This window comes from Erinaceus europaeus, chromosome 4 (genome assembly GCF_950295315.1).
Source record: "Erinaceus europaeus chromosome 4, mEriEur2.1, whole genome shotgun sequence".
NCBI lineage: Eukaryota > Metazoa > Chordata > Mammalia > Eulipotyphla > Erinaceidae > Erinaceus > Erinaceus europaeus.
Window position 1 is genome coordinate 59130551 of NC_080165.1, and position 72089 is coordinate 59202639.

The window sequence follows — 72089 nt, forward strand, 5'->3', positions numbered from 1 at the left end:
GCCCAATTATTTCTTCTCGTAATTTAAAAGCACCTCCATCCTCAAAAATATCATTGGAATGGCAACTATGATGGTTCACTCAAGTTTCTGGGAGACTTAAAGTACATCTGTCAGGAGCCTGCAACTTGTTCTCACCAGGATGAAACGTCAAGTAGGAGTCACTGTTTATCTATGATCTGAACTCAGTAAAGAACCTTACAAGCCTGTTTGTCATGTGACCCAGCCTCACCTTTTGCTTTGTCTTCAAGTTCACTTAGAACTCAGCCAACACTGATTTTCATATCTAGTGTCTGCTTTCCAAGCAATTTTACCTTCACATACTTGCTTTTGTAGAATATTTCTATTGTGGGAAAAGGTCAAAAGATAGTTGATACAATTTTGTACCTCTCCAATACAGTTGTCTGCTCCACTCCCACCAGGAACCCAGGTCTCTCCTTCACCACTGTGTATTGGGTACCTCACATCCTCTCCACCCTCATCCAGAGTCCTTATCTTGCCTTGCTCTTTAGTACCACCTGTGAGACCATCTAGTATTCATTCTTTTTAGAATTTTTAATATTTTCCCTTTTGTTGACTTTTTGTTGTTGTAGCTATTGTTATGTTGTTATTGTTAGGCAGGACAGAGAGAGATGGACAGAAGAGAGGGAAGACAGTGGGGGAAAGACACCTGCAGACTGGCTTCAGTGCCTGTGAAGCAATTCCCAAGCAGGTGGGGAGCTGGGAGCTCAAACCGGGATCCTAATGCCTAATATTCATTCTTTGGGCATATTTCACACAATTCCTTCAAGTGCCAACAGAGGGGAAGATTTCCTTTCTTGTTCCACAACTTTCTTAATGCTCATTTGTAGTTGGATATCTGGGCTGCTGCCAGGTATAGGCTTTTACACAAACTCCTTCAATGACATAGGTGTGCCTAGATCTCTAGGACAGGAACTGGTGGATCACAGGGTAGACCCATCCCTAGTGTTCAAAGGTAACTCTAGGCTTTACAGTCGAACCAATTTATATTCCCACAAACTGGAAGTGTCTTACCAACCACATCCTTACCAACACTTGTTTCTGTCCTAATGTATGACATTTTCACAGATGTGAGGTGGTTGTCTTGATTTGCATTTCTCTAAAAATCAGTGACTGAGCAATTTTACATGCCAGTTGGCTATATGGACATCTTTGGTGAGGGTTCTGTTCATACCCTTTCCCCATTCACAAAGATTTTTATGAGTTCTTATATGCTGTATGGTAGGTAAACGAGGGTGCCTGCTTTTTGTGATGGTACCTTTTTTACTAAGAGTGTTCAGCTGGGGGCGGGGCGTGATAGTGGCACACCTGGTTGAGGTCACATCACAATGCACAAGGGCCTAGGTTCAAGCCCTCAGCCCCCACCTGCATGAAGCAGTGTTGCAGGTGCCTTTTTTCTCCCATCTCCCCTTCCTCTCCATTTCTGGCTGTCTCTATACAATAAATGAAGATTAACAAAATTAATTTTAAAAAGTGTGCAGCCGGGGGCTGGATGGTGATAGTGGGTTAAGTGCACATGTCACAAAGCTCAAGACCTGATGGCGTAAGGATCCCAGTTCGAGCCCCCCGGCTCCCCACCTACAGGGGGATCACTTCACAGGCAAAGGAAGGCTGCAGGTGTCTTTCTCTCCTCTGTCTCCCCTTCCTCTCTTGATTTCTCTGTCCTATCCAACAATAGCAATAATAATGATAAACAGGGGCAATAAAAAAGAGGATAAAGGGGCCAGATGGTGGTGCAACTGGTTGAGCACTCGTTACAGTGCATAAGGACCCAGGTTCGAGGCCCTGGTCCCCACCTGCAGGGGGATAGCTTCACAAGTGGTGAAGCAGTGCTGCAGGTGTCTCTCTCCCCATTACCCCCTTCCCTCTCAATTTCTGTCTCTATCCAACAAAGATTAAAAAAAAAAAAAAGATAAAAAGGGAGTCAGGCAGTAGCACAGCAGGTTAAGTGCACACGATGCAAAACAGAAGGACCGGTGTAAGGATCCTGGTTCGAGCCCCCGACTCCCCACCTGCAGGGGAGTCACTTCACAGGCGGTGAAGCAGGTCTGCAGGTATCTTAAATTTCTCTCCTCCGGTCTTCCCCATCTCCATTTCTGTTCTATCTCACAATGATGACATCAATAACAACAATGAAAAACAACGGCAACAAAAGGGAAAAAAAAGTGTGCAGCCAATGTTTCCTCTATTTGATAGTTTCTGCTCTAATTCCATGTCTAATTCATTTGAAGTTGATTTTTGTGTAAGGTGGTATTTGGTGGTCCAGTTTCATTCTTCTGCACAATTCAACCAATTTTTCCCAGCACGACTTGCTAGAAAGACTCTTTTCTCCAGCTAATGTTCTGGGGTCAGTTGCCCATAGGTGATATATCTTGAGTTTCACCTTTGAAAGAATGCAGAAAATCAACAATAGTTTCAATATTCCAACTTTAATAAGTCAGACTTCTGGGGCCAAGTGCAAGGACCCAAGTTTAAGCCCATGGCCACTGCAGGGGTGCCCTTGCACAGGGGAAGCTTCACAACATTGTCTCTCTCACACTCCTCCTCACCCCCTCCTCCAAGGTTACTAATCAGTTTCAGTGCCTGCCCAACTCCATCATTGCTGGTGGCCATTTTTTTTTTCAAAAGAGGGCAAGAGAGGGAGACATAGACAGTGATAGCATTGGACCACCACCTGGAAGTTCCCATCCCTGCAGGTGGGGGGGACGGGGGGATTCAAATCTGGGTCCTCATACATTGTAATACATGAGCTCTACTGAGCGAGCTACCACATGGTCCCTCTCTGTTTGTAAAGGAAAAAAATTTAAGAGTGGTAAAATTATGCAGGCATAAGCCCCAGGAAAACCTCTGGAGGCAAAGCCAAAACAAAGTGGGGTTCCAGCAGCGGCACATCTGGGAGAGCACTTATTACAATGAGCAATGATCCTGGTTCAAGCCCCCCAGTCTCCAACTGCAGAGCTTCACAAATGGTTAAAGTGCTACAGGTTTCCCCCCTCCCCCACCTCCCCTTTCCCTCTCAACTTTTCTCTATTCAAAATATATAAATAAAAAAAAATCACCTTCAAAAAATAAAGTGGACTTTAGCAAGAAGGAACAGATTTGCTTCAGTATACTTCAGGTCACAATACTATTTTTTAGTAAATAAAAGCTTATTTTTACATACACTTTTTGAAGACTCTAAAGAGCTAAATATTATCACTGCCTTGCTAACTTTAGAGAGACCACACTGGTGGGCAAAGTACAAAGGACTATTTGGATTTCTCTGGGATAAGACCTTATCTTCTGGGAGCAAATGTAAGTTTAGATTCTATTACCAGAAAGTCACTAATTTTCTGTAGTAGTTCTGGAACAAAATCATTTTCCTCATAAAGTCAAACTGTAAGGCTCCATAGGTTTCATACATGAAAGACAGGCAAGCAGTGAAGCTCATTTATAACCTCGGTTTGCTCTGGAAGAGCTAAAGTTTCCCTGTGGACACACAGCACACAAAGTTAACAAAGTAGTTGTAATTCCACCTCAGCTTGCTGGTTTTTTTATTTCCCTGTTTTGTTGCCCTTGTTTTTCATTGTTGTAGTTATTGATATCGTCATCGTTAGATAGGACAGAGAGAAATGGAGAGAGGAGGGGTAGAGAAATTTAGACACCTGAAGACCTGCTTCACCACTTGTGAAGCGACTCCTCTGCAGGTGGGGAGGGCTCAGTGCCTGCATGAGGAACCCACTGCTCCTGGCAGCGATATCCCCCCCCCTTTTTTTGGACAGGACAGAGACACTGAGAGGGAAGGGGCAAATAGGGAAGAGAGACAGACATCTGCACCACAACTTCACTGCTCTTGAAGCTCCCCTTCCAACCTGAACCCAGGATTTGAGCATGGTAATGTGAGTATTCAACTGAGTCCACCACTATCAATCAGGCCTGTTTGCTGTTTCTTTGTTAAAAGTTCTACACAGCACTAAAGCTTCCCCAAGCCCTGGAAATTCTAGGTCCATACATGTAACACAAGGCATAAAGGGCTGGCCTAAGTGGGTCAGGTGGTACACCTATTAGTTTTTATTATGGTGTTGTGCCTATAAGATTTCATCACACACACAAAAAAATTCATAACTTTTTTTTTAAGGTAGGTAAAAGATGAGAGGGAGAGTTACCACAGCACTGCTCCATCACTCATGAAGCTTAGCCCTTGCATGGTGTTTCCATATGGTAGACAGGTGCTCAAACCTGTGTGCAGGAAGTCGGGCTGTAGCTCAGAGCAGGTGGCGCAAAGCACAAGGATCGGTATAAGAATCCCAGTTTGATCCTCCAGCTCCCCGTCTGCAAGGGAGTCGCTTCACAAGCGGTGAAGCAGGTCTGCAGGTGTCTATCTCCCCCCACCATTTCTCTCTGTCCTATCCAACAATCACATCAATAACTACAACAATAAAACAAGGGCAACAAAAGAGAATATTAAAATAATTAAACAAACCTGTGTGTACTCTACTGGGTGAGTTATCAACATACAATATGAACACTCTGCCCAGTGAACTAATACTTCATGTTCATGTGGTTCAGGGGTAGGGGAAATGTTGGACAGTGCATTACTATCTCATGTGTGATCTAGGTTTAAGCCCAGCCTCTACTGCATTGAAGGAAGTTTTGGCAGTGGTTTTTCTTTCTCTATCTGGGAAAGTCAGCCCAGAGTAAAGTTCTGGAGTTCTACAAGTACAAAATAACACAAAAAACAAACAAAAAACCACAACCAAAACTGGATATTAGGAATAAAGTGCAATTACCACAGGTCCACACAAATATGGTTGGCCACTTCAAACAGTTCAACTATGTTCCATATAGATCAGGGAAGATTTATTAAAAACTGTTTATTCTCTGGCCCAGTCAACCCATTTCTAAGACTGAACCTGGGATATTGGTGCCTCAGACATTAAAGTCACCTGAATAACCATTATTCACTGTCACTCTGGTCCACTTCCAATTTAAAGATAAAAGCAAAGCTACAAAGTCTACAAACTGGCATATGCTGAAATCGTACGGTCTCATTACTTAAGTTCAAAAAGCATTTTTTAAAGAATTTCTTTACATCTTTATGGATTTTATTAAATGTATTCACTTTATTATTTATTTATTCCCTTTTGTTGCCCTTGTTTTATTGTTGTCATCTTTGTTGGATAGGACAGAGAGAAATGGAGAGAGGAGGGGGAAGACAGAGAGAGGGAGAGAAAGATAGACACCTGCAGACCTGCTTCACCGCTTGTGAAGCGACACCCCTGCAGGTGGGGAGCCAGGGCTCAAACCGGGATCCTTACACCGGCTCTAGCGCTTTGCGCCACCTGCGCTTAACCCGCTGCACTACAGCCCGACTCCCTCAAAAAGCATTTCTATCCTTCACCCTGAAGCTTGGATCAGACCAATTTGGGTAATAAATAGAAATCTTCTGGAAACATGCAGGTTATTATATAACTTGTTTATTATACTGCATTTACAAAGAAAACAATGCACCCAGTAGAAAGAATAAAATGTATTTGGGATTTTATTTTTAACTGACAGTAGAAATCCCTTAGTGAGAGCACAGAAATTTGACATTATGATTGAACCCAATAAAGATATGTGGTATAGCTGGAAGATCAAATTCTATAGCTGCCTCTTTCTACAGCTTCTAACTCATCTGGCTCCTTAAATGCTAGAGGGGAAAGCCCTTATTTGGTGGGTAAACATTTCCAAAATGAAGATATAGGTTATTTCTTACTAAAAGAGTTTTTCCATGTCAGTTACTGAAATGGACCCTTCTATTTGTGTCTGTGTGCATTTTGGTACTTTACCTTAATATCATCATAATTCCACAATTGTGATTTTACAGTATAGAAAAGAATTCAGTACTAGTCTGCTATTGCTTTAGATGTCTATATTGTTGAAAACCCAAAGTGGATTAGAATTGCTGAAGGATTTTCCCTGCCGTTGTTTTATACAATCTTATTCTCTTTATTCCTGATAGGTGCATAGATAGCCTAACTTAAAATTCTTTCCATAAGAACATGTCTGATTTCAGGACTACCCAATCAAGAATCTGATGAATGGCTTGCCATAGTTACTTGAGAGCTGTTTTGAGTTAAATGGACTGCTAACAGCACCACTTTTTCTTTTGCCACTGTTGGTGGACAAAGGACAGAATCTAGATTCCAGTCTCCTGTATAGGAAATCAGTTACCCACCAGTCTCGATGGTAGCTCTGCTAGTAGAATCAAGCTGCAGCTCCTTGGCTTTCTGTAAATCAGAGTCCTTTAGCTGCTTCCAGAGAATGCTGCAGTTTCGAAGGCCTACCTGGTCCATGCTGAAAAAGCAGCTGTCACCCCAATCTTGCCCCTCTATTTTTTTTTTTTTTTTAGTATGACACGAGGAATATATTACATCAAGGGAAAAGATTAGGAGAGACCCATCCTAAAATGAAATTCACAAAGTCTTATCATTAAAAAAAAAAAAAAATCCTCAAGCACATATCAATCATTGCAACACTGCAGTTAAAAAACTTTCATTATACAAGAAAATAGCAGCAGAGAATGGCTAATCTTAATCCCCCAACTAAACAAAATCCCCAATAACCCCTCAAATAAACAACTACCCAAAAAAGTTCCATCCCACCCTTGCCCTTCTTTTAACCTGGAATTTAAGACCTGAAACCTCTGAGAATGAGACAGGAAAATTGCTGCAAGGTGAAAACTCTGAACAAGGTTTAAAAAGGGGGGGGGGGAGGCTGATTGGAAAAGAACTTTACATTTTCTTCTCAGATAGGAATTTTTTGAAACCCAAATTACCTTTCTATATAGTAATCCTGAATTTTTTATTTATGGGGCAATAAACTCAAGTGCAATGAGTTAAGTGCCAGCCAGGGATCTAAAAATCCAAACAAACCATCGAAATATTTGTTAGAGTAAAAGAAGACACATAGGAAATAACTGTTTTCAGAACATCTAACATTCTGGAGAAATAAATTACTGGTCAATGGTTCTGTTTTTGTTTCCATAAAAAATCAAGACTAAAGATTCAAGGGTCTTAGAGTTATTAAAAGGTAGAGGGAACATGACAGTGCTCTGAACAATGATAATATGGCATACCCAAATTTGGCGTTTATACTGGTCATTAAAAAAAAAAAAGTAGCTTAAAAGTCGCAGGAAAACACATGAACATAGAGAACAACAGAAACAATCCAGGAAGATGATGCAGCCTGGACCCAGCAAGTTTAATGTTTCTGCTGTACACAGAAGTAACACCCTTTCCCCTTCTCATCCTTATGCTGGCACTAGGATATGCACTAGAAAACTTGACTCTTGGAGTCAGTGAATAAAAGGATGAGCTCATATATCTTCACAGCTCCTTTTTAAAAAGGATGTTTTAAATTATTCCAAAGGATGCCTTAAGGAAGGACAAGAGTACAGGGTGAAGAGTCTATTTCACATTTTAGACCATTAGTCTTTGGCAGAGCCCAATCAAGGCCAAATTCACCTAGGATGCCCAATGGCTGTGGGGAATTTCCACAGGGTCAAATAAGCAAACCCAAATGAACATGTTGGATTAAAAAAAAAAAATCTAGAAACTCTTGAGAAGAGCTTCACCCTCGAAAGAGGAGAGGGAAATGCTTGGTGGGGGTCGGGGAGGGGGGCAGAGGGTCAGTGTTTGTTCTCTGCTGTGATGCTAAGTTGGGGCTTAAGAATTGAGCCAAGGGTGCCGGAGACAATCTGCAGCAGTGGCTCTCTTCTCTGGGATCAGTTCCAACATGGGCAGTAAGAAATCCGCAAAGCCAGCTGCCTCTTCCTGAGACCATTCATACTTCTCCACTAGAACCTCAAAAAGGCCCCAGGGTTTCAGCTTCGTGATGTGTTTCAGGTCACCTATGGTAAAGATAGTATAAAATAAACTGGCCAACACTGACAAGTGACAAAAATCCTTTTGAAGAAATCCAGGTAGTCTATAAATCAAAATTTGTCAGCAGAATCTAATCCTTCTCCATTCACCAAGCACCTGTCTTCTTATGTATTCCCAGGCATAAGTACCCCACCCCCTATTGTTGGGGTTCTGTGCTTAAATGAACCTATCAGAGGGTCAGAGAGAAACTACACCATTGTTCCACTGCTTGTGAAGCTTCCCCTGTGTAGGAATTCCCATGTAGTGGCCAGAAAGTAGTACCTGAGCCTTCACACACTAGATGAACTATCTCACACCCCCTTTATTTCTTATAAGGTATTAAAAAAAAAATATATATATATATATATATATAGTTTGCCTTCTCCATTTCAGGCCCCCTCGTCCCCTTTTTGTTCCAGTTAAATAGGGCAGACTTATTAGGAACTAGGTATATACTTAAAAGGAACAGTAAAACTCTACATACTTGATATGGTCTCATATGGTATTCAGGGAGAACTTTATCACCACATACCAAGCAATTTGCTTATCCTCTTTTACTTAACTTTTTTTTTGTAAATGTATCTGGGCCTCATGTATGTGCAATTTTACTGCTCCTAGGCTGGTTCTTTCATTCTTTTTACATTAGATAGAGGATACCATAGCACCACAATGCTGTATTTGGTAAGTTATTCATACCTGATCAGGCAAGCTATCATCAGCCCAATGATTTCTTTCTAGTATAACACTTACTTGTAATCTCTTCTGTTTAATTACTTGATATATGTGTGTGTCTGTCTTAACCTGATTTAGCATACTAGAGCAACTCAAATTCTTATAAAGCATTTTGCCATCTTTCAAAACAACACACACTCACACACTTCGGAATTGTTTCTGAGAATGCCTGCTATTAAGTTTCAAAATAATTTTCTAGATGCAAAAGTTTTTAAGAAAAAAAAGAGAGCTGTGGTATAGGTGGTGGGGGTGGGGCAGTACATTTCTACTCCCTTCTGGCTCACATTCTAGCCTTTACACTCTAGGTGAACAGCATGAAATAAGTGTGTTTTGTTTTTAGCCTCCAGGGTTATCACTGGGGCTCAGTGCCTACACTATGCATACACTGCTCCTGGAGGCGATTTTTTCCCTTTCATTGCCCTTGTTGTTTATTGTTGTAGTTATTATTATTGTTGTTATTGCTGTCGTTGTTGGATAGGACAGAAAGAAATCGAAAGAGGAGAGGAGAGATAGATACCCGCAAACCTGCTTCACCATGCGTGAAGCGAGCCCCCTGCAGGTGGAAAGTGGGGGCTCGAACTGGGATCCTTCCGCAGGTCCTTGTGCTTTGCGCCATGTGCACTTAACCCCGTGTGCTATCTATTGCCCAACCTCCATGAAATAAGTGTTTTAACATGCCAACACATACTAAATAAAAACCATGAGGTGAGCTTTATTCTTGTCCCCTTTACTAAAAAAATGATAAATTTAATTTTATAAAACTGTGAAGCGTAAAGTTAACTCACCACAAGAAGAGTCCTATTCTTAAGGAACTTCAACTACACTAAACTCTTTACTCTCTGGTAGCGGCAGTTCTTAGACCAAATGCTAGTAAAAATTTATTCTTCTTTTTTTAAGTGCTAGACTGGGTGTAACCAATCAACCACACACTAGGTAATTTACACGTGTAAGTAATTAAATATGACATACATTATTCCCATTGAGAAAGTTACAAAATAAGGCACAGCTGCACCTGTGTCAGAGGTGAAGTAACAGTATAATGGCTAGGATTTGAAACTATATTATCTGGTTCCAGTCTCTTCTTTTGATCACAATTTTGCATCTCTTTGCTAAGTCATAGTTTGGCATTCAAAACTATATACAGAACTATTCTTCTGTAGGGGCTGGGAACATGTACCCAATTGTACCTACCTTTTCAATATTTAATACTTTTGCTCCATTAATGTCTGGGGACAAACACATTTATTTTACCTTTTTTGGTGAAAAATTCCTTGGAATATTTTCCTGCCACAATGAGCTTGCGAGGCACCTTCCCCAGAAGTTCTATGATCAATGCAATGTGATCTGTATGTTCCAAACATTTCAAAAAGGGGGGAAAGAGACATACATAACAGAGGTAACAAATATAGTTCTTATGGCAGAAAGAGCAGCATGCACACCTCTTTGTAAAACATTTTAGGCTTGCTTTCTCTCCTAAATGGGAAAAGGAAGACTCTATCCACTTAACGGAGAATCCAGGAAATCATAAAAGTCAGGCAGCACTCCAGGGATTTGAGTAATAACTAAAAACAACCTTGGTGTGAATGCTCTGCTTCCTGAAGCTGTATCCTTGGGGCCTAGATGAAAACTCTTGTTAATAATACTACCTCTGCGATTGAAGAAGTCCTGTGAATATTTCCCACTGAGGGCAAATCGTCTTGGAATTCTGCCTATCAGCTCTATAATGTGCGCAATGTGGTCTAAAATAGAAGGGCAAGAAGAACAGGATCAAGGACAGGCTGTCAGAGGTTTGTTTCTTCCATGAATAGCCTTAAAGACTAGCTATTTAAATGTAACTATAAATAAAACCACAGATATTCAAAGGAAGGCTGGGAAGGCCAAAAATTGCTTCAGGTGGTTGATCACCTGACAGTAGCTGGCAAGTAACATTCTGAGGTTTGGAGGCTTATCTTTATCTCCATTTGGCCTACAGATCCATATATATTATATAAGGTAAAAAAAAAAGTCACAGTAATATGCTTTAGATAGTCTAGAACCCTTATTATTATACTGCTCTGGACTTCTAAGCAAAATACTATCACCTTACTTAATGTTCAAGACAATCAAAACACATACATTCTAGTAATCTGAATTTTTGCAATCACTCTGTAAAATTGGCCAAAGATTGGCACTCCACTTTAAAGACCAGAAAATGGAACTTTAAAGTCAATGGCCTCCTTGGAGCTACATGCAGGGTAAGAACAAGATTTCAAATGAAAACCCTTAACTTATGATGACTAGTCCCTTTTTTTTTTTTTTTTTTAAATAAGTCACACTTTAAAAAATAATAATTAACACACAAATTAAAAAATATATATCTTATCTATCTGTAGGCTACTCAAATCGCTACAATATATAGGCTTTGAACCTGTGATGGTATGAATAGCGGTTGAGAGCACCATCAGGAAGAAGCATATTGGTAACAAAGTGAATTTGGGACCAGTCAGCACACTTACAGCCAGCTCTACAATCTTTTTTACTCTTAGGTAACAGAAACTAAGGATATAAAGAGTAACATATATCTATGCATGCAATGGCTCCTACTCAAAAAAGAAATTAAAATAAAAAAAGAAAAAAAAAGCCAAGTGATGTATCTAACAGGGAATAATGTGTTAAGAGACAGCCACATATCAATTTCTCATATGTAGTGTCTGGTAACTTATTTATGCCCACCAAGGGCTTGCATCTTCATGATTCTACCATACCTAGCAGACTTGTTTTCCTTCCTTTTTAATTTCAGACACGGGGGGGGGGGGGGGAAGGAGAGAGAAAGAGAGACAGACAGACAGACAGGGAGGGAGGGGCAGGCAAAGAGGAAAGGAAAGACAGATGACAGGACAGGACTATGAAACTTCCCCTGGTGCAGGTTGGAGCCTTAAGGCTCAAACTCAGGTCCCCATGCACACTGTGTGAGCTATTTCCTGAGCCCCTCAGTGGTAATCTTGAAAGGGATTTATACTCATGTATTCAATATAGCCTTTGGGTAATTTTGATTAATTTATGGTTTGGTAGCAAGTATCCAGTTGCCAAGGAATTTCTGCCTATTTTAAGCAGAACCTGCAAATAAGTGTCTTTATGTAAATCAATGATAAAAGGGATGTTTATTTTAATGTAAACTTCAAGTTTTGGCTTTTAAAAATATCTATACCAAGAAAATATTTTTCCTCACACTGTGTGAGCTATTTCCTGACCCCCTCAGTGGTATGATAACATAATGTTACATTATGTTTCAGTAGCCTGTGAGTTATCAATTAATAGAAGGACTGATATATTCACCATGCAAGTCAAGACTGTGAAAGGTCAGTAACAATGTGACATGCTACACAGGCTCCAGTTCTCCCATGATTTATAATAAACCATGTGCACAACTAGTCAAAGAATAAGGAGTTGTTTTTTCCATCTTACAGGCAAAATTAGTTTGAGGTTTCAACAAAAAACTATTAGTACTGACTAATCCTAACTAAGAGGGAACAAATCTACTAAATATCTAGGGTAGAGGTCTGCCACCTTACTAGAGATTTTTCTTTCTTTTAGTAATTTTTTATTTATAAAAAGGAAACAATGACAAAACCATAGGATAAGAGGGGGGTAGACTCCACACAATTCCCACCACCAGAACTCCATATCCCATACCCCCCCCCCCATAGTTTTCCTATTCTATAAACCTCTGGAAGCATGGACCCAGGGTCATTATGGAGTACAGAAGGTGGAAGGTCTGGCTTCTGTAATTGCTTCTCCATTGAATATGGGCGCCGGCAGGTCGATCCATTTTCCCACTAGAGATTTTTCGTACACATTTCAATTTTTAGGTTTGGCACACAATATGATTCTAGTCATTAAACGTATTTTGTACTACATACTATTTATATGAACTCTTAAGATGACTCTCCTAAACAGATATAGTGGGGCATTTCTAAAGTACTTTAAATCTAGTATTCCAGGAGGTAGCATAGTGGCTAGAGCAATAGACTCTAGAGAACAAGATCCAGAGTTTGATTCTTGGCATCACAAGTGCCAGTGTGACACTCTGATTTTCTCTGCTAATAAATAAATCTCTCATTTTAAAAAAATATTTTCCCTTTTGTTGCCCTTAGTCATTTTTTACTGTTGTGGTTATTACTGTTGTTGTTATTTCTGTCATCGTAGTTAGATAGGACAGAGAGAAATGAGAGAGGAGGGGAAGACAGAGAGGGGGAGAGAAAGATAGACACCTGCAGACCTGCTTCACTGCCTGTGAAGTGACTCCCCTGCAGGTGGGGAGCCGGGGGCTCGAACTGGGATTCTTACGCTCGGCCTTGCACTTTCTCATCCTTTACTTATCAGAGCACTGCTCAGCTCTAGTTTATGGAAGTGCTGGACACTGACCCTGGTGCCCTAAGCATGAAAGTCTTTTTTCATAAAAATTATGGTATCTTCCTAGCCCTAAGTTTTTATCTCTAAATTTATACATTTAAAGCAGAACCTGCAAATAAGTGTTTTTTTGTAAATCAATGATAAATGGGATAAGTTTATTTTAATTGGCTTTTTAAAACATCTATACCAAGAAAATATTTTTCCTTTGAAATGTTACATTATGTTACATTATGGGGAAGAGAAGCAAGCTAAGAATAAGGAAAATCAATTATGTACATAGGAAGTAATGAACAATATGGCCTTACAAGGAAGTTACGTACAGAAAATATCCAAAGTGTATCTACTAAATTGGGATTTGGTAAGGGGAACTAATAGGACAGCATTTTCTAAACAGTAGTTGCTAGGACTATCAGGCCTTAGTGACCTTATCTACCATGGTTTGAGAAATAGTGTTTTTGGGTCCATAGAGCACAAACTTGATTCCCTACATTGGGATGGTATGGTGTTATTGCTCTTTCAAAATAATTCCTACTTATCATGAACACAAAGCTTGCTTAAATTTTTTAATATGATAAAACTTTTTTTTTTAAACCACAGTACCACACAAATATGGCTTATAGTGGTACAGTGGATCAAACCTGGGGCCTCGGGGTCTTAGACATGAAAATATTTTTTGCATAAGCATCATGCCATCTCCCTGATTGAAAACATTCTTTAGTAGTCCTGTACTCACATTATTAACTCATTCAGCCATCTAGATGCTATCAAGACAGGAATAATAATAATAAAAAAAAAACCCTCACACACATTTGGTCGTCTGTTTTCAGTTTCTCAGAGAAAGTAATAGCTTGGACTTTTCCATGGGCTATTACAAAATGTAAATCAATAATATTATTCAATAATATCCAAAATGAATTCTAAATGATAGCATCATTTAAAAAGAACTGTGGTTTTAATTTTCAGAAAGGGATGAAGAATGCTAAATGTTGGGAAAGTTATATAACAATTCAACAATATGTTTGTGTTTAAATTTTTTGACTTCCATGTAAAGGTGGAGGCATAACTGAGCAAGGAGTTATAATAGGTAGACCCAAACATAGTAAAGAATGAATCATGAACTTACACATGAAGAACAGAAGGAGAATTACATGTTATAGGAGAAATTATCTAGCAATTATAATGTTGGTTACAACCAAGTGTGTGAGGGCTTTTCTGAAATCATCATATAAAGTTCATTATGTTATAAAATATCTAGTATCAAACATTTTCTCTTGTATTTTTAAAAATTAGTTTTAGTACACTAAGCTCTTTTGTACTAGTCAATGTTTAGCTGCATATGAAAAGGAAGTATTGGGAGTTGGGCGGTGGTGCAGCGGTTAAGCGCAGGTGGCGCAAAGCGCAAGGACCGGAGGAAGGATCCCGGTTCAAGCCCTGGCTCCCCACCTGCAGGGGCGTCGCTTCACAGGTGGTGAAGCAGGTCTGCAGGTGTCTCTCTTTCTCCCCCCCCATCTTTCCCTCCTCTCTCCATTTCTCTCTGTCCTATCCAACAACGAAGACATCAATAACAACAATAATAACTACAACAATAAAACAAGAAGGGCAACAAAAAGGGAAAATGAATAAATATTTTAAAAAATTAAAAAAAAAAAAAGAAAAGGAAGTACTTATCATGCACAAACATTCTTTTTTTGGGAGACTTACCTTCATCTCGAGTGTATTCTTCCCCTGAGTGAGGTTCAAACAAATAGTCTCCTGTAGCCAATTCAAAGGCCTGAGAATAAGGGTAACATATAAAAGCATTAAAAAAAAAAAGTCTTTAACCCAAAAGAACACTTAGCTGGAGAGCATTAAAAAAAAACGTATTTATTTATGGGGGTGGGGGGAGGGAGGAGAGAGGAAGGAAGAGAAACGCTAGAGCAACACCTGGTACATTTGAAGACAAGGTCTGAACTTAAGACTCATGCTTAAGAGTCTAACATCTTATCTAGTGCGCCACCTCCTGGATCATGAACACCACACACAATTCTTCAGAAAGGAAAAGACTACCATAGAATCCAGGTCCCTTTACCTGAAAGGAACTTGGTAAGAACTACATGTAACACCAGGTTATTACAAATTCAGACAGCTTTAGACACATGAATTAGTACAATTCTTTTTTTTTCTTACAATTTGCTGGTCTACTAAAATTAGTGAATAGAGCAAGGTATGTAATCTCTCTCTCTCTCACACACACACACTCAACAGGAAAAGAAATATTACCATGCACGCAGTGCTCCAGATATCAGCAGGGGTATTATAGCCAGATCCTATCAGAACTTCTAGGGAGCGATACTGCCTTGTTTGAATATCTTCAGTGAAATGTTTGTGCTGAATAATGGAGAGAACAATATTTTAAAAATAAATTCAATCTAAAAGGTAACAAAATAAATTCTCTGAAAATTTTCCCTAACTAGCTTTTCTTCAGTTATTTTATTTTTCCTATATAGTAGAGGGGAATGAACCTAGGACCATGCACATATTGATACAGCTAAGAAGCCTCGGGGCTGATTTATATCATTCATTATTTTAGAGAAAAGAGGGTAGAAGGAGAAAAGAGGGTAATAGACAAGGGAAGAGAGAGAGGGAAGGAGTATAATCAAGTATATTATAGGTTATGTGGACATAAATATTGCTAAGTGATGAGCAAACTGGCAAAGGGAGGCAACAGATTTTTCCACCAAAATTTATACAACCGGGGAGGGAAATAGCTAACTCAATAAAGTGCACTTTAGTATGTGCAAGGTCCTTGGTTTGAACCTTAGCACCCCAAGTGGGCACTGTGGCACCCAGAGAAGCTCTATGTGAGCTATCTCTATATCCCTGTGAGATGGCTCTATGGCTGAGCTATCTCCCATCCTCTGCCCCCATGTACACACATACATACAAAATAAAGAGAATGAAAGCTGGTTAGTTCAGAAGTGGTGGCACTGCACATGTGAGAGGGACTGGTTTAGAGGGGAAAAAAATTATGTAAACTGGTAGTTCATACAACAGTCTTTCATGCCTGAGGCTGTGAAGTCCCAGGCCCTAATCCTGACACTATAAATCAGAGCTGAACAGTGCTCTGGTAAAAAATGAGTAAATGGGGGTCGGGCGGTGGCACAGTGGGTTAAGCGCATGTGGCACAAAGCGTAGGGACCGGTGTAAGGATCCCGGTTCGAGCCCCCGGCTCCCCACCTGCAGGGGAGTCGCTTCACAGGCGGTGAAGCGGGTCTGCGGGTGTCTATCTTTCTCTCCCCTTCTCTGTCTTCCCCTCCTCTCTCCATTTCTCTCTGTCCTATGCAACAACGAATTGCGTCAACAAGGGCAATAATAATAACCGCAGCGAAGCTACAACAAGGGCAACAAAAGGGGGGAAAAAATGGCCTCCAGGAGGGGTGGATTCATGGTGCAGGCACCGAGCCCAGCAATAACCCTGGAGGAGGGGAAAAAAAAAAAAAGAGTAAATAAGAAAATAAATAAACACATGTAAATATAACTTTCCAAAGTATATATTGGGTTGTTGGAAAGATCATAATTTTTTTTTTTAAATTTATTTTCCCTTTTGTTGCCCTTGTTTTTTTATTGTTGTAATTCATATCGTCGTTGTTATGACAGAGAGAAATGGAGAGAGGAGAGGGAGACAGAGGGGGGAGAGAAAGATAAGACACCTGCAGACCTGCTTCACTGCCTGTGAAGCGACTACCCTGCAGGTGAGGAGCCGGGGGCTCAAACCAGGATCCTTAATCGGGTCCTTGCACTTTGCGCCATGTGTGCTTAACCTGTTGCGCTACCGCCCGACTCCCCATAATGTAATTTTCTAAGCAAAAATGCATTGAGTCTTCTGACAACCCAACACTCGCCTAACTGATAAGCAAAAGTTCAACATTTTTTTAAAAAAAAATTTAAAAGGTTTTATTTATTCATTAAGATAGGAGAGAAAGAACCAGACATCACTCTAGTACATGTGCTGCTGGGGATTGAACTCATGACTTCATGCTTGAGAATCCAACACTATCCACTGCACCACCTCCTGGACCACAATTTAACATTTTAAAAAGTAAACTAGGAAATCATAAAATTCCATCAATTCATTCATTACTATCTGTGTATGACATATATTCAAATTCCTTTTCAAAAGTCATCAGGGAGAATATCTGATATATACTTAATGTGAATGACAGGAACATGTTCTGAGAAGTGAATTGTTAGGCAATGTCATGAGAACATAGCACTGGTGGTGGGTTTTGTTTGAGTAGGAGTCACAATGAACAAAAACGTGAGATTAACTCAAGTGAAAATGATGCTATCATGAGATAGTTAGCAGTAGCTGTATGAAGTTCTTGGCTTAAATGCTATGTCATTAGGCACTATGAATTTTTTCTACCACTGTCACCTATGTGGTCTCCTGTTGACAACAAACAACATTGTAATGTAGCACATGACAAGTCAGTAAACTACCACTAGGTGAAACCCATACACTTTCATCCTATTCACATATTTTTTTTTTCATTTGCTCAACTTTAAAACTTAAATATCCACTAAGCTTAGCAAAGATGCTTAACAAGGTAAACAGTATTACTAGGTCACAGCCTCATGACAACTGTGAAAAATATGTAGGGATTATAGTATACTAGGGAATACTACATAAACAGAAGAATTTTAATTAGAAAACTGTTTCATTAGACTATTCTCTCTACTTTGTAAATACATTTGAACTTTTCATAATAAAAGCTCTTAAAATATATAATAAAACTTTAACTGTCTACCTACACAGAGAGTTATAGATATGTTCTTATTTTAGGACAACTAAGTCCGAATTCTCATTTATTCCCATTTATTTCAAAATAGCACTGAGATAAATTTAACTTACCACCCAACAGGCATTTCCAAGGTCAGCAATCTTTACTTTGAGCTTTTCTGCATTTTTTGGCTCAAGGGGATTAACAAGAAAATTTCCAGCAGAAGATTTTCCTATAGAAACGGGTATGTATCATCAGTAAGATAGTTCGATGAACACAGAAATACCTGAAGGTTAATAAGAACCTGAGATAATACAGCATGTTGCTAAATGGATGAAAAAAACAAGCTGAAATGACACTTAGTTCTCAGAATCAAAACCTCTGCCTTCACAGCAGCAAGAAAAATGCTTTACATCCATGACAAGATTAATAAAATTTAAATTTATCTAGAGATGTACAAATTGAAAGCAGACTGAATACCTAATATAAAAATATATCTAAAAAATTTATAATCTTAGTTTAGAAATTCATAAATGTTTTTTTAAATTTATTTTTCATTGGGGGATTGTTTTACAGTCGACAGTAAATACAATAGTTTGTACATGCATAACATTTCCTAGTTTTCCACTTAACAACACAACCCCCACTAGGTCCTCTGCCATCCTGTTCCAGGACCTTAAGCAAGCCCCCCCTTCCCCCCCCCCTGCCCGCCAAGCCCAATCCACCCCAGAGAGACTTTTACTTTGGTGCAATACACCAACTCCATTCCACTAAGTTTTGCTTAGTGTTTTTTCTTCTGATCTTGTTTTTCAACTTCTGCCTGTGAGTGAGATCATCGCATATTCATCCTTCTGGTTCTGACTTAATTTCACTTAACATGAAATTCGTAAATGTGTTTTATGGGAAGCAATGTTAGGGAATTATGTCTGCAAGGTACCTTTGTTATCCAGTGGTCCATTATGTTCTTGCTCATCTTCACAGGGTATCTCTGCCCGAATGCTTTCTTGAAGTTGACTAATGTTCTGTTCACAGAAAGATTGGTCTACATTTGATGAAGACTGGTACATCATGGAATCTGACACCTCTGAGGCTTGAGGTGTACAAGAGTCTGTTTCTTGAGATGTACTGCAGTCTCCGTTTTGAGAGTTTAGGAAATTAGGTTCCTGCTTCAAATTTTGGACATCACCATCATTAGCATTATGTAGATCCTCTTTAAGCCTCAATGTTTCTTTATTACTGTTCTCAGTATAATTAGTGACTTCAATTATTCCATTGCAATTAATTTCTGCTGCACCACCCTCTATACCACGTTCCGTAAGTGTTTGATCCTGGCCAATGGTACTTGACTCTTCTAAGGAACAAACAGACAAAAAGGATGTATGTGTACAACTGAAAGAGAAAAATTTCTCCACAAAATTTTTTAGAACTTACATGGGTGGCATAAAAACATGACTGAACATCTATGACCTATTTATAGAAGTTATCCTTACCCAAGTGGCAAATGAAGTATGTTGCATTTCCTGAGAAAAGTTAGAAATTACATTTGAATATTAACCTGCCTAACATTTATAACAAGTGCTATATTCTTACGTGTAAGGACACCCCCAGAAATGTGCTGTATACATGAAATCACTACATTATATAACAATGATAAATTAGTGTTAAATTTGCTATAAAGTAATTTTTGTGATGCTCTATTTATACCAAGTTTTTCTTGGGTCATTTTATTAGGTGGGTTCTCTTTCAAGGGTCTTTCAACAGGACTCTCTGATTCTTCTTGCTTGTTTGGTCTTTTTTGCCCAGGGCCCGAATCTTTCTCCATTTCCTCAATTTCCTGCATTCGCTTCTCTAGTAATTCTGCCTGGCGCTTCTGCTTCTTCTTCAATTTCTTCTTCTTATTCTTTGACATTTTGTCAGCCTGGGCGGAGATTACAAACAGATAAAGCCTTCAGGTGGCTAATCCATTACCCCCAGTTGGAGATTAACTGTTAACTTTAATTACTTCCTAATTAAATTTCATTCTTTCCCTAACATAGCACTTAAAAGTTTTCATTACCTTAAAAATGTGGATACTTTTATTAAATCAAATAGAATAGCAATTAACAACAAATCCTTTGGTCTTCAGAGAAGTCAGTGGAGCTAGGATACCCTGAGGTACACTCAAATTATGAGTTTTATCAGTACAAACTTGATGAAGATATATAGGAATTTACTTTAGACACTTAATAGAAGCGCAGGAAAATATATATATATATATATTTGGTTTTTAAACTCCAAATAAACTGTGACCATCCATAATGGAAGAATCCATACCCATGGCCCCATAGATCAAAATTTAAAATAAACACCTTATACTTACTGGTTTAGGCTGGGGCGCAGTACTGACTGAAAAGAAAAGAAAACTAAGTAAGAATTTTGGCATTAAGCAGGTAGTACAAACAAAGGTACCTTTGAAGTCTTTCTTATATAGCTTATATTATAAAGCAAACTACTGTTCTTAGGACACTTTGATAGCAACATTACTCTTAAAAGCCAACAAACTTCAGCTTAACTTTAAATCAACTAAATTCTTCTCTAGTGAGCACCAATACACACACAAAGCCAAATTATTGTGCCTGGTTTTTTAATCAATATTGCTAAAATCCCATTCCTATGTGCTACTTAAAACAGAAAATGATAGATTAAAAAAAAAAAAAGTCCCTTCATTTTTACCCATGACTCCCATCTAATTCTTTCTCTTGGTCCCTTATCAATTTAAAAAGAGAATTACATTAAAAACTATAGTAATATTATAAATCATGTTATGGATAGTAGGATTAGTGTATGTAAAGGAAGAATTTTCAGTCTTCCTTAAACAAACAAACCCCAATACATAAAGTTTACTCATAAAGATTCAATAGTACTAACTATACACTATGTTGTGTAACATTTCTAGAACTTTTTTATTCTGCAAAATTAAAACTCTATGCCCATCAACTAACATTTCAACTTGAGGATCAAGAAAGTTTCACAAATATGACTGAACTACTAAAATTAAAATTCACGCCTCAAATGGAAAACTTTAATTATAACTATAGCAGCTATTATTTATTTACCGAATAGTACTAATATAACTACTGTTATAGCATGAATTTTAAGGAAGTATGTCAATATTTTAAAAGATAGCATGAGAGAAACAGTATTACTGACATATGTAATGCTTGGGGATCAAACTGTGGAGACCTTATGGTTTGCAAATCTGTCTAGTCACTGTCCTACTTCCCAGGGTGTTGAACCATGAAATTTAACCCCAGTAGCCTTACGAAGGAAAAATCAAGTCAAGAGATTTACCTAAGGTTACCTAGCCAACTTTGAAGTCAGTATTTAAACTGTATTTGTCTATGACAGTGCTTCAATCGAAGCTCCTAATACTTTTTTTTTTAAATGCATGAAATATTTATTTTATTTATTTATTCCCTTTTGTTGCCCTTGTTGTTTTATTGTTGTAGTTATTATTGTCGTTGTTGTTGGATAGGACAGAGAGAAATGGAGAGAGGAGGGGAAGACAGGAGGAGAGAAAGCTAGACACCTGCAGACCTGCTTCACTGCTTGTGAAGCGACTCCCCTGCAGGTGGGGAGCCGGGGTTCGAACCGGGATCCTTATGCCGGTCCTTGTGCTTTGCGCCACCTGCGCTTAACCCGCTGCGCTACAGCCCGACTCCCTCCTAATATTCTTCAACCGAATGCTACCTTATCCCCTGTACACATCATTGATACATAAGTGAGCATGTATGATCATAGTTGAGAAGTAAATCTGGGCCTGGGCGGTGATGCATCTGATTGTGTGCACAAGTTACCAAGCTCAAGGACCCAGGTTCAAACCCCCAGTCCCCAACTGCAGCGGGGAAGCTTCACTTATGGTGAAGCAGTACTTCAGGTCCCTTTTTTCCTATTTCCCCTTTCCTTCTCAATTTGTATTTTATCAAAAAACTTTTAAAAGTTAATCCATCGGGAGTCGGGCTGTAGCGCAGCGGGTTAAGCGCAGGTGGCGCACAAGGACCAGCATAAGGATCCCGGTTCGAACCCCGGCTCCCCACCTGCAGGGGAGTTGCTTCACAGGCGGTGAAGCAGGTCTGCAGGTGTCTGTCTTTCTCTCCTCCTCTGTCTTCCCCTCCTCTCTCCATTTCTCTCTGTCCTATGCAACAACAACTACAACAATAAAACAACAAGGGCAACAAAAGGGAATAAATAAATAAAATAAATATTTAAAAAAAAAAAAAGTTAATCCATCAAAATGGCCATCAAACAGCTAGAGAAAACCTCAAAACATATTTTAGGATATGCAATATTCTATGTATGTACTTAAGACTATTCTTCCCACAGGAGAGCAATACTTAGAATAAAAAAAAAATGCTTCTTGAAGAGTGAGATTATTTCCTACACATAAATCTTTACTATATCTTATTTAATGGATGGACAATAAGAAAATAACATTAAGAACTTCTTTTTATCAGAGCATTGCCCAGCTCTGGCTTGTGGTGCTAGGGATTGAACCTAGGAGGTTAAAGTCATTTGCATAACCATTATGCTATCACCCCAACCTCTTAATTTCTTTTTTTAAAAAATTCTTATTTATTATTGGATAGAGAAATTGAGAAGGGAGGGAGGGAGAGAGGGAGAAAGGGAGGGGGAGGGGGAGGGGGAGAGAGAGAGAGAGAGAGGCACTTGCAGCCCTGCTTCGTCGCCTGACCCTTCTCTTAACTTCTAGTGAAAGCCAAGTATTCAAAGAAAATAATACCTGCAGATCCTGAAGGTGGAGGAGCTCCAGATCGCTGCCATTCTGTTGCTTCTGCAGCCAGCCTCCGGATGTACTGGTCATTCACTGACAACAAGATGTTCTCTGGTTTAATGTCTGTGTGGATGATGCGGCACTTGGTGTGTAAATAATCCAGACCCTGTAACACCTGAATGGGAACAGAGCAGGAAACTTACAACCACAAATATACGTTTTCTGGAGAAGGAAATTATACTTAAACTATGAGCAAAAGTAAGTTTAAGTCCGTCCAAGTTTTCTTAAGTTTCCAAAGTTAAAATGGTATTATCTTGACATAGCAATTCTCTATTAAAATATAATGAGTATTTGTAACTAGAACTTCTGTATAAAGGTTCCTACTTTCCAAACTTGGCACTATACACATTGCTCTCTGTAATAATAATTATAGGAAGTAAACCTGGGGGGAAATGGTTATGCTAGAACATTTAAAACCAGAATCAACACAATAAGCTGTGGGGGGTTTAAATAAAGCTTAAATGCTTTAATTTCAAAGGTGAGTTCTCAAACATCTATGAGTGGGGCAAGGAGAGAGGTCGTCTAGTGAACACATGTTGCTGTGCATGAGGGTCCGGCGCTAAACCCCAGCACTTAGGAGCATCATGGATGGCACTGGAGGAGTGACATGGATGACAGAGGGGTGCTGTACTGTCTCTCTGTTTCACCCACTCAAAAGAATAAAGAATAAAATAATTGAGCTGGGGAAGCTGTTCAGTAGTAATTACATATTCATGAGGCCCTCCATTTGTTCCTAAAAGTAACATTAAAAGCAACAAACTGGCTCTCAATGCAATGGAGGAAACTTCGGTGTATTTCTCTCTGAAAAGAAAGCCTGTCCAGAACAGTGAAGCCCTGGAGATGATCAACAATTTCTATTAGACAGAGGAAACTCCTGACACTTTAAAAATGCACCATATGGGAAACACTAAGATAAGATACTCACTTGTTGAATAATTTTTTTGACACAAGGCAGTGGAAGTCCCTGGTAATTGGACTTGATGATCCACTTGAGCAGATGATGCCCCAAAACTTCAAACACCATACAAATATCTAGGAGTTTGTTAAGGAAGACAAAGGGAGGCACAAAGAAAGGGGCAAGATGTGTTCCAATTAAATGCTATTGCAGTACTGCTTCAGTGTAAAAAGTGGCAAACGCTAGAAGAAGAAGTGTAAAATGTTATAAAAAAGACTAAACAGTGATGTAGCTATCAATGTCCTGAAATCTAAAAAGGTTACCTGATTTTGTAGTTACAGTAGACATCAAAAAGAAAAATGGAAGATCATGGAGGGTATAAAACAATAAACAGAATAATTCACATTAAAACTTTCAGTGGCAAAGAAAGTACACATGTACATAAATGTTCAGAGTAACAATGTCTACTTTTAGTCTCAAAGCAAGGAATAATTCTGTTCAACAACCAAAAGAAAAAAAACAAACAAATCCAACACTGTATCAAAGACTAACCCAAAATGAAACTCACTTGATTTATGCTTCATAGTTTATAAATTTAATCTTGAATTTAGGGGTTCTGGCAGTGGTGCACCCAGGTCAAAAGCACATAGTACTCAAGTGCAAGGACTTATCAAAGGATCTGGTTTCAAGCCCCCAGCTTCCCACCTGCAGAGGGGATGCTTCACAAGCAATGAAGCTTCCTCCCTATCTCCTCCTCCTCTCTCAATTTCTCTATTTTATCCAATAAAATGGAAAATATGGCCACCAGGAGCAGTGGATTCATAGTGCCTCCACCAAGCCCCAGCGATAACACTGGAGGTAAAAAACAAAAACAAAACAAAAAAACCAGCATCACCATGTGTTTTCTTCATTTATGAACATCACACTACATAGCAAGAAAATCTTTGAACCCAGTATTGGGGTAGGGGGGTTGGGAGGGCACAACTAGTAGCAAGATGCTGCTATCATTACTTCTAAAAGTTTATACATAAATAAGAGAAAGCCAAGACACATACATACATAACCATAACCTAGTATTTAGGCTTTTGTTATTTAATAAATAAGATTCTCCACTGAGAGAAAACCTTGCTGTGCCACATGTAAGAGAACATAGCTTAGCAAGAGGAAATAGGGGTCAGCTCAAAGATCCCACTGGCCAAAACTGAGACAGTTTTAAACAGAAGCTGTGAATTAATTTATAAACTGGAAAAAAAAAAAGAATACAACGAGCAAAATAAGTGCTGAAGGAGGATGTAATCTTTCAGAGAAAAAAATTAAGTAGTAAATACAAGGTGTGACAGGAACAGCATTTTATAATGCTATAGTATTAACTGATTCAGGTAGGAATCAAAGAGTACTAAAATCAATGTTATGAAAGACAGAAAAAAAAAGAATTGCCAGTGGCAGTTTGACCATGGAGATGATGTTATAAAATGAAAAAACTATTTCTACAATAGGGAAATCTGAAAGATGTTATCTTAACAAATTTATTACCATCAATGCTAAGCACAGATTCATGTCATGTGTTCTGATGTAAAACAAAACCCAGCCATGTTCTATTCTTGACAAAAATGATTGACTTGAATTTAACTGTAGTGGAAACAAAGAATAAATCAGACTAAGGGTAAAATTTGACTGATAAAAAAAAAAAAGAAAATGTTACAAAAGGAGTTACTCCATATTGTGTGTTGATGTATGTTAACTGAACTCAGTGCTGTGATATGTACTTTCAAAGTACATATTTATTTATCATTATACTGTACACCAAATATCAATGCAAAGCATGTCAACTACATCTGGGAGGGGAATTCACAGCTTTATGTAGGATGTATGTATGCACTGTAAAGATAGGAGAGTTGCATTAACACAACACTGAATTTTAGCATGACTTTACCAGCAAACCAGTAATAGCAAATAATGCAGCAGTCAAGAGAGGTGGAATATATAGAATGGGAAAGAAAAGTGGCCAAGAACAAAGGCAGAAAAAACTACAATAGAGACCATGTGCTCAGAAACCATCCAGTAATGTTTGGAAAATATCTTAGAACTAGGAATTAAAATCTACTACTTCTTGCCTAAGGTCAAATAAAAATACCCAGTATTAATTACTAAGAGTATTTAAAATACTTTAGGAGGGGTTGGGCGGTAGCGCAATGGGTTAAGCACACATGGCAGGAAGCACGAGGATCCGTTTGAGGCCCCGGCTTCCCACCTGCAGGGTGGGTGGGGTCGCTTCACGGGCGGTGAAGCAGGACTGCAGGTGTCTTTCTCTCCCCTTCTCTGTCTTCCCCTCTTCTCTCAATTTCTCTCTGTCCTATCCAACAACAACAACATCAATAACAACAATAAAAATAATCACAACAACAATAAAACAAGGGCAACAAAAAGGGGAAAAAATGGCCTCCAGGAGCAGTGGATTTGAGGTGCAGGCACTGAGCCCCAGCAATAACCCTGGAGGCAATTAATAATAATGATAAATAAAATACTAGTTTTATTAGTAATAATAATTACTAATAATTATTAATTAGTAATACTAGTTTTATTAATATAAATTAATTTATTTATTAATATAAATTTATTAATAATAATAAATAAAATACTAGTTTTATTAGTAATCTCCCCAAACTCAGAGAAATGTGACAAATTGGCAAATATTATACGATCAAGTAAAGGGTAAACAGAACCTAATGGCTCTCATGACATTCTATCAATGTTTGTATTTCTTGATTAGCTTTAATATTTTGAATACCCTACAGTAAGCTATTTACAAAGTGAGCATAATAGCCACAAGATGCTATTTTAAAATGAAATGATTCTTGTATTACTGGCAGTTATGAAATTAAAGAAGCAAAGCCAAATGATACATGAAATGGTCTTCTTTCTACATTTCCAAATTGTTAGGAATAGGCTGCTTTTAATTCTCTAAGCTGAAGGCGAGTCTACTTAATTTTTATAAATTTTTATAAATTGGGTATTTATAATTTTAATTGCTACAAACATCTTTCAATTAATTCAGGTGTGGCACAGTGTATTAGTATCAAAATTCTGATATAGTGAAAAAAATTAGCTTAGGTTCTTTTCAAATCTACAACTTGAAAGGCATCACTTTAGGACAAGCAATGTCAGGGATAGAATATGGGACCTCATGCTTGAGAGTCCAATGTTCCTCTTCCCAAGCTGCTTATCACTTTTTTTAAAAAAAAGAATTTATTTATTTATTAATGAGAAAGATAGGAGGAGAGAGAGAAAGAACCAGACATCACTCTGGTACATGTGCTGCCGGGGATTGAACTCAGGACCTCATGCTTGAGAGTCCGATGCTTTATCCACTGTGCCACCTCCTGGACCACTTATTACTTATTTTTAAACAGGTTTGCAAAAGGATACGTGTTCCATTAACTCCTGATATTTTAAAATCATCTAGTAGCTGAACAACCATTTCTCTATTTGGATCATTAGGATCTGAATTGCGAACCTACAAAGGGGAAAAGACTGTATTTAATGTTTAAAAAAAAAAAAAGCACAAGCAAACAAGCATGGGAATAAACCAAATGGGAAAGGGACACCTGCAGTATATATAGTATAATTACTCCAAGAATGATTTTATAACATAGAAAAGCTCTAAGATAGTAACACTTTAATATTTTTAAATAAGCAAGGAACTTAAATAAGCAGTTTATAAAAGAAAATACAAACTTTTGTTCTAGCTCATTTTGCTGCTCAAAAATGTGACACTCCCAAATAAACTGTTGGTTATAGGTCATAAGGAATTAAGGTATTTTTGCAGTACTTAAGTGAAAGTTACAGTAACTGCCATACTGTTTATCCAGTTAACATTTTCCATAGGAAGCAGTGTATTGATTTACTCTTGGGCATCATCTGGAATTCTGAAAAGTATTTCCTTCAAAGTTCTCCTGGCTCAGTATCCTGACTTTTACAAATGAAAAGATGTTATCTTAACAAATTTATTACCATCAATGCTAAGCACAGATTCATGTCATGTGTTCTGATGTAAAACAAAACCCAACCATGTTCTATTCTTGACAAAAATGACTGACTTGAATTTAATTGAGAAGAAATGAGTTAGAGGATTTATTGGAATACAACTGGCTCAGAACTCAAAAGACAGAGAGGTCAGAGCACCAAGTCTAGCATATAAAGTGCTAAGGACTGAAACCAAAGCCTCACACACTTGAATGTTTAGAGGCTGTTGGGTCACTTTCCAGGCCTCCAGAAACTAGGTTTTATCATCACCTTTGGGATCCTTCTACTATACTGACATCTGCCCAATTTATAACAAAAACTGAAAAGCAAAATAGTTCACTTGGATGGTGTGCCTGCTTTCATGTGTTTGGCCCAGGTTTGGACTTGGCCCCCAAGACACTGAAGGAAAATTCCATGCTATAGTATTTCCCATTCAGCATTTTTATTTGAAAATGTCTGCCCAGAACAGTGAAGTCCCAGTGACAACCCCTTCTCCCTAAAAGAAAACAAAGAAAAGTAACTGAAATAAAATGAACTTTTAGTAAAATATACCCATTTATTTTAATAAAGTATCTTTTCTTTCTGTTGTTATCACCTATATTATAGTTTACATATATGTATCTAATACTTACTGATTTTAGCAACCGGATTTCATCTAGTGCTGTTTCAGTATAATGTTCAGCACTTTTAACTACTTTCATTGCCACAAACTTCTTCCCCCTAAGAAACAAACACAGACAATTAAGACTAAATGTACTGCCCTTACTTTGGGAAGTTAAGATTTAGCTAGAACTTGGAGCTAGTGACTTCACGTTTCCTTGTACTCAGACAAAGGCTACTTCTTTGGACTCACCTGTATGTGTAAATGGCACTGACTGGCCAAATTTAACTTAAAGGAAAAAGAAAATTAGTTCTTGGGAAGGATCAGTCATCAAAATTTTTCTCTACACTAAAGTATGCCTTCTCAATGTCTCCTTAAATCCAAATAAAACTATGAAATGAAGATAAATAAGGGTGGAAACCCTGTCAAATCATAACTATATAGGTAGCAAAGGCTAAAAGTTAAATACTATAATATCTTCCTATAAGATGTTAGAATGCTGGATGCAAACAGAGATAAAAAGAAAAATGCATAGACAGCAATTTGATGATACTTTCAGGCACACATTTGATTTTTTTTTTAAATGGGTTTTTTTTAATAGTTTACAGAAAAAAAGTTGCTGATACATGTATAAAATTTATCAGTTTTCTGCAAAATGCTCTCACCCCCAGTCTAGGTCCTCCACCATCATGCACCAGGACCTGAATCCCTCCCCTACATATCTTCCCAGAGTCCTTTGCTTTGATGCAGTACAGTTGTCTGATTTTTAAAAAATATTTCCTTTTGTTGCCCTTGTTTTGTTGTTGTAATTATTATTATTGTTGTTATTATTAATGTCGTCATTGTTGGATAGGACAGAGAGAAATGGAGAGAGGAGGGGAAGACAAAAGGGGAGAGAAAGACAGACACCTGCAGACCTGCTTCACCACCTGTGAAGTGACTCCCTTGCAGGTAGGAGTTGTCTGATTTTTATATAGAAAAAAGTTCAGACTCTGGTCGAATAAATCTGTTAGAAAAACAAAATATAAGAACAAAAAGTCTTGGAAACCATTATTAATAAAAAACAAATTAAGTTTTTTTAGAATAATTTCACATAATGTGGTCCAAGACTCACAAACCATACTTTTACCGTTTCATCATTTGTAATGCTCCAATCTGGGGAGTTTCAAATGACTATTTACACAAATTTAATCAATTTAATCTTGTCACTAAGGTTGTTTTATCATTAGAGAAAAGTCATTGGCCCAAGAACATGAAGATTATCAATAAAAAGTTCATTAAGAAATCTTTCTAGAGATAGAATAAGTCAGTTTACATCTTAAGAAAATAAGACAAAGAACATCTAGGCATTACCTAATTCTTTCTAGAACCACTAAAACTTACTGAATATCCCACGATAACCATACTGTTGAAAAGTGTCCCCAGCCCAACTTTCGGATCACATGGTATCTCCCATTGAACAGATCTCCGATTTTCACAAGATGATAACCTCCTGGAAGAACAACAGTGAGGGAAATGACACTTAATGGCACTGAAGTATAACAAAGGTATTGCACATATCACATTTCAATATTTATAAGTCTTTTATAAAACAAAATTGGTTTCTTCTCTACAACCAATTCAACAGAATAATTTGGTCATGGTAATATATGAACTCTACTGGGTACACCACTGACTGACCCCAGGAGACAACTTTAAATCAAGTCAGTCACACTGTCACTGAGCTCATTTTACAAAAAACATAAATAAATAAATAAATAAGGCCACCAGGATCAGTGAGCCCTAACAATAAACCTAATGGGGAAAAAAATAAGAATTATTTAATCACTTAAAGAAATAGGTCACTTTTGTTAGTTTAAAAAAAAAAATATATATATATATATATGTATGAGAGAGAGAGAGAGAGAGAGGACCACAGCATCACTCTGAAGATCAGACTCTAGATTTATGTCTACAAGCCCAGTGTTCCATCCACTTATGTTACTTCCCAGGCTGCCAGATCTACTTCTAAAAACAAAACAAACAAACCCCCAGGAAGGCCTTGAACAGGGTACAATTAGTGGTAGGAATCAAGGTGTTTTAATATCTCTTTGCTTGCTAAGAATAAGAAACACTGTATTTTCCTCTTAGATGGGAAGATACTCTGTTTATAACAAGTTCTTACCCCCAAATCCTGGGAAATCTCATAAAAATAGAAAAGGTAACAGGCAACCTTTTGACAGTTTAAGTACTTATAATCAGAGCTTAACTTATCTCAACAATCACCACTATGAAAAAGGAATAAAAGGCATCTTTCAAAGATCTGTATTCCAAATATGATTATCGGTTAATTACAGGCGATTAACACTAATATGTGGCTTTTATTTCCTAAGGTAAGTATCCACTATCATTTTTTTTGGGGGGGGAGATGGGTAAAAACTTTTAATTGGGAGTCGGGCGGTGGCGCAGCGGGTTAAGCGCACATGGTGCAAATCGCCAGGACCTGCGTAAGGATCCCAGTTCGAGCCCCCGGCTCCCCACCTGCAGGGGCGTCACTTCACAAGCGGTGAAGCAGGTCTGCAGGTGTCTGTCTTTCTCTTCTCCTCTCTGTCTTCCCCTCCTCTCTCCATTTCTCTCTGTCCTATCCAACAACAACGACATTAATAACCACAACAATGTTAAACAACAAGGGCAACAAAAAGGAAAATAAATAAAAAGAAAAAAAAAAAACTTTTAATTATGTTTTTATACATTTATGTTTTTTAAAATACCTTAAGCTAATAAGCACAGTATATGCTACACTTGAATAAAAGGAAGCAATAAGGACAAAGTAGACTTTAAGTGAGAAACTGCATACAGATGGATTATGTCTTACTTGGTATCTCCTTACAGAAAGTCTTACCTTTACAATAATCATTAGGATCTTCTTGCTCATCATCATCAGATCCCAGAATCTCCTCTTCTTGCTCTGGCAGATCACTCTCAGAATGAGGGGCAGAGCCTCGGTGCTGAGTTTCAGGTCTAAGAAACAACACAAATGTGTTCATTTAGTATAGAAAGGAAAAACCAGAACTTTTAAGAAAATGTCAATATAAAAATTGTGGCAATCTAGAAAAACAGTTTTCATTACTCCTCATGTTAAGAAAACACTACCCCCTTAATTATACCTGGAGCCCTGTGATTGCATACCTTTATCTTTAGAGACAGAGAGGGAGAGACACCACAACACTGTTCTACTACTTCTGAAGTGCAGGTGAGCCCATGTGGTAGCTAAGGGATTGAACCTGGATCTTCTAGGACAGTAATATTTGCTCTACTGGATGAGCTACACTTTGCCCCCTAGATTAAGGTGTTTTTTTCTTCCCCCCCCCCTTTTTTTTTAATCACCAAAGCACTGCTTACCTCTGACTTATGTTGGTGTGGAAAATTGAACTTAGAACCTCATAACCATTATGCTCTCTCTCCCACCCTTAATCAAAAGGAATTAAAACTGTAAAAATCCTGAACCATATCACAGAAACCGTATCAGACAAAGGATAGCATAATAGTTATGCAAAAGACTTTCATGCCTAAAGCTCTGATATCCCAGGGTCAATCTCCCATATTACCCAGAACAGAGCTGAGCAGTGCTCTGGTTTAAAAAAAAAAAAGAAAAAAAAGAAACTAGCCATAACAAAGCTGGGATATTAGAATTTCACAAGCACCATGGGAATATATGCTAAAAATAAGAGACTCAAAAAACACTTCTGTGGGGGCCAGGTGGTGGCACACCTGCTAAGTGCACATGTTTTACAATGCGCAAGGATCCAGGTTCAAGGCCTTTGCCCCCACCTGCAAGGGGGTAAACTTCAGTAGTGAAGCAGTGCTGCAGGTGTCTCTCTCTCCATCCCCTCTCAATTAGTCTCTATCCAAAATTAATAAACAAGAAATGTATTTAAAAAATTAATCCATTCATTTTCATGTATAAAACTAAACAATCATCATTTTAATTATAATTCAAGGATGAATTATAATTTGCAAGTCTCCATGTGGAATAGATGTTGCCACTCTGAAGTGTACAAAATGTCTCCTCTAAATTCATACAGAAATACAGTAAGGAAATAAATCCAAATCTAAACCTTTACATTTCTTCAGTGTATTCCAATTAGTTTATGAGCCTGGAAATAGGCTTTGTTTTTGTTTTTTTCTCACTGGAAAAATTTTTGCTTGTTACTATTAAAGTATCTTTTACTTTAATACTCACGTTTTGAAATTTTCTGAATGGCTTAAAAATTTAAAAAATTCCATCTTGATAAGTACTTTCTGTGTCCTTGAAAACTACAGAATCACTCAGTTCTGAGAAAGTTTATGATACTACAATGAAAATTAATGTCTTCATTTTGCCTGCTCTCTCAAACTGTTTTTTTCAGGTACTTGAATTCTCTCGTATACCTTCATTTTTCTTTCTAAAATTTATCTTCCTAACTTGAGTTGCCTTTTCAGTCTCTATTTAAAACGTCACTTTACTTTTGTTTTTAAACTTTTTTCTTTCACAGTTTCCTATATACTTTAATTTACTTACTTTTGCTGTGTTATGTTTTCACCCTGTGCAATTTTGCCACCTCTGGTGACTTTTTAATTGAAATAGGCAAGCAGACAAACATATCAAGCTCCCTCAGAGACACAGCATTTGCTATGTGGTGCAAATGCTAGGACTCTGGGGAGAGTAAGCCATCTCCCAGACCCTTCTTGCACTGGCTAACTTCTTTTATCTTAAGGAAATGACTATAAAAAAAAAAAAATCCTCTGATCCTTGCAATGTCTTGGTTTTCTCAAGCCATTCAGGTTTTCAGTAGAGCCATAGACACATCACACAATGTTCATCAGATAATTTTTTTAAAAAAAAGTCTATCATAAAAAGGCAAAAACTGAGGAAGCACAGTTACTATTAGGTAATGAGGATAATAAAATGCTATAATGAAACAGTTAAAAAAAAATCACTGTAACTTTGGGCCAGGCAGTGGTGCACCGGGTTAAGAACACACATTATAGTGCACAAGGACCTGGGTTCAAGCCTCTGGCCCCCACCTGCAGGGGGAAAGCTTCACAAGTGGTGGAGCAGGGCTGCAGGTGTCTCTCTCCCTCCTCCTCCCATTTCAATTTCTTTGTCTCTACCCAATAATAAAGAAGAAAATATTTTTAAAAAAATCACTATAACGAACTTATAGATGTTAACAGATGTAGAATTTTTAGCTTTTATTAGTATTAGGGAATAAAAACTATCCTACTACTTAGAGCAAAGTAAGAGATATAAAACAGTTCCAGCCTGTTTTTAAACACTTCACATTTCAACTATCTGCTTTTTGTGTTCAGATGAAAACAATCATCAGTACTCTTTGAAACTCTCAAAGCATATCCAACTTAACCCAAGACATCAAAACTTCTGATATAAGCTGAATATACAACAGATCAAATTTTAATAGTAGCATGCTTTCAAGAGTCAAATAACTGATAACTCAGTCAAAACATTAGTAATAGTAGAAATAGGAATATACCTAAAATAGCCTACCTTCTCTTTACCCTAGGTTTCCTATTCTCATTGGTTGTATTCCTACTCTTTGGTTCCTATTTATTAAATATTTTGTTCTGATTTATATCTTACTGCCTTTTAGCCACCAAGGTTGCAGATGCTAATACAATTCCATCCTGACTTCCCTAGGCTGATGACCTCACCAATATCCTGGAACCTCAACTCTCCAGAGCCCTACTCTACTAGGGAAAGGCAGAAGCAGGCTAAGAGTATGGATCAACTGTTCAACATCCATATCCAGCTAAGAAGCAATTATAGAAGCCAGTTCCTTATGCAACCCAAAAAGAATTTTGGTCCATATTCTGGAAGGGGGTAAATATTAGGGGAAGATGGCCAGTGGGCATTGTATCTCAGTTCCACTGGGACTCAGAAATGTTTGTGATCAGGAACCTTTGTTTTTTAAAATATTTTATTTATTTATTAATGAGAAACATAGGACAGAGAAAGAGCCAGGCATCACTCTGGTACATGTGCTGCTGGAGATTGAACTCAGGACCTCATGCTTGACAGTCCGATGCTTTATCCATTGTGCCACCTCCTGCACCACAGGATCCTTTATTTTTATACCATCACTGAGCAGGAAGAGGAAAAAAGAGACACCCAGAAACTGTAGTAGATGTAGATGTGGCTTAGAAAGGAAGTAAATAAAGATGGCTATAGAGAGAGAGGCAGGGAGAGGGTGATGGAGACAGAGAGGGAGGGGGAGGGAAGGAGGGAGGTGAGGGGGAGAGGGAGAAAATCCTTACCTATGAACAGACCTTGAGAGAACTAAGATGGTTACCTTTGGAAGGGATAGGGGCACAGAACTTTGGTGGTGGGGCAGTATGGATATTATAGTTTTGTAAATCACTAATAACATTAAAAAAAAAAAAGAATTAAGTTATATAACATATATTTTCCAGAATTCCTAGAAACAAAGAAAGGACAAAGGAAAAAGTACCCCAAAAGAATAATGCAGGCAAATGACTGGGCAGGATAGGACCTTTGACACTGGGTCATAATACCAGGAATAGAGCAGCAGCAGCAGCAGCAGCAGCAGCATGGAGGAAGACTTGGACCTGAAAGCATGATGCTGAGAGTTGAAGACATGAGGGCTGGATCAGCAAGGAGAGAAACTATGACTGAAGGTAGAGGGAGAGCAGCTGTCTCAGACATTTCTTTTGAGTGTTTTTCACTGTCTCTAAATTAAGGCAATAAAAATCTCATTTTCATATAATTAATATGTATTTTTTGGTTTACAGTAGTTCCTAAAAAAGTAATGGACTTAGTAATTTTTACATTCTTTCCATACGAATTTGGGGGACAAGCTCTCCCTGTAACAAAACTGAGAGTCATTCCAGAAAATAAATAGCCTATGTTCCTATCATAAAAAAGGAGGGAAGGGGGCCAGGCAGTAGTGCACCAGGTTAAGTGCACATAGTACAAAGCACAAGGACTGGAGCAAGGATCCTGGTTCAAGGCCCCTGGCTCCCCACCTGCATGGGGGTTAATGCACAAGTGGAGAAGCAGGTCTGCAGGTGTCAATCCTTCGCTCCCAGTCTCTGTCTTCCCTTCCTCTCTTAATTTCTCTCTGTCCTATCCAGCCGCAACAAAAATGAAAAAAAGATGGCTTCTAGTAGCAGTGGATTTGTAGTGCAGGCACTGTACCCCAACGATAACCCTGGAGGCAAAAAAAAAAAAAAGAGGAAAGACAAAGGTAAACTATGGAACTGCAGTGAGCAAGCCTCGATACTAAACCAGAAAAACAACTCTATAAAGAATACAGAAACTGAAAATATTTGCGTAGGCTCTAGATTAACCAAAGCACTACTCAGCTCTGGCTTATAGTGGTATAGGGGATTAAATGTGGGACCTTAGAAGTCTTAGGTGTAGGGGCCAGGCGATGGCGCACTTGATTAAGGGCGCAATAGTGCGCAAGGATCCAGGTTCAAGCCCCTGGTCTCCACCTGCAGGGGAAAAGCTTCACAAGTGGTGAAGCAGGGCTGCAGGTGTCCCTGTCTCTCTCTCTCTCTCTCTCTCTCCTCCTTTCAATTTCTCTCTGTCTCTATACAATAATAAATTAAAAAAAAAAAAGAGGAGGAGGAGGAGGAGGAGGAGGAGGAGAAGTCTTAGGCATGAGTCTGTTTGCATGACTATCCTGCTATCTCCTGGGCGCGGGCCCTTAAGTATAAACTCTTCCCATTTGTAGAATTATATTATGGTTGTGTGAATGTTCTATGTTGAGTCTCTAGGGGCACAATGTAACTTATTTTCCAAAGCTGAGTTTTTCCTTTTTAGCTCTAATTGTTATCTTTATTTATTGGATAGAGACAGCCAGAAATTGACAAGGAAGGGAGAGAGACAGAGACACCTGTAGCCATGCTACAACACTCATGAAGCTTTCCCCGTGAAGGTGGGGACTAGGGGTTTGAACCTGGGTCCTTGTGCATTGTAACATGTGCACTCAACCAGGTGCACCACCACCCACAGCCCCATAACCTACTCTCAAACAGCTTATAAACACAACTTTTTTCAGACATTCACATTTTCCATTTGTATAATTAAACGAGCAACAAACTTCTATAGCTTTCTTATTTTCCAGGTTTAGTAATAATTATTATGAATAAACGGTAGGCAGCACTGTGGTCTCCTAAACCCAGCATTCAAGGTTTCCTAAGAAAAGATCTCCCTCCCTCCATCAAACCTATTGATTTTTTTTTTTTTTAACATGGCACCAATATTTGCTAATTACTACATTTAAGACTGATGCTATGACAGTGGACTATTACAAAGCCTCACATGATCTAACCCATCACTGGCCTCCAAATTCATCCCTCAGACATTGTTTCTTTAGGTCTATGTTTATTCTTTCTTGGATCAACTACATATACAGCATGGTTTTCTCTCTTTTATCTGACAGAACAGAGAAATTGAAAGGGGTAGGGAGATAAAGAGGGAGAAAGATAAACACCTGCAGACCTGCTTCACCAGTTTTGAAGTGTAGCCCCTGCAGATGGAGTGGGGGGTCGAACTCAGATCTGGACTATCCAGTCCTCTCCCTTATCTCCTTACTTTGCTCTCTTTTTCTTCAGCATAAAGGCTCACGAAGACAGACTTTATTCTACACATTGACAATCCCAAACACACAAGGCATTTCTCCTTAGCAACTACTCATTACTGTTCAACTGACGTCCATTACAACTACTACCCCAAACAACCAGTTCATCTAATAAAACTCGACTATGGAAGAGTTTTAGGTGTTAAGCACTGATGTATTTATGTGGAAGTCATCAAGAGATTTAAGTAGCAGTGTTTAAAGTATGTCAAGTTCTTTCCTAGGTACTGGAAATGTAGCTCTGAAGAAAAAAAAAATAGCCCTTGCTTATCCTAATCTATTTGGTTCTGGAGTTTCAGCTGGTAAAAAAGCTGAAGTTAGGACACTACAATCTCAAAATCCTATTTCAATGGCTCTCCTGGTGGCAAGAGATCTACTCTATTAATGTCAGGTTATGAGAAAGGTTACAACAGAAAAAAAAATTAAGTATTCTAAAAGAAGAGTGTATTTAGTGCTATGAGTGTGGCTCTCTGCCAAGGTGGGCCTGCCATCATAAGTAAAGGGCTCTCCACATGTGGGTGTTCTCAATAAAGTTTAAAATTCCTAAAAAGCCAAAAAAAAAAAAAGTGTACTGACATAATTTTTTTAAATGCTAGGGAATAAAGTCATCTTTGTGTGTGCTTGATACTGCTGAGCCTCCTGACCCAAGTTTGTTTCCTTTCTTTTTCTTTCTTTCTTGAGAAAAAGAGGAGAGAGTCAGAGATATCTCATTACCACTACACCATCCTTAATGCCACCATGTGGTGCTGGGGCTCAAACCCAGATCTCAAGCTAAGATGCATATTCTACTGAGTGAGCTATTTTCTGCCTACTCCCAACACAATTTGTATAGGTTTGTGACACAATAGTGTTGGACTTTAAAATGCCAAGTCTGATGTTAGATATCATGTGCCAGAGTGAAGCTGCTTTCTTTCAAATACATAAACAAATATATTAAAAGATGAGATACTGGAGTTTATGTTAAATGGTTAAAAAAAAAACACCTGTGGTTTGGGGGGCTTAGAATGATTTAACTCTGGTGTTGAATGTCAAAAGTAAAGCTGTGGGAAAAGAATTTTAGAAATTCTAGTTTTCTTATATATAAACTTTAGTTTTCTATTTCTACCAAAGAAAATAGAGAAAACTAAGGCCTCCCAATGTAGAGAATAATCTATTAAAAGATTATTTATTGGGTGGGGGAGCCTCTCATGCCTGAGGCTCCTAAATCCCAGGTTCAGTCCCCCACACCACCATAAGCCAGAGCTGAGCAGTGCTTGGGGGTTTCTCTCTCTCAAAAAATAAATAAATAAATAAATAATAATAATAAAGATTATTTATGTGAGTATGGATTCTGAGCTCAGTCTGACAGGGACCCAAAGATTATTATACAGGCTCCTGTGAATAGATAAATGTGGTAAACAGTTAATTAGCATGTATTTTCTTCAAGTTTGGGAACTACTTTCTGCCTAATCCAGCTTTCTAGTTTTATTCTCAACTCTTGATACCATCTTCCCAGACAATATTTCTAGTCCATTTCCATGTTAACTATCAAACTCAAGCAAAAATGACTAAAGTCATGGAACATACATAAAATAGATTTCCTAGTTTTGTTTTTTTTTGCCTCCAGGGTTATTGTTGGGGCACGGTGCCTGCACTACAAATCCACTGCTCCAGGAGGCCATCTTTTTTTCCCATTGTTGCTGCTGGATAGGACAGAGAGAAATTGAGAGAGGAGGCAAAGACAGACACCTGCAGACCTGTTTAACTGCTTATGAAGTGACACCGCCCCCCCCCCGAGGGTGGGGAGCTGGGGGCTCAAACCAGGATCCTTGCTGTAGTTCTTGCACTTCACACTATGTGTGCTTAACCCAGTGCACTACTGTCCAGCCCCCGATTTCCTACCTTTTTTCCACCTTAAGGTTCCTACACTCATCTACTGGACTTTTTTGTTTCCTCTTTACTAAACATTTTGTCCTGATTTATATCTTACTGACTTTCAGCTACCAAGTTGCAGATGCTACAATGATTCCATCCTGACCTTCCCGGGCATATGACTTCACCAAAGTGCTGTGGAACCTCACCTCTCCAGAGCCCTAATCCACCAGCGAAAGATAAACAGGCCAGAGGAATAAATCAACCTGCCAACATCCCTGTCCAGCAGAGAAGCAATTACAGAAGCCAGACTTTCCACCTTCTGCACCTCAAAAAGATCTTTGGTTCATACTCCCAGAGGGAGTGTAAATTATAAGAGAAGACCTGAGGGCTCTAAACGCCAATTCCATTAGGACCCAAAACATTTGTCACCAGGAGTCTTGTTTTTCTACCATCACAGAAAGGGAAGTGAATCTGGAAACCACCAGAGGAAGCTAGGCACTGTTTCTCTTATCTGAGAAGAGGAAAAAAGGATAGATATCCAGAAGTAGTAATCAGTGTAGCTGTGGCTTAGAAAGGAAGTGAAGGCAGGACTGTAGAAAAAAATGGGCAAAACAAAACATATAGATATAAAATCAACCCTTATTTGTGACTTTGGGAGAACTACTGCAGTTTCCAATGGAGGGTTTGGGGACACAGAACTATGATGGTGAGAACAGTATGTAATCATACTGTTATTATCTTAAATTTTGTAAATCAATATTAAATCACTAGTAAATAAAAATACATCTGGACATGAATTTAAAAAATCATGAGAGTTTGGGGAGTCGCTTCACAAGTGGTGAAACAGGTCTGCAGGTGTCTTATCTTTTCCCCCTTTGTCTCCCCCTCCTCTCTCCATTTCTCTCTGTCCTATCCAACGACGACGACATAAATAACAACTACAACAATAAAACAAGGGCAACAAAAGGGAATATTTTTAAAAATTTCCTAAAAAAAAAAATCATGAGAGTTCGTCTCATCTATATAACTAAACCATGATATAACAGAACACATTTTTCATTTATCTAGCTCCTGACAACTTGACTTTCAGTGTTACTTTTCTGAAGATAAACACAGTAACATTATTTTGTGGTTTCTGAAACCACTCCTTATTAGAATAGTTGCTATACTCTGGCCTTCATAGCTGATCTGTGGGCCTTTTCCAAATCCCCAAAGTTAAACCCTCTAGTCCCTCCAAAAAGAAGCACAGAGCCCAGGGCTTTTACACAGTGGTGCTTACTTTAATTTTAGGAGTGTTTGACCTAGCTGGCCTACTAATGCTTACACCTCATCCAAGAGACCATGGAAGAGATTATGATATTTAAGCTATCTGCCAAATTCTGCCATTTTAACCTCTGTAATTTCTGCTTACAATGGTTAAAAAATAAAAATCAGGGGGTGGGTGATAGTGCAACAGGTTAAGCGCACATGGTGCTAAGTGCAAGGACTGGTATAAGGACCCTGGCTCCAGCCCCCAGTTCCCCACCTGCAGGGATTCGCTTCTCAAGAGGTGAAGCAGGTCTGTAGGTGTCTATCTTTCTCTTCCCCTTGCTAACTTTCCTCCTCTCTGTCCTATCCAACAACAACAGCAATAACAACAATAAGAGCAACAACAACAAAAAGAAATCCGGGAGGTGGTGTAGTGGATAAAGCATTAGACTCTAAAGTATGAGGTCCTGAGTTCAATCCCTGGCAGCACATGTACTAGAGTGATGTCTGGTTCATGTTCTCTCTCTCTCCTCCTACCTTTCTCATTAATAAATAAAATCTTAAAAAAAAAAAGAAAGAAAAATCATAATAACTGTGAGTACTAAATAGTATGTGGGATCACACAAAATATACATTCCTAAGGTCCTCTGAAAAAAATCTAAAGACCCAGAAACAACGAACTCGTCTCAGGACAGCCAACAAAACGAAACCACTAAGTGAGATAATCCAAAAAGAGAAGGACAAATATCAAATGATTTCACTTACAAGAGGAACTTGGTAAATAGTAAGCAGAGCCAGGGAGGAAGAACACAAAGTGAAAATTGGACTGGACATGGCATATTGCATGAAAGAAAAGGACTCTTGAGGAAAGAGAGGAGGGAGGGACTGAAAAGAGCCTTGGAGTCCTGGTGCAGAATGGTGTAAAGGAGCGAGGCTGTAGCTGAGAGTGAGTGTTCTGCAGCAGACTTTCACAGGGAGATGAGAAATTGTATCCATGTGTCAATGACTGACTATCCTGTGAACCATTAACCCCCTCTCTCAATAAAAATGATTTGAGAGAGAGACAGTTCACAGAGAGTGAAATGCAAATGCCCAGCAATCACTTGAAAGGAGAATAAGAGTAATAGATACTCTCATATTGTTGATGGAGTGAAAGCTGGAACACCTTTCTGAAAAAAGTCACTTGGCATTATGTATCAAAAACCTTCAGTCTGTGTGACTGATAGTAATGAGCTTTTGAGTCAGACTGAATCAACTTGACTTTGATCCCTATTATTATGTTTTGGAACATGCTGAGTATATAAGCCTACTTATTTGTCCTTCCATTTCAGTATCTGTGAAATGGAAAAAAATGATGTCTACCATACAATTCTGTTATAAGGACTTAGCACATTACTCATGCAAATGCAGTAAAGGCTTAGTACATGATAAGCACTGCAAAAATATAGTTACTGTAATAATCCTACGGAGCTATTGATAAAGTCAAAGATCAATGCACAAAAATATTCATCACAACATTGATTAAAAAAAGAAAACTTGAATAAAAACTAATGTAAAACAACAGGAAAATTATAATTTACTCAATGAGAAAAAAAGAAGAGGTAAGAATCCTTTTCTTCTTTATACATACAAGAAGTAGGTCCCTCCAGGCATTTTAATAATCACTTTTCTTTTAATTTACTCATAGGATGCTTCACAGCCACATTCTAAACTTAAGTCAACACAACCACAAATTACATACAATAGGGAGTCTGGCAGTGGTTCAGCAGGTTAAACACACATGGGGTAAAGACTGGTGTAAGGATCCTGGTTCAAGCCCCAGGCTCTCCACCTGCAGGGGGTTGCTTTACAAGCAGTGAAGCAGGTCTGCAGGTGTCTCTCTTTCTCTCCCCCTCTCTGTCTTCCCCATTTCTCTGTCCCATCCAACAATAACAATATCAATAACCACAACAATGTTAAACAACAAGGACAACAAAAGGGAATAAATAAATAACAAAATTTTTAAAAAAAATACATACAATATTCACTTTATGCTATGAACAAATAAGCCAAATTCTATAAGGTCTGGAAGAAAAAAAAAAAGCTCAAAGATGTTGCAAATGAAAGCAGGAGACATATCTGTTTAGCAAAGTGGTAATATAGCCACATGGCAAGAAGTTAGTCAATGTAACTAAACTATATTCCTAAGTGAAATATAATATATCCCAAGAACAAATCATTAATTTCCTTCAATAACCATATTGCTGATGGTAGTGTTGGCAATGCCGAGCTAAGATTCTATTTTACATTTACATGGGGTGGGGTGTAAATTAGTAAATGTTGGTGCTACTGAGACCTAGGGCTTTCAGTGTGAGAAGAGACAGAGATGTACAATCAAAGAAAAGTATGTGGTCTTCACATTTGACTTTTAAGTATAACACGGTGGTCTGGTAGGTGGTGCAATGGCTAAAGAATCAAAATAAAAGCATGAGGTCCCAAGTTCACGCCCTGGCCTAAGATGACTTATTTTAAAAGAAACTCATAGTAGAGGCCGGAAAATTGTTCTCCTGGTGGTGTCCACAATTTACCATGAAAGAAGACCCAAGTTTAAGGTTCCAGTCGCCAGATGAGAGCATTTGCACAAAGAAAGCTTTGTACTGTGAGGCAGTATTATTGTTTCCCCTATCTCTCGCCCCCTCTTATCTTTAAAAAAAAAAAAAAAAGATTACCAGGAATAATGCAGAAATGAAGCCCTAGAAAAAACCTAAAGAAGAAAACAGTAAACCAATAGCACCTGTTTAGCAAAGTGGTAATATAACCACACAGCAAGAAACTAGTCAATGTAACTAAACTCTATATTCCTAAGTGAAATATATCCCAGGAGCCTGCACTTTATCATGTGGGAGGACACGAGTCCAAGTCCCTGGTCACTAAATGGGAGCATCATGCAAGTGCTGCTTTGGTTTTTCTCTTTTCTCTAGGTTCTTTTCCCCAATCTTGGGAGAAAAAAAAAAATGTGTCCACCGTGAACAGTGGATTTGTGCAGTTAAATTCCCAGCACGGCACATGCCAGAGTGATGCTCTAGTTTTCTCTCATGCAAACAAATAGAACTTAAAAAAAAATAGTGGCTTAAAATATACTTAAATATCTTAAAATATTTTTAAAACCGTTAGAGGCCTCAGCATCATACATAAATAAAATGTTAGGCTATTGTCAGATTTCTTTGCAGAAACTCTTTAGGCTAAGATAGAGCAGGACATGTTTAGAATTCTAAAAGATAAGAAAATGCCCAACCACGAACACCATTCTACAAAATTATTCAAATATGATGGAGAAGTAATGCCTTTCCTTCCCTGGTAAGCACAAGCTAATGAAGTTTACCACCACCAAGGCTGCACTATAAGAATGCAAAAATCTTGAGTGTGGTGATAAACAGTAATAGAGGTGCTACAGATGTCTCTCCTTCTGTCTCTCACTACTGATAGTAATATATGTACAAGGCTAGTGCCTTGTACATATAGCAAGCCCCTGTGATAACCCTGGTGGCAAAGAAAATAAAAGGAATATTTACTGCTATGAAAAATGTTCACAGTAGTGTTAAGTAGAGAAAATTATACTCAATCTATTTTTGTCCTAAAAAAGATAAAAATTATACTCAATCTATTTTTGTCCTAAAAAAGATATACATGTTTATCAATGAAAGTTGAAATAAGTTATGGAAGTATTTAATAATGGCAAGTCAGATGACACTACTCATTTTTCTCATAGTAAACCATCTCCAAAGGCTTAGACAAAAAGGAAGACTTAAAAAAAAAAGATGCATAATATGGAACTGGCATAGAACCAATTTTCAAGGTATATAGTTAAGAATAAAAAGTACCCTGCAGTATTTCACTTTTTTTTTTTTTCCTCCAGGGTTATTGCTGGGCTCGGTGAATCCACCGCTCCTGGAGGCCATTTTTCCCCCTTTTTGTTGCCCTAGTTGTTGCAGACTCGTTGCGGTTATTATTGCCATTGTTGATGTTGCTTTGTTGTTGGATAGGACAGAGAGAAACGGAGAGAGGAGGGGAAGACAGAGAGAGAGGGGAGAGAAAGATAGACACCTGCAGACCTGCTTCACCGCCTGTGAAGCGATTCCCCTGCAGGTGGGGAGCCGGGGGCTCGAACCGGGATCCTTACGCCGGTCCCTGCGCTTTGCGCCACGTGCGCTTAACCCACTGCGCCACCGCCCGACCCCTGTATTTCACATTTTAAAAACTGTTTCAAGGGACTTGCCATGCTTGAGGACTCAATTTTGAACCTATTATTACATGGAAGTATAACTGGCTGTACCAGAGGATGTGTTAGGTATAGTGGAGCAGGACTGTGGTATCTCTCCTCTCTTTAAATAACACCCCGACCCCAGGGTCCAGGAGGTGGCACAGCAGGTAAGGCATTGGGGTTCTCAAGCATGAAGTCCTGAGTTCGATTCCTGGCAGCACATGTACCAGAGTGATGACTGGTTATTTCTCCTCTATCTTTCTCATAAATAAATAAAATCTAAAAAAAAAGGGGGGGGAGATTGGGCGGTAGCGCAGCGGGTTAAGCCCACGTGGCATAAGGATCCTGGTTCAAGCCACCAGCTCCCCACCTGCAGGGGAATCTCTTCACAGGCGGTGAAGCAGGTCTGCAGGTGTTTATCTTTCTCTCCCCCTCTCTGTCTTCCCCTCCTCTCTCCATTTCTGTCTTATCCAACAATGACTACATCAATAACAACAACAATAACTACAGCCCCAGAAATAATCCTGGAGGTAAAATAAATAAAGTTTTAGAGCTGTGGTGTCTAAGAAAAAAAAAAAAAAAAACTAGAGCGGTGAAGCCCCAATAACAGCAATAAAAAAAGGAAGATGAAGGGAGGCAGGCTGAGTGGTAGGTAGCACACCCAGAAGTGCACCCCTTACAGTATACAAAGGCCAGGATTCAAGCCCTTTATCCCCAGCTGTGGGGGGGGGGGGGAAGAGCTTTATTAGTGGTAAAACAGTACTGCAAGTGTCTTTCTCTTCCTATTGCCCCAGCCCTTAATTTCTCTGGATGTAAGAAAAATAAAGTGGAGGTAGATAACATAATAGTTATGCAGAGAGACTTCTCATACCTGAGGCTCTAACCTCCTAGATTCAATCCCCTGCTCCACCATAAACCGGAGCAGATCAGTGCTCTGGTAATAATTATTTAAAAGGAGGAGGAGGAAGGGAAAAAAGTACCTAAAAGCACCAAGCCATCTTTGAGGTTCATTATTCAGAAAACTGATTATTCAACCTTGGTTTTTAGACACACTAAAAGGAATTTTCATTTGAAGACAGCCAAGGCTGGAAACCTGGGGCTTTAAGATATGTCATATCTTGGTTGGAATTTTGATTTCACAATTCTTTAGGTTAAGTAATTTGGCAAGTCTTGGTTATTATCACCACCATCACTATTATTTTTGCTTGCCACCACTGAGACTGAGTGCTTACACTGCTCCTGGGGGCAATTTGCCACCCCACTTTTATTTTGATAGGAAAGATAGAGATGGGGGGCGGCAAAGAGGGAATAAGAGACTTATGCAGACCTGCTTCACCAATCATTAAGTGTCCCTCCTGCAGGTGGGAAGTAGGGACTCAAACCTGGGTCCTCTCACATATGTAACGTGTAAGCTTAACCCTGTGTGCCATCACCCAAACTCCCTTATTTATAAAGTAAAGCAGAAAGCATTACCAACCAGCTAATGTTAGTATGTATATGTCTTTAAAAAATGTGAAATTGAGAAGGGATTCTTCAATTAAAATATAAAAATCCTAAGTCAAAACTTTCAGTCCAGTAAAGAATCCAAAGAAAGCAAACTTTACAAAGAACCAAGCTGGAATGCAAGAGTCCTGGATTTCAATTTTGACTAAGCTCCAATGGACTCCAGCTCCATGGGCACACTGTGTTCTAACCGTAAGAACCATCAATTCAAGAGACTGAATATCCTCTTTCCACCTACCCTAAACAATGGCTAAAGTATGGGGATACTAATTACTTCTGTACTTTGAAAAGTTTCCAGCTTTTCTACTAACATGCTTAGATTTTGTAATCAGCTGAGTTACCAGTCATAACAACATAGCAACTAAGTTATCCAAGGCTAGAATGCCTAAAAGTGGGCAAAAGCAGAATTCAAAACCAAATTTCACTCACTACAAAGATTATACTTTATGGCAAACTTCTCAGACCTTAAAATTAGCTGGCTGACTTTGCAAAATGACCAGAAGACAGGAATACAGTTAGGAGTTATGGAACAGAATTAAGTTACCTGAGTCAGGTTGGACTTAAACTCCTAACAGTATTCTAACCATGTAAACTAATTATACATTTCAGCTTTGACTTAAAAGTAGGCTGACTAGCACAAGGGTAGATAGCATAATGGTTATGCAAAGAGACTCTCATGCCTGAGGCTCCAGAGTCCCAGGTTCAATCCCCTGCACCACCATAAGCCAGAGCTGAGTAATGCTCTGGTAAAAAAAAAAAAAGAAAGAAAGAAAAAGAAAAGTAGATGAATAAACAAACACGGTTAGTATGAAATAAAACTGCTAATTGAAGACAAAACAAAAATGAAACACCTCTGATATTACAAATAAATGGGGCAGTTCATTTACATGTATTTTCAGGCATCAAAGTTGTACAGGATATAAATCACTACTAAATTACCTGTACCACTCTCTTGCTTTTGTATAAATATGAAAATAGTTAAGGACACAAATAACTCTAGGTTACCCATACTAATGAATGGAAAAGTAACAGATAACTCAAAGTACATAGTTTATCTGTCTTTGGAAATAAAGCATATCATCTAGGTCTAGGAGATAGCACAGTGGTTTTTTTTTTGCAAAAAGACCTTCATGCCCAAGGTTCTGAGGTTCCAAATTCAATCAGTCCTCAGCACCACTACAAGTTGAGTAGTCCTCAGGTAAAAGTAAACAAACACTGACTGAGGAGGTGGCACAATGCACAATGACTAGAATGATGGATTTACAAGTCAAGGTCCTGAGTTTGATTCATGGCATCTTATGTGCCAGAGTGATGTTCTAGTTCTCTTCCCACCTCTATTATAAAGAAATCTTAAAGTTAAAAAAAAAAAAAAGCATATGGCCTATACAGATAATGTAAATAGTTGATATAGGATAAAGACAACCTGCTGTTAAAATAAAGCATATGATCATCCACACAGCCTCTCAAATTAAAGATTGATTCTGGCTAATATCAAGATTAAATTCTATGTGGAGAGATCAAGACAAATTATTTCTAAATAATACAGTGAGTAATGAAAGAACCACCTTCTTAAATCAGTAGAAAATGTCTGACAACACATTCATATCAACTCTATAAGGAATAACAAAACTGAGACACATACAAATGGGAGTAGGATTTAAATCCCCACTGCATACTACATACTATAATCAGGTTAACTCCTTGCCGTTCCCCTACTACTGGTCTGGGATTAAAATGGTCTGAGTTTTTCCTATGTGTCAACAACTGTACAATAAAATATAAAGTAAAAAAATTAAACTGGTCTTCGAATAACCCTTATACAGATAATCAAGAGGTAAACAAACATGCAAAGCCATAAACAAACTTACATTTAAACGCCTCGGTCACCAAGCACTTTACAAAATAAAAATTTCATAAGACAGATAATATAGTATGGAGTAAGAAATGAGATCACCTACCACTTATGTTCCATGACAGAAGTCATTATGTGCAATCCTCAAGCATCAGATACACAAACATACACCTATCTTGTACTGTCATTCAGAAAGGTAACCGAAGAATGTCTCTGAATGTGTTTGCCAGCTCAGAACCAGAGTACACACCTCATCACAAAGCAAAAGGAAACGAGTCTAGAAAACAATGCATCTTCCCCGCACCCCAGCAAACCGTGTAAAAGCTGATACCCATGACCTTTCACAATTAAACATAATACAACATAAAAGGTTCTTTAGACGAAGCCTCACTTGCAGAAGCTCTCTAGCGGGTGGTGCTACTGAGCAAGGGAGCAACTTTGGCGTTTGCCACAATAGCGCTGAAGCTTGGCTGTGCATCCTGCCGATAGAGATCCCGCAGGAGGCCCTTACTAGGCCAGACCAGGCTCAGAATCACCCCGGCGAGTTGGCTAGAGAGGGTTTGCCCGTCACCACTGTCGTGACACCTTCTGACCCAAGCCAGAAGCCACCTGCACCTGCATGCGGAGGGCGGCAGGGTCCCAGCCCAGCCGTCTCCACTGCAGGTCTCCCTGCAACAGTGCGGGGCTGGTGATGAGCGCCGGCGGCCCGCGCAGAAAGCGCCTCTGGGAACAGGAGCGCGTGGCCTGCGGCCCCAAACACGGAACCATTCATTCAAGAAAACCCCTTGCCGGCCTACCGAGCAGATGCAGGAGGCCAAGGAAGAAGCGGGGAAGCGGTTGCAGAAGAGACCCGAGTTCGCCGGCTGACAAAGGTCTCCCCAGCTGCGGAAGCCCCGAGCCTCCTCTCTGAAGTTGGGGAGGTCGGGCCAGGTTGGGGGGGTCCTCCCCCTCCAGCCTTTAGGTGCAGGCCCGCGGCTGCCGAGACCCAGGCGTGGCCTCCAGCAGCCCAGGCTGCTCCCACATGGTCCCTCCCAAGCCATGTGGTGGGGGCGCCCGCCGTGCACAGCCCGCGCCCCGCTGCAGCGCGAAGGCGGGGACGAGGTGCCGGGGGCCACCCGCGCGCGGCAGGCAGTGCTGGGGGGCGACTCACTTTCTCTGGGCTTTGTCCTTCTTGGCCTTGGTCCTTTTCTTTCGGGCCTGGAGAGCAAGCACTGCAGGAGAGAGGGATGGATGAAGGGCGAATGCGGAGGGAAAGAGGCCGCCAAGGTGAGGGCGGAGACCGAGCAGGGGCGCCAGGCCGGGGTGCACGGCCCGCCCGAGGGGCGGTTCCGGGACGAGCGCCCGGCGGCCTGGCGGGGAGCTGGTGGCCCCCGCGGCGCACCGCAGCGCCCAGGCGGGATGCGCTGTCCGGCGCAGGGGGCCGGCGGGCAGGGGTCGGACTCGTTCGCCGAGGGCCGGGCTCTGGAGTGGCCGCAAGGCGCGGGCCGGCCCGGCGGGGAGCGAGGAGCGAGCAGCGCCGGCGCGGAGGGACGCCCGGGCTGAGGGGCGCGGACCGGCAGCCCAAAGGCGGGGGGTGTGGGGCGGCGCCACCTCAGTGGAGGGGCGCTGCACGCCCGGGGACTGGAGTGCGGCGGTTAGGCGAAGCTCCTTGCGCTGACCCGGGCCTCGCCCCAGCGGCCGTTGCCCCTCGTGGCGGAGGCCGCTCCGGCGCTCACCTTTCCGCTCCATGGTGAGACCGGTAACCGCCAGGCGCCTGCGCACTCGAGTGGCGGCGGCTCCTACTGCCGCCGCGGCCCCAACTCCAGCCGGGGCACGCTCCGCCCCCTGGTCCCCGCCCCATTCCCGCCCCACGACGGCGTGCGCCTGCGCACTGAGCGCGGAGCCTACCACCTGCTCGGGGAGGGAGGGCAACGGGGGCGGGGCGGGAGCGAAGAACGCAGAGTGTGAACGTGGAGGAGGTGTTTGAGAATCTAGGTTGGAAGTCTGACCAGTTTAGGTTTGTTCTGTGCGCTAGGCTGCTGTCCGCTGCTCAGGAAGGGCGAAGAGCGTGTTGTCCAGAGTTCCCTGCGTGTTGGGTTAGTGCTTCCTGGCCAACCGGGCTCTAGCTCAGTTTCCTGGCCTGTGAAATGGATGAGTGAGGCGTGTCCCAGTTCCTATTCTGAGAGATACTGTCTAGAGACAATGGGGAGAAAAATGACAGGTGGGAAAGCAAAGGAAGTGGGAGCAGCTCAGGAGAAAGGCTGGAAGATTATCTGTGACACCGCTCCTCCCATCATCACTTTAAAAAGTGGGATTTTAGGCTGGGGCGATAGCATAGTGGTTATGCAAAAAGGCTTTCATTCCTTCTGACCTTGTAGATAATTAATAATGCATTGATGTTAGTTGCATTAATTATATAATCATCTATATATTTATTGATGCACTTATAGATAATTATTATAGATAATATATCGCATGAGACCTCTGAAGTCCCAGGCTGAATCCCCAGCACCACCATGACAGAGTTGATCAATGCTCTGGTTAAAAAAAAAAAAAGTGAATTTTATTCTCATTCTTTACGTATTCCTGTTAACGGAACTATAAAGAGAGTAAAAAACAAACAAACAAACAAACAATGTTTCCTCATTATTACTTTACCATCCTTTCAGTATACGAGAAACACTGTTTATTTGCAGGAAGTTCTTCAATTTCTGGACGTAGAATCCATTTTTGTTATCTCACTTGAGGCTTACAACAATTTATCAAGATTGTTATTATCTCCACTATACCAAGGACTTGAAGCTTGGAAGGGATGTCTATCCAGAGGTTATGTAATTGGAATCTTGGTATCCTGACCCAATGGCTTAAACATCAATCCCCTAATAAGTAAAGCAAAGTTCACAGTTTTTCTGTAAAAGGTCATGTTGGCAATAAAATCCTCCTCAGCTATACAATTTTGCCACTGGAACTGAAAAGCAATCATAGAAATATGGGCTGCCAGGGATTAAGAAAATAGCATAGTGATTCTACAAAAGACTTTCATGCCTGAGACTTGGAGCTTCCAGGTTCTATCCCCAGCAGCACCCACTATAAGCAAGAGCTGAGCAGTATTCTGGTCAAAATATAAAAGAAATATGTGCTGTCAGTGATTCAGTAGTACTTTATTTATCTGCCCTGAAATTTGGGTTCCATATATTTTCACCTTCTTTTCTCAATAAGATGAAAATAGTAAAGTACTCCACAAATCAACTGTGGGATCCTTTGCAGGAATTATTGAGTCAAGTGATTCCTGCCAGCAAGGAAGCAGCGTTTGGGCTGGTCCTTGGTCAATGTGTAAGATCTCCACAGGTGAAGATGTTAGGCATTTCTGAATGAGAAAATCGGTTGAGCAAAAAGGGCACAGATTTGGAAACTTTTGGGTGTGGTCTCTGGTTGGTAATGATGTAAAGGATGAAGAGAAATGTAAGGCTAGAAAGGTAGCTTTGCCAAATTTGAAATTTAGATAATTAATATATTGTACGGAACCTGAATGATAGCATTTCTGGGCACATTACGAAATAGAGGTCAGCACCTGTTGACCTAGGAAAACTGCAACCCAGTTCCCTGTAAACAAAGGAAGAGTCAGGGCACATAATGAAGCACTGGAGTCTTAGAATTATATTTCTGTTTGTCTTAAGATTTGTTTTCTTATTTATAGGGGCAGCAGAGCATCACTCTCCTCACACATGTGATGACAGGGATCAAGTTCAGGATCTCATGCTTGAGAGTCCAGTTCTTTAACCACCCCCAGACTTGTGAGTCTGAGAATTCTGAATTAAAAAAAAAAAATGTAGTTTATAAAATACAGTAGAGCAAAAGCCTGGAATTGGGAAAGTAGTAGTTCTCACCAGAAAGTAAATTTTGTGGCCTGGGAGGCAGCACAATAAATAAAGCATTCAACTGTCAAGCATGAGATCCCAACTTCAGTTGGATAGAATGTGCCAGGGTGATATTCTGATCCCTATTCTTTTGCTCTCTCTCGTGCTCTCTCTCCCCACCCCCATTGGTCTCTTGATTATAACTAAGTTAATAAACACAAGCAAACATTAAAAAAAGAAAGTAAATCATGAGGAAAGGGACACTGCTCAGATTTTCTTTGTTATTTTCCTTTTCAGTAGTAATCAATGTTCCTTACTTAGTATGTGCATAAATATTAAATCAACAGTAATATTAATAATGTTGATAAAAAGCATCTGGAAGAGGGAGAAAACGCTGAGAGATTTGAGACTTGAGAATTATGCCCAAGTAGTTTACTATACATCTGTGAAGGAAGAAAATAAATTTAGCTTGGCATGAATCTGTCATCTCCATTTCTAACTCTGATGACTGTTGTGCCTCTAGGAGCTTACTAACCATCTGTTTATTAACTCATGTAGAAGTTTTTCCACAGTTAATGTCAAGTTCATTGGACTGAGTTCCCAGAATTGACCATTTCTTCTTTTTTTTTTCCCCAGCATGATTTAATTTTCTACTTTCCTAAAATCCCCTAATATTTTGTATAAGCTAGTTTGTATTTCCCCATCTTCTAAACTTTATGCCTTATTCTCTTTCTTTTTTTGTGCTTTTTACTTTAAATGAAACTTTAAAAACCGCCGCCCCCCCCCCCCAATTTCACAAATATTGACTTATTCTGGACTTCACCCTTCTAGAAATTATTCTTAAAATGGGAGTTGTTGTTTGGTCACAAGCATGCCTCTCCTTCACAATTGTTTTTCTGCAAGTTCTTTCAAAAGTGGAGTTATTTAGAGAGCCTGAGCTATTTTTTGCTACTAATGGGCAGTACTAGAATGCAATTTCTGGGAAGAGCCTATTTCTCATGAGCTAATTTACTTTTGTGTTTGCTTCGTTTTAACCAATTTACTGCTCAGCTCTGGCTTATGGTGGTGAAGTGGATTGGAACTGGGTCTTTGGAGCCTCAGGCAACTCCTTGAAATTTCTGAAATCTGATGACTTGAAGTTTAGTGTATATTTTCTTCATATTCAACTTCTCTTATTTTGATTACCACAAATTATTTGTCCCCCCACCAGGATGACTCCAACTCTCCCAGTGGCCTTTCTTCTTTCTTTCCCCTTCCCTCCCTTCCCTTCCCGTCCCCTGCCCTCCCTTCCTCTTCCCTCCTTTTCCCTCCCCTCTTATCTCACTTTCTCTTTCTGTTTTCCTTTCTTTTTGATAGAGACAGAAATAGAGAGTGGACAGAGAAAGAAGACACCTACTGCACTGTAAGTGGGTACCAGGGTCCTAGGTCTTTGTGCATGGTAATGTGTGCCACCACCCAGCCCCCAACACCATCAACTCTTACATGCCTCTGGAACTAGTTTGGGTCTGAAGTAAATCCAGTAATACTTTCTTTATAACTTCCCCTATGTTCTGTGAGATGAAATGGACAACAGAAGAAAAAAAGAAAATGTTAACAGTTGCTTCATTTTGAATGATATAAAATTCCCAATGTACATTTGGACAACCTCACAGAACTTTATCTTGTTGGTGCCAGGTGATGGCACATGTAGCAGAGTGCACACATTACCATGATTGAGGACCTAGGTTCAAGCTGAATCCCCACCTATAGCGGGGATGCTTCACAAGTAGTGAAGCAGTGCTCTAAGTGTCTCTACTCTCTCTCTCTCTTTCTCCCTTCCTCCCTCCGTCCTTCCCTTTCCCCTCTCTTTGTCTTTCTCTGTCTCACTCTCTATCAAAGAAAAATGGGGGAAAATGACCACTTAGAGTGGTGGAGTCATCATGGAGGCACAAAGAACCAGCAGTAACCCTGGTGGCAAAGAGGTGTGTGTGTGGTGGTGGTGGTGGGGGGGGCTTACCTTATATTTGTGACAGTTTTGTGAAGTTTATTGGGGAAATAGCCTTGGCTTGAGTATCAGGAAACACATGGCAGAAACACATGGCACATTGAAGAGAGTCAAATAGTCAACGACTGCCACCTCTCCAGATTCAAAAGAGGTCTTTACATCAGGCTCAACCTGACGCTGTTGACTGGCTACGGAAGAAGGGCAAACGCTAGAAGTAGAAGAAGAAGAGAGTCAAATGAAGGGATTAAGATGTAGATAGAGTTAATGGAAACCCAAGGGAATGGTGAGGCCTCAGAACTAGCAGACTTTTTTTTTTTTTTTGCCTCCAGGGTTATCACTGGGGCTTGGTGTCAGCACTACGAATCCACTGCTCCTGGAGGCTATTTCCCCCCCCTTTTTTTGTTGCCCTTGTTGTTTATCACTGTTGTTGTTATTATTATTGTAATGTGTGCACTCTGCTACGTGTGCTAGAGGGGGGGGGAAGACAGAGGGGGAGAGAAAGACAGACACCTGTAGACCTGCTTCACCGCCTGTGATCGACCCCTCCTGCAGGTGGGGAGCTGGGGGCTCAAACCAGGATCCTTGCGCTTTGTGCCATGTGTGTTTAACCTGCTGAGCTACCACCTGACCCCCACTAGCAGAATTTTTACTTGCCCTTTTACTGAGGGACAAAGGGCAAAAGGCATTGCCATAATTCAGGAGAGCTTGTATTTGTTGGCTCAGGTTGCCATAACAAAGCACCCCAAACCAGGTAGAGTAAACAGTAGGAACTTACTGTTTCACAGTTCTGAAGGCTAGTCATCTAAATCAAAGCAGGGCTGTTTCTTTTTGAGGTCTGTGAAGGAAAGATCTGTCCTCTTGGTTTAAAGATGGCTGTCTTTTTGCACAACTCTCCATATTGTCTTCTTTCTTTGTTTTTATTTTTTTATACTTTGCTTTATTTGTTTATTTATTTTGGATAGAGACAGAGAAATTGAGACGGCAGGGGAGATAGGGAGAGAAGAATAGAGACGCGTGCAGCACTGCTTCACCACTTGTGGCGCTGCTCCCCCACCAGGTGGGGGCTGGGGTCTTGAACTGGGGTCCTGGTGCATTTTAATGTGCACTCGACTGGTGCCAACACCATCCAGTCCCAGTTTTCCTTCTTTGACACTTTCTGTGTCCAAGTTTCCAGCTGCTAGTAAGAATACAGTTATATTGGATTTGGGCTTATGCAAATTACTTCACTCTAACTTGATTTTCCCATAAAAATGCAATCTCAGGGGCCACACCATGGCGCATCTGGTTAAACACACATAGTATTAAGTGCAAGGACTGGGGTTTGAGCCCCCACTCCCCACCTGCAGGGGGGAACACTTCACAGGCCCAAGTGTCTTGTCGTTCTCTCTATCTTCACCTCAATTTCTCTCTATCCTATTAAAAAAAAACAAAAAAAATCGATCTCCAAATAAATTCACATCCATATGTGGGGATTAGGAGTCCTATAAATCTTAAGATTTTAGTATTTCTTTTTTATTTAAATATTTATTGATTTATTCCCTTTTGTTGCTCTTGTTTTATTATTGTATTTATTGTTGTCGTCGTTGTTGGATAGGACAGAGAGAAGTGGAGAGAGGAGGGGGAAGACAGAGAGGAGGAGAGAAAGACACCTGCAGAGCTGCTTCACCGCTGCTTGTGAAGCGACTTCCCTGCAGGTGGGGAGCCAGGGCTCGAACCCGGATCCTTATGCCGGTCCTTGTGCTTTGCGCCACCAGCGCTTAACCCGTTGTGCTACAGCGACTCCCTAGTATTTCTTTTATGACTCCAGTATATCTTGTTATATATATGAATTCATAAGAAATAACTGCCCAATAGCAGCTGTGCCCTGGGATAAAAAGCTGGAGTTTGGGGGGGGGGGGCGGGCGGTAGCACACTGAGTTAAGCATACATAGAGGATTCCAGGTTCGAAATACCCTCCACCCTCCACGCCCCCTTGCAGCAGGGTCGCTTCACAAGTTGTGAAGCAGGTTTGCAAGTGTCTTTCTTTCCTTTTCTCTATCTTCCCCTGCTCTCTCAATTTCTTTTTGCCTTATCCAACAGTAACAGCAACAACAACCCTGGAGGAGAGAAGAAGACAATAGTGCATGGATGAATGCAGTCTCTACCAGTCAGCTTCTTAGGGCACAGAGCAGGGTGGAGAGGGTGGAGAGTGAATCCGGAGGGGCAGAGAATATCCAGCACGGCCTGTCTGGGAAGTCTGTAGGGTACACCCAGAGCAGGTAGCACTCTCCAAGCAAGTCAGTCAACTTCTTCAGCTCCCTGATCCCTGGAAAGACTTGCAAACAGCAGCTACTGACTGTACTGTTTTTCCTCTCCAGCTTTGCCCCACAAAAACTTAAACTTCACAAAGAAATTAAGGAGGATTGGTGGAAGAGATGAAAGAATAAAGATTTCCTTTGGTAGGTTGAGAAACTATCAAGTTTTTTGTCATCTCAATTCTGCCCTTTTGAGTCCTCTAACAATGGGGAGTTACAGAGATTGGCAGTTCCAGAGGCAGCTAGGACCCTTGCTTTGCTCCCTAAAAGTTCTATGCAGAAGCAACCAGTTGTTACAAACTGACCTAGGCTGGTTCTATCCAACATTTAGTTCTTCCTAGTTGGTAATGATACCTGCCAAAGCAGTTTGAAGTGATGAGGACATGGCTGCCCCACACTCTTATTCTTGGCACCCAAAGAAAACAAGTTTCAGGGGCTGGGCAGCAGCACAGTGGGTTAAGCGCACATGGCGAAAACAAATTTCAGACTAAAATATACCACATAACTGCAGTAAAAAATTCATTAGGAAGCAGACAGGAAACAATCCCTATGACTATGTATATTTTTTGGGTCCTCACTATCTTTTTGGATCCTCTGGCCATAGCATAAGAGGAAGGTTTACTCAAAGCAGGGCCAACAATATGCTGGTGGTAGCATTTTTGTCACCTGCATAATAAGCATCAGGTAACCAGAGATGGAATCTTCCTTCCACCTTTCTATACTGTTCTAATCTTGATCAATGTCAGAGGTATTAACAGACAACAGGTTTTCACTGGTGAAATTAGTTGCTTGTTAATTTGTATAATAGATTTTTGTGAAACAACCATCAGCAGCAAATTATTAATATTTGGTTACTCTGTACCACTTTGTGGAAACTACCTTCTGACTAGAATGTTCACTAACCACTCCTGACCTAGGAATTGCTGACTGGAAGACAAATTACATCTGACTATAATTTGAAGCACTTGGCACGTATACTTGTCATCCTGTCTCCACCTAAAGTTTTTTTTTATATTTATTTATTTATTCCCTTTTGTTGCCCTTGTTGTTTTATTGTTGTAGTTATTATTGTTGTTGTTGTCATTGTTGGATAGGACAGAGAGAAATGGAGAGAGGAGGGGAAGACAGAGAGGGGGAAAGAAAGATAGATACCTGCAGACCTGCTTCACCGCCTGTGAAGCCACTCCCCTGCAGGTGGGGAGTCGGTGTTCGAACCGGGATCCTTATGCCGGTCCTTGTGCTTTGCGCCACCTGCGCTTAACCCGCTGCGCTACAGCCCGACTCCCTCCACCTAAAGTTTTAATATGCCTGTGTATTTTATTTTGAAAAGTAAATTTATTTCTTAAAAATGCCTATTAAAAAAAAAACATAGAAACACTCTGGGAGTCTAACACTAGGGGAATGATTAAGAAAGTTTTATCAGTAGAGCACCTGGTTGAGTGCACATGTTACAATGCACAAGGACCCAGGTTCAAGTCCCCATTCCCTACCTTGCAGGAGAAAGCTTTGCGAATGATGAAGCAGTGCTGCAGGTATCTCTCTGTCTCTTTCCCTCTCTACTTTCCCCTTCTCCCTTGATTTCGGGCAGTCTCTTTCCAATAAATAAATAAATGTAATTAAAAATATTAAAATAAAAATTTTTTGTCATAGCTGGGGAGGAGGTTTAATAGGTAGAATGCATTACTTGCATGTGTGATGCCCCAGGTTTAACCCCTGGCACCACATATGATGGAAGCATGTTCTAGTCTATTTCTTTCTGTCATAAAAGCAGCAAACAAGTAAAGTTTATCTTGTGATTTTTATTTATTTATTTTTAGGGAGAGGCAGAGAGTGAAAGAGACCACAGCATTGAATCTTCCTTCAACATAGTGAGGGCTGAACTCAAACTTGGGCTGCATCCAGGTGAACTATATTGCCAACTCTAAACAAATAAGTTTTTTAAAAAAATATTTGATGACTTGGTGTATTACACCAAGGAAAGGAATCTGGGGTGAGGTGGGGTGCTTTCGGGTCCTGATGCATGATGGGAGAGAAGGACCCACGCTGGGGGTGAGAGTGTTGGCAGAAAATTGAGAAATTTTACACATGTATCAACAATACACATGTATTTACTGTAAACCATTAATCCCCCATATAAAAATAAATAAAAATTTTTAAAAAATTGATGGCATGTTCTCTCTGTGTGAGTTGCCTAAACAGGGACTTGTTAGATCCTGTGTAAGGTTGTAGAAGCACCAGGAGAGCTTTCTTTCCTTTGGAAAAATTTTTATTCACCGATTTAACCTTAGTTTACACTACTATAAAACCTGGGTTTTATAGTATTATTTTCCCTTATTAATTTCCTTTGACATAATCACTTCAACTTCCATCCATTTTATCCCCAGACATGGTTTCTTGTTCTTTGATAGCAGAGTAGTATCCCACTGAGTATATATCCAGCAGCTGCCTTACCCAGTCACCTATTGATTGACATTTAGGTTGCTTCCATACTTTTGCTATTGTGAATAGTGGTACTGTGAACATAAGGGTGCATATGTTCTTTGAAATTAGTGTTTTCATATCCTCTGGATAAATACATGGGAGTGGTACTGTAGGAGCCTAAGGTATTTTCATCATTTTTATTATTCATTCATCCATTCATTCATTCATTCATTCATTTATCAGTCACCCCTGGTGTTTTACTGCTCCAAGCTGACTTTTTCAGATACAGAGAGGTGCGGGGGTGGGGGAAGAAAGAGAAAGAAACCATAACAACTTCAGTTTAGTAAGGATCAGATGTGAACCTGGGTCATGCACATGGAAAACCCTTTTTTATTTTTTAAAAAATATTTAACTTATTTATTTATTGTATTTATTTTGGATAGGGACAGAGGGCAGGGGGAGATAGAAAGATAGAGATACATCTACAGCACTGCACCACTTATGAAGCTTCTTCCCTGCAGGTATGGACCAGAGACTTGAACCCAGGTCCCTGAGCACTGTAATGTGTGTGTTTAACCAGATGTGCTACCACTCAGCCCCTATCATTTTCATTTTTACTTTTAAGGATTTTCCATGTCATTTTCCAGAAAGGTTGCACCAGTTAACATTTCCAGTATATCAGAATTCCTCTTGAAGCTGGGGAGATAGAATAGTGGTTATGCAAAAGTCTTTTAAAAATATTTACTTATTCCCTTTTTGTTGCCCTTGTTTTATTATTATAGTTATTATTGTTGTTATTGATGTCATCCTTGTTAGATAGGACAGAGAGAAATGGAGAGAAGAGGGGAAGACAGGGGAAGAGAAAGATAGACAACTGCAGACCTGCTTCACCACTTGTGAAGTGACTCCTCTGCAGGTGGGGAGCCGGGTGCTGGACCCAGGATCCTTACTCTCCTCCTTAAGCTTTGCGCCACGTGCACTTAACCCGCTGCACTACCGCTCAACTCCCCACAAAAGTCTTTTATGCCTGAGGGTTCAAGCCTCATATTCAGTTCCCAGCACTACTAATAGATAGATGGAACTGAAAAAGGTTTTTCTGTATCAGTATCATTCAATTCATTTAAACTTGTTTTATTTTATCTTATTTTATGTTATTGGATATAGACAAAAATTGAGAAGGAATGGGGACATGGAGAGAAAGGAGACTGAGTGGTGGTGCACCTAGTTGAGTGCATTTTTTAAAATGTTATAATAATTTCATTTTTTTATTTATAAAATGGAGATACTGACAAGACCATAGGATAAGAGGGGCACACCCTCTTACCAGTCTTCTCCCTTGATAGCTTTCCTATTCTTTATCCCTCTGGGAATATGGACCCTGGGTCATTATGGGGTGCAGAAAGTGGAAGGTCAGGAGCTGGGCAGTAGCACAGCAGGATAAGTGCATGTGGTGTGAAGCACAAGGACGTGCGTAAGGATCCGGGTTGGAGCCTCCAATTCCCCAACTACAGGGGAGTCGCTTCAGGGCAGTGAAGCAGGTCTGCAGGTGTCTTTCTCTACTCTCTCTGTCTTTCCCTCCTCTCTCCATTTCTCTCTGTCCTATCCAACAATGATAACAATAACAACAACAATAGTAACTACAACAATAAAACAAGGGTAACAAAAGGGAATAAATAAATAATTTTAAAAAAAAAGAAAGAAAGAAAGTGGAAGGTCTGGCTTCTGTAATTGCTTCCCTGCTGAACATGGGCATTGGCAGGTTGATCCATACTCCCAGCCTGTCTCTCTCTTTCCCTAGTGTGGCAGGGCTCTAGGGAGGCAGGTTCCAGGACACATTGGTGGAGTCATCTGCCCAGGAAAGTCAGGTTGGCATCATGGTAGCATCTGGAACCTGGTGGCTGAAAAAGAGCTAATATATAAAGCAGAACAAATTGTTGACTAATCTTGAACCTAAAGGCAAGAATATTACAGAAGGTGTCTCCATTTTGGAAAAAGCTAGTAGGTCTATTTTAGGTATATTTCAAGGGGTCCATGGCTTTACTAGTTTTTGCCTGAATCTGACAGATAACATGCAGGTGGACCCACAGTTATTGTCGGGCGAGATGGTGTCATAGTTGGAAAAAGGACTAGAAAGCTGAATCAGGGAAGAAGATAGCTCTTAAATATAGGAAAAGTGTATACATATTAAAAAATTTTTTAAATTATCTTTATTTATTTATTGGATAGAGATAGCCAGAAATCAATAGGGAAGGATGATAGGGAGAGAGACAGAGAGACACCTGCAGCCCTGCTTTACCTCTTGCAAAGCTTTCCCCTTTCAGGTAGGGACCGGGGGCTTGAACCCGGGTCCTGGTACACAATAACATGTGCACTCAACCTAGTGTGCCACCACCTGGCCCTGTGTATAAAAATAATTAACTGTAAACCCCATCGATTTGATCTGGGACCCATATTCAGCACAGGAGCCTATGTAACCTCTGCATACCTGTAGGTTTGAGCTCTCATTCTGTGGTCATGGCTAGGAACATTCTAGGTTACACTAATTTCAGGACCCATCTTCCTCGAGTGGTAGAGTATGTTGCCCACCCTGCCACTGGAGAATGGAACATTTCCTACTATTGTTGATCCACATTGAGGGCCAGGTTCTATAGGGGCCCACAAAGGGGTCCATTATGTTGTTCCTGATGGAGATGACCAGTGACAGTGGTGAGAGGGATCTGTTAAAGGTCTAGGCCCATCATGTCTGTGGGAGTAGCCTGGTAGTGACTAAAGAGTCATCATTAAAGTATGCCAGTCTCTTGCCCTTAACCAGCTTTTGTAATCCTTACTTTGTCTGACAAGGTTAAATTTGGAGTGATTGAGGGAAGTGAAATAGGAAGTAGGTGAGGAGGGTGTCTAGGTCTAAGTAAAAACTATTTGATTAGGTATTTTATGTTTTGGGTTTTTTTTAAAAATCTTTCTACTTGCTTGCTGCATTTATTGACTCACTGCTAACTATTGTGTGCTATTGCTTTAAGGTGTATATTTTATCATAACTTATGGATAAATGTGTACATAAGCCCTATCTAATGGACCCTGGTCTATGTCTAGGTTTTGAGGCTTTGTTAGGAAGTGCAAAACCCAGAATAGAATTAAGGAGTCCTGTGAGCTAGGAAATGTCTCACCAGAGTAATGGAACTGGAGGGTTGATATTGCATGCTGATCCCAACACGTGACGTCTCTGTACAGTCTGACATGAAACATGCTGAGGTGGTACTGGTTGCATTGATTAGGTTGGGATCAGCAGATACAGTATCAATTGGTATGAATTGAGAGAAGCATGCAGGAAAGTGAGCCCCTCCTCAGAAGTTTCAGACCTGGGAGAAAAATGGGTTTTGTAGAGAATGGGGAAGGTTCCTGTTTTCTTAGGGTTTAAGAAAGCAATAGATAGTTATTGCTATAACCAAATTATTTGGCAGCTAGGTTAACTTTCAAAATCCCATGGTTAGGATTTGCTGTATCATATGTCCTCTAGTGTTATTTACATATAGCTGTATCTTATAAAGTAATGCCACCAGTTGCTTCTGTTCTCCCTGGTCTAAGCTTATAGATGATTTAATATTTCAAAGCACAAGTCATTATTAGAGATGTATTAACAATTTTACCCCACTGTTAAAATTCAATCTGATTACCAGTTTGAAGTCTTAAATGTTTATATTGAAGGAACATATACTCAGAGCTATGGTCTATGCATCAAAAAAGTTGAGACATTCAATCCATTTTCCCCTCTCATATTAATTAAATAGTGATTTGTGAGACTATGAGTTAATAGGAGTGTATATTAACACCATTACCACCACCAAAGGTCTGTGTCCCTCCCCTCTCCCCCCACAGTGAAGTTCAACATCTACTCTCACCCTCCCCCCAGAAATTCTTACTTTGGTGCCATACTCCAAACTGTCAGATTTTGCTTTGAGTTTCCCTTTCTGTTCTTCTTTCTCAACTTCTGTTTATAAGTGTGATCATCCCATACTCATCTTTATCTTCCTGACTTATCTCACTTAACATAATTCCTTCTAGCTCCACCCAAGATGGGTCAGAGAAGGTGGGTTCATTGTTCTTAATAGCTGCGTAGTATTCCATTGTGTAAATATACCACAGCTTTCTCAGCTATTCATCTGTTGTTGGGCACCTGGTTTGCTTCCTGGTTTTAGCTATTATGAATTGTGCTACTATGAACATAGGTGTACACATATCTTTTTGGTTGGGTGTTATGGAGTCCTTGGGGTATAACCCTAGGAGAGGAATTACTTGGGTCATATGGAAGGTCCATCTCTAACCTCAGACTGCTCTCCACAAAGGTTGGACCAGTTTACATTCTCACCAGCAGTGCAAGAGGGTTCCTTTGTCCCCACAACCTCTCCAGCATTTGTTGCTGTTGTCATTTTTGATGAATGACATTATCACAGGGGTGAAGTGGTATCTCATTGTTGTCTTTATTTGCATTTCTCTGACAATCAGAGACTTGGAGCATTTTTTCATGTGTTTGTTAGCCTTTTGGATCTCTTCTGTAGTAAATGTTCTGTTCATAGCCCCTGCCCATCTTTGGATGGGGTCATTTGCTTTTTGTTGCTAAGTTTGGTGAGCTCTTTATATATTTTGGTTATTAGCCTCTTGTCTGATGTATGGCATGTAAAGATCTTCTCCCATTCTGTGAGAGGTCTCTTTGAGTGATGGTATCTTTTGCTGTGCTTTTCAATTTGATGTAGTCCCATTGATTTGTTTTTGTTTTAGTATTCCTTGCAATTGGGTTTGTATCATCAAAGATGTCCTTGAGGTTTAGATGGGAAAGTGTTCCACCAAGATTTTCCTCTAAATATTTGATAGTTTCTGATCTAACATGCAGGTCCTTGATCATTTGGAGTTGACTTTTGTTTCTGATGAGATAAAGTGGTTCAGTTTCATTCTTCTGCATGTTTCAGTCCAGTTTTCATAGCACCATTTATTGAAGAGACCCTCCTTTCTCCACTTAATAATTTGGGCCCCTTTATCAAAAAAGAGTACACATTTTACAATGAGCAAAGACCTGAGTTCAAGCCTATTTTCCCCACTTGCAGAGGTGAACCTTCACAAGTAGTGAAGCAGATCTGCAGGTGTCTCTCTTTCTCTATCCCATTTTACCTCTACTTTTCCTCTTGATTTCTCTCTTTTTATCTCTACCCAATAAATAAATAAATAAATAAATAAAACTTTAAAAAGAGAGAAAGAGTAGGAGAAAAAGAGACTCCTGCAGCACTGCCTCACCACTCATGTAGCTTCCCCTCTGCAACTGGGGCTTGGGGGCTTGAACCCAGGTCCTTGTACATTGTAACATGGGTGCTTAATCAGGTATGCCACCTATCCACTCAGGGAGCTACTCTCTTCCCTGATCCAGCTTTCGGGTCCTTTTTCCAGTCATGACATCATCTCCCCAGACAATAACGTGGATACACCTGCACATCAGATGTCAGGTTCAGAAAAAACAAACAAAACCACGAGTATAGTCATGAAGCCCTTTAGAATATAATTAAAATAGGATTACTAATTATGTACAAAATGGAGACCCCCAAATCTTCATCTGCACTATTCCAGCCTTTAGGTTCATGATTAGTCAACAATTTGTTTGGCTTTTTATGTTAACTCTTCTTTTAGCCACCAGGTTCTAGATGCTACCGTGATGCCAACTGGACTTCCCTGGGCAGACAACCCCACCAATGTGTCCTAGAGCCCCACTTCCCCAGAGCCCCACCTCACTTGGGAAAGAGAGAGACAGGCTGGGAGTATAGATGGACCTGCCAACAGCCATGTTCAGTGGGGAAGCAATTACAGAAGCCAGACCTTCCACCTTCTGCACCCCATAATGACCCTGCATCCATACTCCCATGGGGTTAAAGAATAGCAAAGTTATCAGGGGAGGGGATGGGATACGGAGTTCTGGTGGTGGGAATTGTGTGGAGTTGTACCCATCTTATCCTATGGTTTCTGTCAGTGTTTCCTTTTTATAAATAAAAAAAAAATTTTAAATGGAATAAAAAGAAAGAAAGAAAAAAGAAAAGAAACAAGACCCAAAAAGAAAAACACAAAGTGGGTTGTTTTGTTACGTGGAAAACTGGGAAATGTTATGCATGTACAAACTATTGTATTTGCTGTCAAATGTAAAGCATTAATCCCCCAATAAAAAAATTTAAAAAGAAAAAAGAAAAAAAAGAAAAACACAAAGTGAAAATTGGGGAGAGGAGTGGCTGGAACTGACTGGGGATTCTACTTCCGGAGGCGGAGCTACGAGCAGCAGATCGCTTTCTCTCCTCTCTTCTCCTCTCCTCTCCCAGATCAACTAGGAATACCAAAGGAGACCACCCGGGACCGAAACAAGACAGGACTAGAATGACCACAGGAACCCAGTAATTCACCGGTGAGTACAAACACGTGTGGCTGGTGATAGAGAGGAGAGAGGAGCCTAAGGAGAGATTAAGTGACTGCTAACAGTTCAGCAGTTTATCAGTTGAGACACCAACCTCCAGTCTGCTCCACCAACAAGGGGACAGCTGAAGGGAGGAGAGGACTCCCCAGAGACTCACCAAGTGCAACTCTGAGTCTCCATTGCTACTACCCTCAGAATCTGGAGAAGTGACAGGGAGGGACACCAGGGGACAGAGATCTAACCAGGAAATTCAGGAGAAGACCTATACCTCAGTGGCATAGCTGAGGGGCTGTGAAAGTCTCTTTGCATAACCACTGGATTATCTCTGCCACATCCTGCTTTATCTCTTGGTCAGGGGTCAGTGATTAAGCTAAGAAGCCTATTGATAGTTTAAAAGCCCTCAGGCTCCCATAGCCTACAGGGAAGAAAAAAACAACAAAAAAGAGGCTTTTAAATAACTGAGCTCCAACTCAGGGATTGAAACAACTGTTAACTTCTACCACTGTAAACCCTTTAATTAAGTTACTTAGACACAAGTCAATACGGGCAATAGTGATCAATAATTTGAAAAGTACTGATAAAGGGAACTCATAACATAATATATAAATTGTTAAAACAACAAGAGAAAATATTGGAGAATTGAACCAGGACAAGAGTCCAGCTAAAAGTCCTCTAGAGGGTGAAGCACAAAATAACAAGTTCAACATCCAAACATTAGCTAAGGAAATAATAACAGGAGTGAGTAAAGAATTTGAAAAAAATTGTAATCAGAAATGCAGGAACAACAAATGAGAATATGGAAGAAAATTCCAATTATCTCATGGTTATTAGAGAGCTGAAACCAATTATCTCATGGTTATTATTAATGCTGAGCTAAAAATGCAACTAGCTGAACAAGCTAAAACAGTATCAGAGCAGGGCAACAAAACAGATGAACTCCAGAAAACAGTAGAGGGCAGAGAGAATAGAATCTATGAGGCTGAAGACAGAATTAGCAAGATTGAGGATGAATTAGAGACAACTAAAAAAGAAGTAAGATATCTCAAAAAGAGATTAAGAGATGCTGAAAACAACAACAGAGTCCTATGGGATGACTTCAAAAGAAACAATATATGCATTATTGGCATACCAGAAGAAGAAAGAGGAGAGGAAGAAAGCGTTTTCCAGGCCATAATAGCTGAAAACTTCTCTACTCTAGACAACATCAAAGACATAAAGATTCAAGAAGCCCAGAGGGTCCCAAACAGAATTAACCCAGACCTAAAGACACCAAGACATGTCATACTTAGAATGGAAAGGAATAAGGATAAAGAAAGGATCCTGAAGGCTGCAAGAGAAAAACCAAGAGTCACCTACAAAGGAAAACCCATAAGATTAGCAGCAGACTTCTCCATACAAACACTACAGGCCAGAAGAGAATGGCAAGATATCTATCGAGTGCTCAATGAGAAAGGCTTTCAGCCAAGAATACTATATCCTGCTAGACTGTCATTCAGACTACATGGAGGCATCAAAACCTTCTCAGACAAGCAACAGTTGAAGGAATCAACCATCACCAAGCCTGCCCTGAAAGAAGTTCTGAAAGGTCTCCTATAAACAACCAGACCACCACAAATAGGACATATATCAAAACACTCTAAAACTCTACAAGAATGGCGTTAAAATATCATCAATCCTTGATATCAATAAATGTCAATGGCCTGAATTCACCTATTAAAAGACACAGAGTAGGAAGATGGATCAGAAAACACAACCCAACAATATGCTGTCTACAGGAAACTCACCTAACTCAACAAGACAAACACAGACTTAAAGTGAAAGGATGGAAAACTATCATACAAGCCAATGGCCCACAAAAAAGGGCAGGAGCAGCTATTCTCATATCTGACATGATAGACTTGAAAATAGATAAGATTAAAAAAGATAGGAATGGATACTACTTAATGCTCAGAGGATCAGTCAATCAAGAGGACTTAACAATTATTAACATCTATGCACCCAATGAGAAGCCATCTAAATACATCAAACTTCTACTGAAAGAGCTACAGCAATATATTAACAGTAACACAATCATAGTAGGGGACTTAAACACCCCACTCTCTCAACTTGACAGATCATCCAGGCAGAAAATCAATAAAGACATAAGGGAGCTAAATGAAGAGATAGATAAACTAGAACTATTGGACATTTTCAGAGTCATTCATCCCAAAAAACTGGAATACACATTTTATTCAAATCCACATGGGTCATTCTCAAGAATAGACCATATGTTAGACCTGAAAGCATCAGCAATTCAAGAGCATTGAAATCATTCCAAGCATCTTCTCAGACCACAGTGGAATGAAACTAACACTTAACAATCAACAAAAGATTAGTAACAGTCCCAAAATGTGGAAGCTCAACAATACACTTCTTAACAACTTCTGGGTCAAAGAGGAAATCAAGGAAGAAATCAAAATGTTTAGAGACTTCAATGAAAATGAAGACACAAGCTATCAAAATATTTGGGACACAGCTAAAGCAGTCCTAAGAGGGAAGTACATAGCTATACAAGCACACATTAGGAAACAAGAAAAAGCACAAATAAACAGCCTGACTGCATATCTTAAAGACCTATAAGAAGAACAACAAAGGAACCCTAAAGCAACCAGAAGGACAGAAATCACTAAAGTTAGGGCAGAAATCAGTAACATTGAAAATAGGAAAACCATACAAAAGATCAACGAAAGTAAATGTTGGTTCTTCGAAAGAGTAAACAAAATCAACAAACCTTTAGCCAGACTCACAAAACAAAAAAGGGAGAAGACCCAAATAAATTGGATAGTTAATTAAAGAGGAGATATCACAACAGACACTGCAGAAATTCAACATATCATGTGAGGCTTCTATGAACAACTATATGCCACCAAGCTAGAGAACCTGGAAGAAATGGACCGTCTCCTAGATACCTACCAACTTCCAAAACTAAGTAAAGAGGAACTACATAACATGAACAGGCCCATCACAGCTAATGAAATTAAAACAGTTATCAAAAATATCCCCCAAAACAAAAGTCCTGGACCAGATGGTTTTACAAATGAATTCTACAAAACCTTCAAAGAAGAACTAATACCACTACTTTTAAAAGTCTTCCAGAAGATTGAAGACACTGGAATACTCCCTGCCAGCTTCTATGAAGCCAACATCACCCTGATACCAAAAGCAGACAGGGACACAATCAAAAAAGAAAACTACAGACCAATATCTCTGATGAACATAGATGCTAAAATACTAAACAAAATTCTAGCCAACTGGGTGCAGCAGTATATTAAAAAGACTGTTCATCATGACCAAGTTTCTCCCAGGGTTTATCCCAGGCATGCAAGGTTGGTTTAATATACGTAAATCAATCAATGTGATCCACCACATCAACAAAAGCAAGACCAAAAACCACATGGTCATATCAATAGATGCAGAGAAAGCCTTTGACAAAATACAACATCCCTTTATGATCAAAACACTACAAAAAATGGGAATAGATGGAAAATTCCTGAAGATAGTGGAGTCTATATATAGCAAACCTACAGCCAACATCATACTCAATGGTGAAAAACTGGAAGCATTTCCACTCAGATCAAGTACTAGACAGGGCTGCCCACTATCACCATTACTATTCAACATAGTGTTGGAAGTTCTTGCCATAGCAATCAGGCAGGAGCAAGGAATTAAAGGGATACAGATTGGAAGAGAAGAAGTCAAACTCTCCTTATTTGCAGATGACATGATAGTATACATGGAAAAACCTAAGGAATCCAGCAAGACGCTTTTGGAAATCATCAGGCAATACAGTAAGGTGTCAGACTATAAAATTAACATTCAAAAGTCAGTGGCATTCCTCTATTGTTGTTAAAATTTCGGAGGCTCTGGCCGGGCGGGTCTAGCTTCACGGGCGGGTAACAGAGACGCGGAGACAATGGCTGGGCAGGGAAGCTGTATTTCTTTATTCAGGAACAACAATTCATAAACTAAGACAAACTAATCACCAAACAGAACTCTGCTGTCTCTTTGCAGCGGCACAAACACTCTCTCTTACTCTTGAACTCAGGAACTCTCCAACTCAGGAACTCTGGAACTCTCTTACTGGGGAACCCTCTGAAACTCTCGCACTCTCGAACTCAGGAACTCAGGCACTCTCAAACTCAGGAACCCTCTCCCTTACTCTTGAACTCTGGAACTCAGGAACTCTCGGACTCAGGAACCCTCTCTCGGGGTTTCTCGGGGCGGGGCCAAGCAGGCCCGCGAAATTAACAGGACTCATCCAATTATCTTGGCGGGGGAGGGCTAGAACAAACCAATGTAAAGCATATGACACTCTATGCAAACACTAAGAAGAAATTGAAATCCAGAAATGAATTCCTTTTACTATAGCAACAAAAACAATAAAATATCTAGGAGTAAATCTAACCAAGGAAGTGAAAGACTTGTATACTGAAAATTATGAGTCACTACTCAAAGAAATTGAAAAAGACACAAAGAATAGGAAAGATATTCCATGTTCATGGGTTGGAAGAATTAACATCATCAAAATGAATATATTACCCAGAGCCATCTACAAATTTAATGCTATCCCCATCAAGATCCCAAGCATATTTTTTAGGAGAATAGAACAAATGCTACAAATGTTTATCTGGAGCCAGAAAAGACCTAGAATTGCCAAAACAATCTTGAGAAAAAAGAACAGAACCGGAGGCATCACACTCCCAGATCTCAAACTGTATTATAGGGCCATTGTCATCAAAACTGCTTGGTACTGAACATGAATAGACACACTGACCAGTGGAATAGAATTGAGAGCCCAGAAATGAGGCCCCACACATATGGACATCTAATCTTTGACAAAGGGGCCCAGACTATTCAATGGGGAAAACAGAGTCTCTTCAACAAATGGTGTTGTAAAAAATAGGTTGAAACATGCAGAAGAATGAAACTGAATCACTGTATTTCACCAAATACAAAAGTAAATTCCAAGTGGATCAAAGACTTGGATGTTAGACCACAAACTATCCAATATTTAGAGGAAAATATTGGCAGCACTCTTTTCTGCATAAATTTTAAAGACATTTTCAATGAAACGAATCCAATTACAAAGAAGACTAAGGCAAGTATAAACCTATGGGACTACATCAAATTAAAAAGCTTCTTCACAGCAAAAGAAACCACTACCCAAACCAGGAGACCCCTCACAGAATGGGAGATCTTTACATGCCATACATCAGATAAGAGTTTAATAACCAACATATATAAAGAGCTTGCTAGACTCAACAACAAGACAACAAATAGCCCATCCAAAAATGGGTGGAGGACTTGGACAGAATATTCACCACAGAAGAGATCCAAAAGGCCAAGAAACACATGAAAAAATGCCCCAAGTCTCTGATTGTCAGAGAAATGCAAATCAAGACAACAATGAGATATCACTTCACTCCTGTGAGAATGTCATACATCAGAAAAGGTAACAGCAGCAAATGCTGGAGAGGGTGTGGGGTCAAAGGAACCCTCCTGCACTGCTGGTGGGAATGTCAATTGGTCCAACCTCTGTGGAGAACAGTCTGGAGAACTCTCAGAAGGCTAGAAATGGACCTACCCTATGACCCTGCAATTCCCCTCCTGGGGATATATCCTAAGGAACCCAACACATCCATCCAAAAAGATCTGTGTACACATATGTTCTTGGCAGCACAATTTGTAATAGCCAAAACCTGGAAGCAACCCAGGTGTCCAACAACAGATGAGTGGCTGAGCAAGTTGTGGTATATATACACAATGGAATACTACTCAGCTGTAAAAAATGGTGACTTCACCGTTTTCAGCCGATCTTGGATGGACCTTGAGAAAATCATGTTGAGTGAAATAAGTCAGAAACAGAAGGATGAATACGGGATGATCTCACTCTCAGGCCGAAGTTGAAAAACAAGATTAGAAAAGAAAACACAAGTCGAACCTGAAATGGAATTGGAGTATTACACCAAAGTAAAAGACTCTGGGGTGGGTGGGTGGCTGGGGAAAATACAGGTCCATGAAAAATGATGAATGAAATAGTGGGGGTTGTATTGTTAAATGGGAATCTGGGGAATGTTATGCATGTAAAAAAAAAAAAAAAAAAGAAGTAGAAACGCAAAGCAGAAATTGACTGAGTTTGGAGTATGGCACCAAAGTAAGAAAGCAGAAGTACACTAGAGTTTGCAGTGAGTACCTCCCTAATACTTCCTCTCCACTTTTCCAAGCTTTGGGTCCAGGATTGCTCAACAATTTGTTTGACTTTGTATGTTAACCCTCTTTTCAGTCACCAGGTTCCAGATGCCATCAGGTTGCCGGCCAGACTTCCCTGGATTGAAGACCCCACCAATGTGTCCTGGAGCTCAGCTTCCCCAGAGCCCCACCCTACTAGGGAAAGAGAGAGGCAGACTGGGAGTATGGACCGACCAGTCAACGCCCATGTTCAGCGGGGAAGCAATTACAGAAGCCAGACCTTCTACCTTCTGCAACCCTCAATGACCCTGGGTCCATGCTCCCAGAGGGATAGAGAATAGGGAAGCTATCAGGGGAGGGGGTGGGATATGGAGATTGGGCGGTGGGAATTGTGTGGAGTTGTACCCCTCCTACCCTATGGTTTTGTTAATTAATCCTTTCTTAAATAAAAAAATTAAAAAAAAAAAAAAAAAGGAGAAACCAACACTGTGGGGGAGAGGGAGCTTCAGGCAGAGTGTTGCAGGCCCAGTCCCAGTGACAGAGTCTTCTAACCTATTAAAAAAAAAAAAAAATGAAATGAAATGGAATTGGCGTATTGCACCAAAGTAAAAGACTCTGGGGTGGGTGGGTGGGGAGAATACAGGTCCATGAAGGATGATAAATGACATAGTGGGGGTTGTATTGTTAAATGGGAATCTGGGGAATGTTATGCATGTACAAACTATTGTATTTACTGTTGAATGTAAAACATTAATTCCCCAATAAAGAAATAAATTAATAAAAAAAAGTGAAATTTGGACTGGGTTGGGTGTACTGCACCACAGCAAAAGTTAGGAGGGTTAAAAAAGGGTTTTGGGGGGGGTTGATATGCCCATGTGTCAACAACCATATTGTAAACCACTAACCCCCGAATGAGAAGGAGAAAGAGAGATCCTAAAATTTTAGTTTAGGTTTTTTATTTTTTGTTTTTATCAGAGAACTGTTCCGCTCTGGCTGATGTTGGTGCAGAGGATTGAACCTGGGACCTTAAAGCCTCAGGTATTCAAATCTTTTCACAACTATTTGCTATCTCTCCAGTCCAATGAAATAAATCAAAAGATCTGGGGGAGTGGGGCAGTAGCACAGCGGGTTAAGCGCAGTGCTGCAGGTATCTCTCTGTCTCTCTCATTTTCTATCACCCCTTCCCTCTTAATTTCTGGCAGTCTCTAGCCAATAATAAAGATAGGTAATTAAATAAAAATATTTTTTAAATTGCACTGACACCATTAACCCCTCAATAAGAAGGAAAGAAAGAAAGATGGAAGGGCTAGGTTGCGGCACATGTGGTTGAGCACGTATGTTAGGTCCAGGGTTCAAGGCCCCAGTCCCCACTTTTAGGGGGAAGCTTCATGAATGGTGAAGCAGGCTGTAGGT

The 72089-nt window shown here is 39.9% G+C and overlaps 1 protein-coding gene across 4 annotated transcripts; it reads right to left on the reverse strand.

Moving 5' to 3' along the window:
• Positions 1-5458: 5458 nt before the first annotated feature.
• On the reverse strand, positions 5459-49289 carry SRPK1 (SRSF protein kinase 1). Of its 4 annotated transcripts, XM_060189693.1 has the most exons (17): positions 49190-49289; positions 48625-48685; positions 31017-31135; positions 29519-29627; positions 28167-28254; positions 26938-27025; positions 23542-23648; positions 22566-22731; positions 20148-20173; positions 19493-19706; positions 18726-19139; positions 17920-18020; positions 15288-15395; positions 14730-14799; positions 10283-10375; positions 9888-9980; positions 5459-7891 (listed from the first exon to the last, which is right to left on the reverse strand). In XM_060189693.1, exons 1-17 carry the CDS (start codon positions 49200-49202, stop codon positions 7707-7709), a joined length of 2055 nt encoding a protein of 684 aa, XP_060045676.1. In that variant the 5' UTR covers positions 49203-49289; the 3' UTR covers positions 5459-7706. The 4 variants fall into 4 exon arrangements, with proteins under 4 accessions (XP_060045676.1, XP_007534311.1, XP_060045677.1 ...); XM_007534249.3 differs by lacking the exon at positions 10283-10375; XM_060189694.1 differs by lacking the exon at positions 9888-9980.
• Between the last annotated feature and the right edge of the window lie 22800 nt (positions 49290-72089).

What these genes read in the sequence shown, in the direction of transcription:
- SRPK1 (XM_060189692.1), bottom strand. Translation starts at nt 49,202, where the DNA reads ATGGAGCGGAAAGGTGAGCGCCGGAGCGGCCTCCGCCACGAGGGGCAA. An exon ending in TGGTTATCGTGGGATATTCA is followed by an intron (nt 28,255 to 29,518) that starts GTAAGTTTTAGT and finishes TTTGTTTCTTAG; the next exon opens with GGGGAAGAAGTTTGTGGCAA. An exon ending in CTGCGCCCCAGCCTAAACCA is followed by an intron (nt 19,707 to 20,147) that starts GTAAGTATAAGG and finishes ATCTCCGCCCAG; the next exon opens with GCTGACAAAATGTCAAAGAA.